At 47.1% G+C, this 72,089-nt stretch overlaps 1 protein-coding gene across 1 annotated transcript; it reads left to right on the plus strand.

Moving 5' to 3' along the window:
• The first annotated feature begins 44,850 nt into the window (after nucleotides 1-44,850).
• On the plus strand, nucleotides 44,851-47,022 carry LOC123753190 (E3 ubiquitin-protein ligase TRIM13-like). The gene is made up of 3 exons (XM_069339311.1): nucleotides 44,851-44,865; nucleotides 46,309-46,671; nucleotides 46,786-47,022. Exons 1-3 carry the CDS (start codon nucleotides 44,851-44,853, stop codon nucleotides 47,020-47,022), a joined length of 615 nt encoding a protein of 204 aa, XP_069195412.1.
• The last annotated feature ends 25,067 nt before the right edge of the window (nucleotides 47,023-72,089 follow it).

Here is a 72,089-nt window from a genome sequence, read left to right on the forward strand (position 1 = left end):
TTCCTATTATTTTTTATGGGGAAATTAGCTTTAGTTTATGAGTTTTCGGATTACAAGCTGTCTCCAGGAACGGATTAAACTCTTAAACCGAGGTACCCCTGTATATAAGTATCTACATTTGTGTTCATCATAGTGAACCACTAAGCTAGTATGGTGAGCAAAACAAGAGTGGCTGCCACACACTCACGCTACTTCGATTCCCTCCCTCCCTCACCAAAATTCCACCTCCCACAATACTACGCACAGTGCTAAGTATCACCACAATCCTGGTCACTAAATCCTGTAAATGAATAATTGACCACACGTTTATTTTATAAAGGAACATATGAAGTCGTTTGAAGATTCCTAGATGGACAAAATAATGTTGTGGTGCTGTGGCTAGTGCTGTGAACATCTTGAAGAGCATTGATTCACTGGCATTTGAACATTGTACACAATCATTATCACACTCAGGCTCTTCTGTAATACTATCATGTCTAAATAATACCAGTTACATATATATTTTGACATTATTCGGTAATGCTGTGGTCACAAGCTGAACAGCAGTGCTGTGAACTCGTGTTGCGTGCGCCAGTCTTGGTTGCTCACTCAGTACTGAGGCTCTTACACCTGGGAATGTTGCCCACGATTTTTTTTTAAATGGCGTCTATTTACAAGAGCCTTGAGGAAGCTGATGTGACCCCCATGTATCTGTGGGAGTTTTGAATCATACGCTATGCCTGTAAGATCCCTGAGGTGCGTTACGCATCACCCGTCGAGCGCCTACAAGCTCGTTGCGCAGTGCAGTGGTTCAGAATCTCATCTTCCTCAGAGAGCAGAACTTCCATAATGTCTAAATTCATAGCTCTTTTATAAAGCCTTTTGAGAGCATTGATAAGCCCTTAATCCATGGGCTGTATTACAGATGTAGTGTTTGGTGGTAAAGCCATACATGTTATTTTGCCATCAGGCGATGTTAATTTAGCAATGGGGTGAGCTGGGGCATTATCTCTCAACAGCATTGCCTTTACCTCAGCAGGATGAATTCTACACTCTGAATTCTACATCTGCTGCATTTTTACTTCTTTACAAAAGTGATTCTGGACCAATCCTCAAAAATAATCTGTGCGAACCAGGCATTTTTTGTGTTGTAGATGACAGGTAGTCTGTTCATGCAGTTTTTCAATGCTTTAGGGGTTGACAGATTTCCCAACAATTGTGTCCTTTGTTCGGTGACTGCCATCTGCGTTACAGCACAATAATGCTGAAATTCTTTCCTTCTTTACCTTGCAACCAGGAATACTCTACTCAAGCCTGAAGGCCAAAGTGTTTCTTTGAAGGCAATTTCCAGTTAAAGCCTGTTTCATCTGCATTGTACACTTAAAACTAGCTTAGATTATTAGATATCATGTGCTGAGAAAGTTTATGCTTATATGCATTAGCACTACCAACATCTGCACTTAATGTCTCGCCACAAATTTTCTTGTTTATGAGTCATACCTGTCTTTAAATTGACATATCCATGTAGTGCTAGCCTTGAAATTGTTTATGTTTAACTTTACAGTAAATCTTTCAGCTGCATTTCTAATAGAATCAACTGAAACAGCAATTCCTTTCACACGGTGCTGTGTAAACCATTTAAATAAAGACGAGTCCAAATCCGTATACTGTACTTAGCAGGCTTCAGTGTTTTCCTGTTGCCTATTGCATGAGTTTGAGCAAAGAATTTCTTAATATTATCCTTCTGTTTTTTTATAACATAAACTGTAGCTTGACCGATTTTGAATTCTTGGGCGAGTCGAGTGAGAGAGTATCCACGCTCTGCTTTCTCTTATCAAGTCAACTTTCTGATAAATTGACAAATGTTTTCTCTTGTTTTATACCTAAAATACCATGAATGCTGCTCTGAGACATCTTGTCAGATTAAATGAGTTCAAACAGTAAAAATTGTTCAAATTTATCACGAAAATCCTTCGCGTGCGAGCCCGACATTTTTACCCCAGGAAGAGGAGAAGCACATGGTGCCAGCCATCTCATCCAGGCCCAACGTGTTGACATGACCTGTGCTTATTTTATAGGCATACTCAAAATTTGATGTACATATTGACTGTTATAAATTGTTTTATTTAAAATATTATTATTGTTATAATTAGTGAAATATTGTTAGTTTGAAGTTGTATGCATTTTATACAGTTTAGTTCTGTATTAACCCTTAAGCTGTGCATGGCATACATACATGACAGAACCTGATGGCAAAGTTCAATTTCTTAAATGTGCTCTAATTCTTTCCAGTTTTTTGTGCATACTAGCAAATCCTGCAACTTTGTCTAAATGATCACAAACGTAACTTGTAAAATAAGAAAATAAAAAATAATTACTGTATAAAATTGAATATTGAATAATTCAGATTTTGAGATCAGCTGCAAAAATAGAAACTATCACCAATTGTTCATATGGTGTTGTTATGCTCTCAGAATAGTATAGGATCTTCATTTTCATAGATTTAGAATATATGTTTTCAGTTTAGTTTACTGTAAAAAAATCGTCAATGTGGCATTTGAATTATGAGCCAAATTTAGAAAAAAAGTGATAACTACAAACGTTTAGGGGTTTGTGAAAAATCCATTCTAATAGGATTGTAGAACAGACAGCTGTGAACGTTATTTGTAAAAATGGTGAGAATCAGTCCGGGCGGTGGTGGATATGTGGGCTGCGGGCCGCTCCAAGCAACAGCCTGGTGGATCAAACACTCACAAGTCAAGCCTGGCCTCGGGCCGGGCTTGGGGAGTAGAAGAACTCCCAGAACCCCATCAACCAGGTATCAGTCAGAAACTGAATTTTTTGAAGCTGACTCAAAGTTTGAGATAATTGAAGTTGAAGTTATCAACAATGAATAAGGTAGTTCTAATTCATTAATTTACTTATATGTTTTAATAAACGTTGTTTGGCATTCGTACTCGAATATGTGAAAGTTGTAGGTCTATGTGAAAGTTGTAGGTCAATATGTGTTGAAATGATGTTAAGAAAAAATAACCTCAAAAAACTAAATATAGGGAAAATTAAAATGATTTAGGGGATAAAAATGCATACTTTATAAAAGTGATAAAGCCCTAATCGGGTCCCTAATCATCAAAACCGCCTAAAGAGACAAAGAAAATAGAATTTGAAATCTGTGAAAAACTCGGTAAAAAAAAATTCAAAGTCCCAAGTTCTGCCAGTTGTGACTGATTTATTTGGTGACCAATTTCATTCTGTCTTGACATAGGGATGGATATGCACTCTCCAGGATGTAGAGGTTACAACAAAAGGAGATAATAAACAAAGGAGACAAAAAAAAAATGGACATTGGTGAAAGTAACAGATATTAACATTAGGCAATGCATTTTTATGATATTTAACAAAATAGAGCATGATGACATACTCATTATTATTGGTATTATGATGTATTACTCAGCAATGCTATACAGACACCAGCTGCATATCCACTTTGTGGACACTTCTTGCTACTTTTCTTCTTCTTTGTACATTGGACAAGTGCTTGCATCTCTTTATTACTGCATTATCCCTCAGTTCCAGTTAATAGGAGCTGTTCTCCTTATCAACAAACTGTTCTCCTTTTTAAAAAAAATTGTCTAAAATACATTTCTGAAAATATTGGAATGAAACTTTCATGATGCTTAAGCCAATAAGTTGGAGATTTGTTTAACATTTAATATTAATTTTCACATAATTCAAATATTTTTTGCCCAGCCCCAGCTTTTACAGCCCAGGCTGTAGCAGCTTTAGGGATTATTGCATGTGGTTTGTATTACGTAGGCTGTTAGAGAGGGAGGGGAGGCAGCCGAGAACCCGCCCATACCCCCTTCCCCTTTCCTGCCCACCCTCCTTACTCCTGCCCACCCTCCTTACTCCTGCCCACCCCTCCTTCTGCCCACCCTCCTTACTCCTGCCCACCCTCCTTACTCCAGCCCACCCTCCTTACTCCTGGCCATCCTCCTTACTCCTGCCCACCCTTCTTACTCCTGCCCACCCTCCTTATTCCTGCCCACCTTTCTTACTCCTACCCACCCTCCTTACTCCTGCCCACCCTCCTTACTCCTGGCCACCCTCCTTACTTCTGCCCGCCCTCCTTACTCCTGCCCACCCTCCTTACTTTTGCTCAAAGCACAATACCTAAAAATAATTATTTAATGTTTTCTAAACATTTACTATGTTTTGGTGGGGAAAATTTAGTCATAGAAACCTTAAATTTGTTTTATTTTGCCTTAATAGGTAATACTGCTTCCAGTCTCTGCTCGGCTTCCCAGGACGATAGCAAACACAACTTTTGCCCATTAATGATGGTAAGGACTATTTTATTCTTACTGTACTACCAGTGTGTGTGTGTTTATCATGTTGATGTCAATATCCAGTGATTTTGAGTGTATTAATCAAGATATTTTCATTAACTAGTGTATTAATGTTGGTGTTGTCATTTACCAGTGATGGCGAGTGTATTAATTATAATCATTACCCAGTGATGTTGAGTGTATTAATCATATTGGCATTACCCAGTGATGTTTACTAATTACCTAAGTGTAGTTACAGGATGAGAGCTACGCTCGTGGTGTCCCGTCTTCCCAGCACTCTTTGTCATATAACGCTTTGAAACTACTGACGGTCTTGGCCTCCACCACCTTCTTCCCTAACTTGTTCCAACCGTCTACCACTCTGTTTGCGAAAGTGAATTTTCTTATATTTCTTCGGCATCTGTGTTTAGCTAGGTTATATCTATGACCTCTTGTTCTTAAAGTTCCAGGTCTCAGGAAATCTTCCCTATCGATTTTATCAATTCCTGTTACTATTTTGTATGTAGTGATCATATCACCTCTTTTTCTTCTGTCTACTAGTTTTGGCATATTTAATGCCTCTAACCTCTCCTCGTAGCTCTTGCCCTTCAGTTCTGGGAGCCACTTAGTAGAATGTCTTTGCACCTTTTCCAGTTTGTTGATGTGCTTCTTAAGATATGGGCACCACACAACCGCTGCATATTCTAGCTTTGGCCTAACAAAAGTCGTGAACAATTTCTTTAGTATATCGCCATCCATGCATTTAAAAGCAATTCTGAAGTTAGAAAGCATGGCATAGGCTCCTCGCATAATGTTCTTTATATGGTCCTCAGGTGATAGTTTTCTATCTAGAACCACCCCTAGATCTCGTTCTTTATCAGAATACTTTAAAGATTTCTCACATAATATATAGGTTGCGTGGGGTCTATGGTCTCATATTCCACATTCCATAACATGGCATTTATTAACATTAAATTCCATTTGCCAAGTGGTGCTCCATATACTTATTTTGTCCAGGTCATCTTGAAGGGCATGACAATCATCTAAGTTTCTTATCCTTCCTATTATCTTAGCATCATCAGCAAACATGTTCAAATAATTTTGTATACCAACTGGTAGATCATTTATGTAGACAATAAACATCACTGGTGCAAGAACTGAACCCTGTGGTACTCCACTTGTGACATTTCTCCAGTCCGATACATTGCCTCTGATTACTGCCCTCATTTTTCTATCAGGAAATTTTTCATCCATGTTAGAAGCGTACCTGTCACTCCTCCAGTATTTTCCAGTTTCCAGAACAACCTCTTATGTGGAACTCCATCGAAAGCCTTTTTTAGGTCCGGATAGATGCAGTCAACCCAACCATCTCTTTCCTGTAATATCTCTGTTGTTCGATCATAGAAACTGAGTAAATTCGATACACAGGATCTTCCAGATCGAAAACCATACTGTCTGTCTGATATTATATCATTTCTCTCCAGGTGAACCCATTTAGATTTAATTATTTTTTTCCAAAATTTTGACTATTACACTTGTCAATGATACCAGTCTATAATTAAGGGGGTCATCCCTGCTTCCACTTTTGTAGATTGGAACTATGTTAGCCTTTTTCCACACATCAGCTACAACTCTTGTAAACAGGGATGCCTGAAAAATCAGTTGAAGAGGAATGCTGAGTTCAGGTGCACATTCTCTCAGAACCCATGGTGAAACTCCATCTGGACCAACTGCTTTGTTCTTATTTAGCTCCTTGAGCATTTTTTCCACTTCGTCTCTAGACACCTCTATGTGTTCTATGTTGCTCTCTGGAATTCTTATTGTATCTAGTTCCCTGAAGATTTCATTTTGTACAAACACACTTTGAAACTTTTCGTTTAATGTTTCACACATTTCCTTTTCATTTTCCGTGAATCTATTTCCCATTTTCAACCTCTGAATATTATCCTTTACCTGCAATTTGTTGTTTATGAATTTATAGAATAGACCTGGTTCTGTTTTACATTTGTCTGCAATCCCTTTTTCAAAATTTCTTTCTGCCTCTCTCCTCACTGCTGTGTAGTTGTTTCTCGCATCTTTGTATCGCTGGTATGTTTGGGGGTTTGGCCTCTTCCTGTATTGATTCCATTTTTGTGTCTTTTGGTCTCTGGCCCTCTCGCACTTTCTGTTGACCCAATCCTGTTTCCTAGTTCTGCTTCTGTTTTGGTATAAATTTTTTTGTGCCTTTATCATATATTTCACAAAACTTGATTAAAGTGTATTAACCCTTGTGTTGCTAAGGGCTATTTACCCCTTGTCACCCATAGGTGCGTAACAAAAAAGAAAAAAAAAATTCTTCCTAAGCTGTTAATTTGTGTTCCCTGACCACGAGAGAGAGAGAGAGAAAAATTAATCGTACTTACAAATGACATAAATGAGCCGACAATATGGGCGATGATATCACACCCTGCATGCTTGCTCATGCCAGGTGCGTCCCAGAGGCATCGCAGGCAGTCTTCAAGCAGCCAGAATTGCCACGAATTTATTTTCGCTGCATTATTTACAGTGTCTAGGCGTATTTTATCACAAATATTATTCACTAATTGTGTTGCATATAATGTTACTTCATGTTCAATAGTAATAAATGTTGCATACATTGAGTATACACATGCACACAAAAATATTTTCCCATTATGCCAATATAATATGTATTCACATTGTTCATTATTATATTTACGCACATGCACACACTATTTACAGGTTTTTGCACTATTATTGCACATTTAGAATTCTTGGAGAGGGTGGTAGTCATTGAAGCAGTTGACAGCACACAATGGGACTGCACACGCTTCACACCATGTTTGCACAATTTTTCGTGTCTGATCTCTTTTATTGTTCTACAAACTAAGAAATCACGTTGGCCTATTGCACGATTTCCAGCTGGTGGCAAATGTTTTAGTCTGTGTGCTTGAAAGCCCTCCGTGTGAGCGTCCCTGGGTGTAACAGCATGCTGCAACACTGGGTTCATGATGGGTCTTTGTATGCCAGGAACATCTTTGCCAAACTTTGCTAATAACTGTGTCCCAAGTGTAAAAACAAACGAACAGAAACTTGGTTTACGTCCAGTTTTCACCAGATACATATTATAGCTGTTCAGCATGCTTATGTCAACAACATCGAAAAACACTTTTCGTCCACTTCAATGTTTTCCGCATACACTCGACAGTGCCCAACATTATGTCAAATTTATCAACCAAATGCATGTTGATATTACAGTAGTATCTTGTACTTGAATGACGTGAATTATGTAGGGAAGAGCAGGCTCAATCTCTCTTGAAAGAGATTATCGTCACAATATAATTTGATGTAAATTGAATATTTAAGCGAGATTTATGTTACTGGATCTGGCTTAAACACCAGCCTACTGAAGGGTGTACGTATAGACTTAGTCTTCGTACAGTATGTACCCAGTGCCCTTAGCTTTGTCTGCGATTGACGTACAGTATTTATCCGCCGGTGGAAGAATAATTGTGGAATTGGCCATTTTTTTACTACAGCTCTTTGGTTATAAAATAAAATGTCTCCGGGGCTTACTAATAGTGCCTTATTAATGCCAAAAATGAAGCAATATTTTGCAAGAACTAGTAGCAGAAAATCAACCCGCAGGAGCACAGCCGTACCCAGCATGAGAACAGCTGTACCCAACACAAGAACAGCCGTACCAAGCACCAGAACAGCCTTACCCATCACGAGAACAGCCGTACCTAGCAAGAGAACAGCCATACCAAGTATGAGAACAGCCGTACCAAGCACAAGAACAGCTGAACCCAGCAAGAGAACAGCCGTTCCCAGCACGAGAACAGCCGAACCCAGCACAAGAACAGTCGTACCCAGCACGAGAACAGCCGTACCCAGCACGAGCACAGTTGTGTCCAGCACTGGTACAACAGCAGCCAGCACCAGCTCAGAAGCAGCTGAACCCACAGCAGCAGCGAACACCAGCAAAGCTGATGCAAACATCTAAAAACATCGTGTGCGGCGTGAACAGTTAGAACAAGTGTTAAATTTAAGTGTGTACACAGTGTAAAAATTAATGTTGCAGTAATTTTAGTGTACAATAGTTTTCATAAACTGCATTGTAGTACTCAACATACAGCAGAACTACTTTTTATCAACACAGTGCTAACGGCATAATGCACTGTAGCACGTATTTACTGTAGAGCATTCACAACTTCACGAAACTTCAAGATGGACATAACTCCAATAACAAGGTAAATTTATGAATTACAGTATTTTTTAGTAGAGAAGTAATATATAGGTACAGTATGTAATATGATAATGCATTTTTATTGTGTACAAGAAAAAAAGGCACTGACACAAACGCCTCTTGAAGGTCACCTCTTGCAACGAATCCAACGAACTGGGGTTGATCCCATATAGTACGTTGAATCGAGGTTGTACTGTATTGTTAAAATAAAGTCTGGTCACGGGCAACTAAAAAATAAATATTGTATATGACATACTTTAGCTGTGATGGAGCAATTTGTGCAAGTGCCCATAATTTGAGAAAATTATGGGCACTAGGCAATGGAGCGCTCGGGGTTCATTGCTCTGCTCAAAATTATGGGGCTTATATATGTGACATATATATTATATGCTACGATCAATCAAACAGTGTTTTTGCTGTTATTACACAATATTCACACATTGTATATTCCCATCTACATATGTGTTCACCATAACGAACCACTAAGTTGGTATGGTGAGCCCAAAAAAACAAGATTGAGCTGCCACACCCAGCCAGCCCTCCCTCACTCCTCCAACACCTTACTCGCCAACATTCCTCCTCCCACCATACTGTTATTGTTTTTATTATACTATTTATCCACATTATGTATAAATATCAACATGTTTTATTCACCATAACTATGCAACTAAGCTGATATTGTGTCCAAACAGTACAGTGGCCACCATACACTGCATGACAAGTCACACAGCAGACGACAACGCTACGAGTACAACGCCACCTCCCTCACCAAAATGGCTCCTCCCAACATACTCCTGTTGCTGTTATTATACTATATACACACACACATTATACAGTGGTACCTCGTATTACGAGCATCCTTGTTTATGAGTTTTTTGGATTACGAGCAGGATTTGTTCGGAAAATTTACATCGGAATACGAGCATTGCTTCGGAATACGAGGGTGTTGATATTCGTACAGGCTGACCTAGCGCGTGGTGGTACTGCGATCGCCCCTCAGTTTACAATGCCTCGTGCCCAGTGACTATCCCGCCTGAATTCTTCATAAGGATTTACAGTGTTCTGTCGGATATTTGGCCATTTGAGCATAAAAGTTGTTATTATATATCTTGCAATGGGTCCCAAGAAAGCCAGTGGTAAGGTTCAACTTAAGAAAATAGTTGTGAGTAGAGGCAGTAGAGGATGTCCCTTCCTCATTAAGAAAATGTGTGAAGTATGGGAAGAACTGCAAAGTTTTGTTGAAAAAACTCAACTAGATAAAGCTGTAGCAGGCCGTTGCATTGACCTTTTAAATGACAATGTGATGTCTTACTACAGACAAGTGTTAAAATGTAGGTTAAAAAAAGTGTCTTTAGACAGATTCTTAGTAAGACAAGCAAGCAGTGAGCCACAAGCAGGTCCTAGTGGTATGTAGGCAAAAAGTGCCAGAGCGCACACCAGAGAAGTCCTCACTGCCTGATGTTATAATGGAAGGGGACTCCCGTTCCAAACAGTAACTCCTCACCTCCTCCCCCCTCCTCACCATCTTCCATACACCAATAGCAGTCATCAGCAAGGGTAAGTAATAACTTGAACATAGTTTTGTAGTGTAGATTTCGATGAATTAGGTATAAAATTTAGTTTGAAGTGAGGTTTCTGGGTAGTCAGGAACGGATTAATTCATTTCCTATTATTTTTTATGGGGAAATTAGCTTTAGTTTATGAGTTTTCGGATTACAAGCTGTCTCCAGGAACGGATTAAACTCTTAAACCGAGGTACCCCTGTATATAAGTATATACATTTGTGTTCATCATAGTGAACCACTAAGCTAGTATGGTGAGCAAAACAAGAGTGGCTGCCACACACTCACGCTACTTCGATTCCCTCCCTCCCTCACCAAAATTCCACCTCCCACAATACTACGCACAGTGCTAATTATCACCACAATCCTGGTCACTAAATCCTGTAAATGAATAATTGACCACACGTTTATTTTGTAAAGGAACATATGAAGTCGTTTGAAGATTCCTAGATGGACAAAATAATGTTGTGGTGCTGTGGCTAGTGCTGTGAACATCTTGAAGAGCATTGATTCACTGGCATTTGAACATTGTACACAATCATTATCACACTCAGGCTCTTCTGTAATACTATCATGTTTAAATAATACCAGTTACATATATATTTTGACATTATTCGGTAATGCTGTGGTCACAAGCTGAACAGCAGTGCTGTGAACTCGTGTTGCGTGCGCCAGTCTTGGTTGCTCACTCAGTACTGAGGCTCTTACACCCGGGAATGTTGCCCACGATTTTTTTTTAAATGGCATCTGTTTACAAGAGCCCTGAGGAAGCTGATGTGACCCCCATGTATCTGTGGGAGTTTTGAATCATACGCTATACCTGTAAGATCCCTGAGGTGCGTTACGCACCACCCGTCGAGCGCCTACAAGCTCGTTGCGCAGTGCAGTGGTTCAGAATCTCATCTTCCTCAGAGAGCAGAACTTCCATAATGTCTAAATTCATAGCTCTTTTATAAAGCCTTTTGAGAGCATTGATAAGCCCTTAATCCATGGGCTGTATTACAGATGTAGTGTTTGATGGTAAAGCCATACATGTTATTTTGCCATCAGGCGATGTTAATTTAGCAATGGGGTGAGCTGGGGCATTATCTCTCAACAGCATTGCTTTTACCTCAGCAGGATGAATTCTACACTCTGAATTCTACATCTGCTGCATTTTTACTTCTTTATAAAAGTGATTCTGGACCAATCCTCAAAAATAATCTGTGCGAACCAGGCATTTTTTGTGTTGTAGATGACAGGTAGTCTGTTCATGCAGTTTTTCAATGCTTTAGGGGTTGACAGATTTCCCAACAATTGCGTCCTTTGTTCGGTGACTGCCATCTGCGTTACAGCACAATAATGCTGAAATTCTTTCCTTCTTTACCTTGCAACCAGGAATACTCTACTCAAGCCTGAAGGCCAAAGTGTTTCTTTGAAGGTAATTTCCAGTTAAAGCCTGTTTCATCTGCATTGTACACTTAAAACTAGCTTAGATTATTAGATATCATGTGCTGAGAAAGTTTATGCTTATATGCATTAGCACTACCAACATCTGCACTTAATGTCTCGCCACAAATTTTCTTGTTTATGAGTCATACCTGTCTTTAAATTGACATATCCATTCAGTGCTAGCCTTGAAATTGTCTATGTTTAACTTTACAGTAAGTCTTTCAGCTGCATTTCTAATAGAATCAACTGAAACAGCAATTCCTTTCACACGGTGCTGTGTAAACCATTTAAATAAAGACGAGTCCAAATCCGTATACTGTACTTAGCAGGCTTCAGTGTTTTCCTGTTGCCTATTGCATGAGTTTGAGCAAAGAATTTCTTAATATTATCCTTCTGTTTTTTTATAACATAAACTGTAGCTTGACCGATTTTGAATTCTTGGGCGAGTCGAGTGAGAGAGTATCCACGCTCTGCTTTCTCTTATCAAGTCAACTTTCTGATAAATTGACAAATGTTTTCTCTTGTTTTATACCTAAAATACCATGAATGCTGCTCTGAGACATCTTGTCAGATTAAATGAGTTCAAACAGTAAAAATTGTTCAAATTTATCACGAAAATCCTTCACGTGCGAGCCCGACATTTTTATCCCAGGAAGAGGAGAAGCACATGGTGCCAGCCATCTCATCCAGGCCCAACGTGTTGACATGACCTGTGCTTATTTTATAGGCATACTCAAAATTTGATGTACATATTGACTGTTATAAATTGTTTTATTTAAAATATTATTATTGTTATAATTAGTGAAATATTGTTAGTTTGAAGTTGCATGCATTTTATACAGTTTAGTTCTGTATTAACCCTTAACCCCTTAACTGCGTTGCCTCCAAATGTGACACCCCCTCAGTGCGCAGGAAATAAATTCTCTGGAAAAAATTCTTTTTTCTTTTTAAAGTGTCAAAAACCCTTCCCTCAGTATGGGTATGTAAAAAAAAAGTCGAAATTGTACTTACTTTGGCTGCTATGGGGTCCGGAAGTTGGGGTGTGACGTCATCATTCCCCATGCGCCCGTGCCGTAAGCTCTCGGGGGCGGTGGGGCGCACGGGGCGGGGCGCACGAGTTGCCGCAAATATATTTTCGTTCATTTTTTGCGCACCTTTCCAAATACATTTTCATTGTTTTTATGTGCCAATCCAATGTATAATGAACATGTACACTATAATATCGCAGTACAACATCCGTACTGTCCGTAGACACTGTGTTACGTGCATGAAACTTGTGTACACATATGCAGCACATATTTACTATGTATCATGCTAATTTGTGTATATATACAATCTATTTACACACTATACACTGTCACACACTATATACATTCATCACCAACACATTCAGAACACCGCGTAGCAGCTGCTTCGTATGGGCCAATAGCAGCTGCCTCGTATGGGCCAATATCAGCTGCCTCGTATGGGCCAATAGCAGCTGCCCCGTATGGGCCAATAGCAGCTGCCCCGTATGGGCCAATAGCAGCTGCCCCGTATGGGCCAATAGCAGTTGCCCCGTATGGGCCAATAGCAGCTGCCTCGAATGGGCCAATAGCAGCTGCCCCGTATGGGCCAATAGCAGCTGCCCCGTATGGGCCAATAGCAGCTGCCCCGCATGGGCCAATAGCAGCTGCCCCGTATGGGCCAATAGCAGCTGCCCCGTATGGGCCAATAGCAGCTGCCTCGTACGGGCCAATAGCTGCCTCGTATGGGCCAATAGCAGCTGCCTCGTATGGGCCAACAGCAGCTGCCTCGTATGGGCCAACAGCAGCTGCCTCGTATGGGCCAACAGCAGCTGCCTCGTATGGGCCAACAGCAGCTGCCTCGTATGGGCCAACAGCAGCTGCCTCGTATGGGCCAACAGCAGCTGCCTCGTATGGGCCAACAGCAGCTGCCTCGTATGGGCCAATAGCAGCTGCCTCGTATGGGCCAATAGCAGCTGCCTCATATGGGCCAATAGCAGCTGCCTCGTATGGGCCAATAGGAGCATTTGGCCATGAACGCATTCAGAACACCTCGAGTGAGAGCAGCCACACCCAGCCAGTCTCCCTCACTCCAACATTGCTCCTCCCACCATATTGTTATAGTTCTTATTACACATGTTCTATATACCTATCTACATGTTTTATTTACCAGAACTATGCAAGTAAACCGGTATTGTGTCCAAACAATACAGTGGCCACCATACACTGCATGAAAAACCACACAGCAGACAACGCTACGATTACGTCACCTCCCTCACCAAAATAGCTCCTCTCAACATTCTCCTGTTGCTGTTCTTACACTATACACACACACTATATATACCCATGTACATATGTGTTGCCCATAGCGAACCATTAAGCTAGTATGGTGAGCAAAACAAGAGTGGCAGCCACACACACACAATGAGGCTACCTCAATTCTCGCCCTCCCTCCCTCATCAAAATTCCTCCTTCCACAATACTACGCACAACGCTAATTATAACTACAATCCTGCTATTATCACAATCCTGGTCACTAATTCCTTTTAAATGAATAATTGACCACACGTTTTTTTTGAAAAGGAACCTAAGAAGTCATTTGAAGATTCCTAGATGGACGAAATAATGCTGTGGTGCTGTGGCTAGCGCGGTGAACATCGTGAACAACATTGAATCACTGATATTTGAACATTGTACCCAGTCATTATCACACTCGGGCTCCTCTGTAATACTATCATGGCTAAATAATACAGGTTATATATATATTTTGACATTATTAGGCGATGCTGTGGTCACATGCTGAACAGCAGAGCTGTGCGCTCATGCTGCGAGTGCCAACCTTGGTTGCTCACTCACTACTGAGGCTCTGACACCCGGCAATGTGGACCATGATTTTTTTTAAGGTGGCGTCTGTTTACAAGAGCCCTGAGGAAGCTGATGTGAACCCCATGTATCCGCGGGAGTTTTGAATGGAACGTGAAAAATAAAAACACCCGGAGGCGCGTTGCGCACCCGAAACCTGGGCCTGCAGGCACGTTGCGCAGTGAAAGGGTTAAGGGTTAATTATGGTGTTATTACCCAGTTATGTTGCATGTATTAACCCTCTGAAATGCAAATAGTGTATAATTTTGCTCAATCAGGGGTGCACATAACACCTTAACCACTGCACTGTGCCAAACGACAAATGCCATTCGCCAATTTCTGCGCCAACTGACAAAAGTTTTTTTTATTTCTTCGTACACAGTCGAAGCGCGCTCGCGGTAGGTTGGGTACAAAATGGACTCTTAGGACCTCCAGTGAGAGGCAGCTATCTTGGAAAAAATTCCCAGAATGTCGTAGGGCTGCTGGCTGGGTTAGTACTAAGTGAGCAACAATGGGTGGCACATGCGCCTCTGGCTCCCAAACACCTGTCCAACGTGGTGTTGACTTGGGTACAAGATGGATTCCTGAGGTGTTTGCCAGATTAAAAAAAATTCACAGCATTCCCCACGGTCATGGGCAGGCTCATATTCAAGGTAGCAACCATGTCGTATTCATCCATATCGAGCTCCCAGCCCTAGTCAGCCATGTTTTTAAGAAAACATCATTTGATATTGGAATACAAAGCATATTGCTTGAAGATGAGCATGTCAATGATTTTGATAACCCAAATCGGGAAAAAGACCTAACACAGGTGTCTGATACTAGTGATATGGATATTGAAGTGATCGATGTGGGGAGTGTGTACAGCACACAGCTCTCACAGCCCTGTCATGCCGGACTAGGTCATCACCATCAGTGGAACAACACAAATGAATTTTTGTATGTTCCACTGAACATTTAGTGCCAAATGCAATTCACTTGGACCATCCGGGAATTCGTTAGAGCGGGGTCTGTTAGAGTGATGATGCACTGTATTTGAAAAGAAAAAATGCAAGAATAGAGAAGTGATTGCAAATATTATTCAGCAGATATGTAAGTAATAAAATTTAGCAGATACTGTATATAAGTAATAAAATTTACCTGATATAAAATTAAAAATAATAAAGAACAGAAGAGTGGGAAATTAGATAATTAATCAAATTAAGATTTCTAGAGTAAAAGAATTGAGATTCAAATAATTAATCAAATGGAATACAAATAATTAGCTAATTTAAGAATTAGATTAATATTGTAATACTGTAGTGGAACCCCTATTAACGAGTTTAATCCGTTCTGGCACCGAGCTCGTTATCTTTAACCCTTAAACTGTGCATGGCGTATATATACGCCCTGAGTAACATGTCCCATGGTGTGCATGGCGTATATATACGCCATAGGGTGCCAGGCCTGATTCAAATGGCCCGCGGCTACACGGGGTTCACAGTAGCTTCCTCAGGGCTCTTGTAAACAGATGCCATTAAAAAAAAAAATCGTGGGCAATATTCTCGGGTGTGAGAGGCACAGTACTGTTGGAGCAACCAAGGCCGGCGCACGCAGCATGAGCGAACAGCATTGATGTTCAGCTTGTGACCACAGCATCGCCGAAAAATGTCAAAATAAATATATAATTGTTGTTATTTAGCGATGACAATATTACAGATGACCAATGACTGTGATATAAATAACCAGGGTTGTGATAATAGCAGGATTGTTGTAATAATTAGCGCTGTGGGAGGAGTGATGCTGAGAGACGGAGGGAGACAGCATCCTTTACTGACTGTGTGTGGCCACCTGTTATTGTTTGCATTCACCATACCAGGTCAGCGGTTCTCTATGGTGAACACAAATGTAGATACTTATATATAATGTGTGTATTAGTGTAATAACAGCAAAAGGATTATGCTGGGAGGAGCCATATGGGTGACGGAGGTGACGTCGTCTGCACGATTTGTCTAGCTGTTTAGAGGGTGGCCACTATGCTCTTTGGGCGCACTACAAGCTTAGGTGTACAGTTACGGTGCATAAAACATGTAGATATTTATATATAATATGTGTATATAGGGTAATAACACTGCAAAAGGTATTGTTGGGGGAGAAAGTTTAGTGCGTGTGATCTTGAAAGAGTGAGGGAGCTGCCATCTGTGTATAGCGACGTCTCTTAGTGCCTGAACTAACTATATCAGCTTAGCTGTACAGTTGTGGTGAACAAAATATACACATACTTATATATAACGTCTGTATATAGTGTAATAACTCCACAACTGGTATTGTTGGGGGAGAAAGTTTAGTGCGTGTGACCTTCAATGAGTGAGGGAGCCGCCAGCCGCCATCCAACCCGTTCTCGCAAATTTAATAAGTCAATATTGACTTATTAAATATGTGCATAGGTGACATACTTAACATAATAGATACCCTTAAAACGATTCATAGAAAACGCCGACCTTACCTAACCTACTTAGTATGTTAAGATAAGCATCTTATTGCTTCGTAATTACAATTATTACCTAACCTATAATAGGTATAGTTAAGTAATAATTGTAATTATGAAGCAATAAGATGCTTATCTTAAGATACTAACAAGGTTAGGTAAGGTCGGTGTTTTCTATGAATCTTTTTAAGGGTATCTATTATGTTTAGTATGTCACCTATGCACGTAGTTAATAAGTCAATATTGACTTTACGAATTTGCGAGAACGGGTTGCGCCATCTGTGTATAGCGACGACTCTTAGTGCCTGAACTAACTATATCAGCTTAGCTGTACAGTTGTGGTGAACAAAATATACACATACTTATATATAACGTCTGTATATAGTGTAATAACACCACAAATGGTATTGTTGGGGAAGAAAGTTTAGTGTGTGTGTTGAGGGAGTGGCAGTGAGTGGCTGGCTGGTGTGTGGCGGTAACTCCTCGTTGCTTTTCGACTCTCAATACCAACTTAGTCGTTCGTTATGGTGACCAAAACATGCCAATACTTATATATAACCTGTGTATAGAGTGTAATAGCAGCAAAACTATTTGTTTATAGTTTTACAAACATAATAATTGAATCACTAATATGCACATCATACTTTTGAGTATAGCGATTATTAACCACTTTTATTATATAAATATATTACAATACACGCTATTGAATAATATTACTGCAAAAAAACTAAGAAAAAATCAATCGGAGACATTGAAACAATTAGGTAATAATATCTTTGTGGCAACTCCCATCTGTCAACGCGGGTGACGCTGACCGGGTCTGACGACCGCTCTGTCAACGCCCACTTTTTGCCAGATTTCCTCGGTCAATTGCGCCTAAAATATGTCACCTACGATTTTTTTTTTTTTCCGTGCTCAGGGGACACAAATTAACATGTTTAGAAGACGAAAAAAAAATTTTGAATTTTTTTTTTTCTTGCGCACAGGGGTGTAAATGCCCCAAGGACCCCTGAGCAGTGTAAGGGTTAAAACTCGTCTTAAGAAACAAATTTCCCCATTTAAAATAAAGGAAGTAAATTTAATCCGTTCCACTCCCAAAAACATCCACACTTGTATGACATTTTTTATGTAAATATAATGCTGCACATGTAATTATAAATGTTTGTTATACTGTTTTAATGTTTACCTTATGAAGAGTAGTTGCTGGCTTGAGGGAGACGATGGGAAGGAGGAGAGGGGTTATGGTGTGGAAGGAGAATTCACCTCTGAGTCAGGCTGACTTTCTCTTCTTGGGAATTTCACCAAAATTTCATTTCAAATGACACACAAGGATGCGTTAGACTAGCACCAAATAAATAAATACGTCGATTACACTCGTCGTGTCATCAATACAATGGTCTTACCATGAAGATACAATACAATGCCGTTCTCCCAAATAGGCTATGTGGCTATTAGAGAAAACGAAAATTTCATGGCAAACTTGTTTATACTATCCCCAAGTCGATCGGATAAGAATTGGAATTTATAGAAATATTTGCTCAAATGAAGCTTGAGCGCAGTGTTTGGGTGCATTCAAGAGAAAAAAGTGTCACGTTCAAGCGACATATACCTGTGAAAGTGATAACACTTTCACAAAGTGATAAATTATTCACACACCGGGTTGTCACTGCTTTATCAGAGTAGCTTTTCCAAGAATGCGTTCACCTTTTCAAACATTCCCAACACTTCCCTGATCTCAGTGGAAGAGGCAGCATCCTCCCTTACCTCCTCATTCCCTTACTAATATTGTAAATTGTTGATGAGGACCTGCCATACTCACTTGTGAGACCAGTCACACAGACACCACACTCATGCTTTGCTATAATTTCCTTCTTCAAATCCACAGTAATTGTGTCTTTCTTCCTCTTGATAACACTATCTTTAGCAAGCAGCTTCTTTGGCGACATCGTGCATTACAAATTGTAGTCACAAAACCACTAAAAACCCAAAGAAAAGCGCAAATAAATCCAGAGGGATGCTTGTCGTGTGCGATACAACAACAACACTGACGTCGGAGGTGTCCGAGAATTTGCGAGAACCCGCGAGACGCTAGGAAGCACCATGTGGTTTTGCTCGTTAATAGAGGGGAGCTCGTCAATAGAGACAAATTTTGCTGCGAGTGGCTTGCTCGTTACTGGAAATGCTCGTTAAATTAATAGAGCCTCTCGTTAATCGAGGTATTATATGGTAATAATACAGGGTGGGCAAGGATATGCAATATAAACAGGCAAAAAAAAAAAAAAAGAGAACAAAGTGAGAATTAGACAATTAGATTAAGATTGTGAATAAACAAATGGATTCAGATTCAAAATAATTAATAAAAAAAGGAAACATAATTAATCAAATTAAAAATTCAGTAATCTCTTAAGATTGTAATACAGTAATATCATATGGTAATAAGACAAGTTGGATAAGGGTATGCAATAGAAACAAACACATATTGCCTGGAAGCACTGATGTACTTAAAGCTTAAGAATCCATTAACAATACTGGAATATTAGACAACAAACAAGACTAGTAGCTAATATTAATGGGCAGATATATAAATGAGAAATTAAATTATTAATTTTCAATTCACAAAGTAATGAATTAAAGATTCAGATGATATGACAAATTAAGAGTTCAAGGTTGATAACATTTTGGGAAATTGAAGTGTTAGTATCAACAGATAAATGGGTAAGTTGCAAATATTGTAAGCTAAGAATCTGATAACTAGACAAATTAAGCATTCAAAAAATTATTACATTTTATAAAATTGAAGTCATTGTAGTAATAGTTATAAAAGGGTAAATTACTGTACATGAAATTGAAGCCAATAATATAAAAAAGAAGCATTTATTAATTAATATAAAAATATAAAAAAAACAAAATTTAAATATGGTTAGGCTAGGTAAGGCTTGGTCACTCATGTGTTAGTTTCAGCAATGACATTGGAAGTTTGCTGGTTTCCAGTTGTGTCACAATCAACAAAGAAAGCCTATAATTGTTGGACATTTTTTATTTCATGTCTTTTGCCTGTTCTTTCTTAGCAATGATCGTTCCATTCCTGGTGTAGCACTGCTTGATAAAATTTGGGTTTTGTTTGCGAATATGACGCATTCAGTAGAGGATAAAAGCTGCTTGGGTAGGCACTCATTAACCCTTAAACCACGGAACACATACATATACGGTGGGAGTAACTTTCCCGAACACCACGCAATATGTACATATACAATTGAGGGTCTAGTGCACAATTTTATACCTCAGTGAGGGACAGGGGCAGCTATAGTCCAGCCACAGCCGATAGTAAATAGACGCTGCCTAGAAAAAAAAATCGTGGGTAACATATCCTCATGTGAGAGCTTCAGTTCTGAGTGAGCCACCAAGGCTGGCACACGCAGCATGAGCTCACAGCACTACTGTTCAGCTTGTGACCACAGCATCGCCTGAAAATGTCAAAATATATATATGTACATGGTATTATTTAGCGATGATAGTTTTACAGAAGACCTCCTGACTGTGATAAAAATGACCATGATTCTGATAATAGCAGGATTGTGGTGATAATTAGCGCTGTGGTGGGAGGAGTAATCTTGGTGGGGAGGGAGGTAGCGTTGTCTGCTGACTCAGTGTGGCCACCTTTTACTGTCTGCTCTCACCATAGCAGCTTAGTGGTTTGCTATGGTGAACACAAATGTAGATACTTATATATAATGTGTGTATAGAGTGTAATAACAGTAATAGGAGTGTGTTGGTAGCAGCCATTTGGTGAGGTAGGTGGTGTCATCTGCGTGACAAGTCATGTTGTGTACTGGTGGCCACTTTGGTCTTTGGGCACCATACCAGCTTATTTGTACAGTTATGGTAAATAAAACATGTAGATTCTTATATATAATGTGTGTATATAGGGTAATAGCACCACAAACAGTATTGTTAGAGGAGAAATATTAGTGCGTCCGACCCTTGAACCATTGAGAGAGGCAGCCACCAGCTGATTGTGTGTGTGTAGCTACATCTCTTATTGCCTGAACTCACGATACCAGCTTAGATGTACAGTTATGGTGAACAACACATGTAGATACTTATATACAATGTCTGTATATAGTGAATAAAAGCAAAAACATTATGGTGGGAGGAGAATGTTGGCGAGTGAGGAGGTGAGGGAGTCACGGCCAGTGGCTGGGTGGCTGTTGTATGGCGGCCACTCCATGCTCCTTTTTGACTTACCATACTAACTTAGTGGTTCGTTATGGTGAAGAAAACATACAGATACTTATACATATACTGTGAATATAGTGAAATAACAGCAAAACTATTTCTTTATTGTTTTATGAACATAATAATTGAATCACTGATATGTTCACCATAATTTTGAGTATAGTGATGGTTCACACATTTTATTATATAAATATATCAGTACACATTATTGAATAATATTACTGCAAAAAAAAAAATAAATAATCAAAGACACTGAAATACTTAGGTAATAATATCTTTGTGGCAACTCCTGCCTGATAGCTCGGGCATAGCAGACTGCCTCGGACACTTGCTCTGTCAATGCCTGTTTTCTGGGGGGAGCCCCGTCGGCTCCCCGGAGCTATCCCAGGCTGATATGCTAATGTCAGACTTTGGCATCAGTCATGTGTATGGAGTTCTTAGGCCTACCGGGGACCACGGCCAGAACCGGGCCCCCTCAGAGAGGCAAGGGGAGCAATGGCCTATAGAAGCCCCCGTGTAGTTGGAAGCATTCTATGTCTGCCATCGACCGGAACAGGCACCCAGAAAGGTAAGCGCCCCAAAACAAACCCCTATTCTGGTTAAAATTGCTACCTAAAACCGAACTAGTGGATAGAACTCCCCAACCGAAAACAAGCAAACTAGTGTGACGTCACACACTGCCGCGCCGCTGTCTGCGCAGCTCCCCCCTCCCCAGGAGGGGGAAGGGGGAGCCCCAGACCCCCGCGCCGGCTACCCACACCTCAGTTCTTGAGGCTGATGCTATAGGCGATGGTCGTGTGCTCTGGCTCCGGTGTCGCTACTGCACTGTGCTTTGCGTGTGGTGTTAGTTTTGTGGGTGCGAGAGCCAGGAGTTATCTTCAGTACTCGGGCTGCATGCGCCTAGGGCTGCCTTCCCTAGGTGCCCTGTAAGTACTGCCCTTGGGGCTTGGGGCCACCTTCCACAGGCTCTTCGGGGTCTGCCTCTGCTGGTCCGTTTTACCTTTCGGTTTTTCGGCCGCCTGTTGGGCTCTTGGGTGTTCTGTTCTCCCTTGTTACCGGCAGGTAAGAGGCAGTTTGCACTGGTAGGGGCGCAGGGTGCTGCTCAGCTTGTATTTCCCGACATCGCGGCCGGCTCTGTTCCTTGGGGTTCGCTGTCCTCTTGCGGGGTTTTGTTTTTGCCTGGTGGGGGGTTCTGTCATTTTATTCAGTTTGTTTTTGCCCTTCCACTGTTCTCCTCGGTGGCGCCCCCTGCTAGGTCCCCGTGAGTGTACACATCCCTGGGGTTCAGCTTTAGAAGTTTGCTTGGTAGTTTTGGGCGCCGGTTTGCAGCACCCTGCCTGGGACTACCTGAGCGCGAGTCCTCTTAAAGTAAACGCTCAGGACCCTGGGAATCCCCTAGGGGGCGCGTGGGTCCGATGGATGTGACCCCGGAGTCCCCACTCGCTGTGTGCGAGTTTGAGGGTTGCTCGGTCCCCTTGTCTCAGGGTGACCCTCATTGTTTTTGCCTCTGCCACGCTGCCTGTTGGGTCGGTGATACTTTCGACCCTGAGTCCTGTGAGTGTTGCTGCTTGCTTGTGACTCAATTTACCCAATCCTCTGATGATTCTATTCGGGTACAGGCGGCACGTGCGTTGCAGTCAAGGTTTCGTCTGTTGCAACGCGCTCAGTTGGTTGCTTCCCCGGATGCCCCGGGGCTGCCCCGCTTTGCTTTTCGAGACCCGGACTTGGGGGTGGGGGTCGCTTCGATCCTGGTTCAGTCCGCACCTCCTCGTCCTTCCCCTTCTGTTCGTTCTGGTCCCCCGCCCCTGCTTCCGGCCCCGAAGCGTCTGAGGGTTTCGGGGTCGGAGCAGGGGTTACTTGATCTCGAGACTCGGGCAGCTTCGGGGGTTGCCCCTTCCGGGGGGGCGGCAGAGGCATTCTAGTCTTGTCTCCCGGCCGAAGCTTCAGGGTCTGACCAGTGGGCCCCCCTTCCTCCAGCTTTTCCGGCTGCTCCGTCCTTGTCTTGTGGGGTCGGGGCTTGGGGAGAGGACTCGGCCTCGGGTCCTGTGGTGACGGACCTCGAGGCTGGGGAGGGGCTGACTTGGGGGCCTTGGGCCCTGCTGAGCCCCGCCTGGGTTTTTCTTCCCACTGAGCGGGGCTTATTGTTACAAGGAGTGGGATTTTCTTTTCCCCTCACTGCGTACGAGTTGGATTTGGTGTCGGCCCCTCCCCGGGTTCGGTTCCGTGTTCCCCCGGGTACATCGGTTCCGTCCTTCCGGAGGTTTTCGGCTTATCGCATCCAACCTGGTGTGGTGCGAGCGGCCTTTGCAGCTTACCTCCTGCGTGACCCGGATTATGCCTCGGAAATGGATCCGTCCACGTTCAGGTTTGGGACTTCGTTCCCTTTCTGGCTCCGTTACGAGGTTCCGGAGTCGTCCTGGCTAGCAGACTGCCCCTTGTTTGGTCTGGATTCCTGGCATTCCTTCTGTCGTTCCCGCACGCTGGAGTGGCGGGAAGCTTCCACGGTGCTTCAGGTTTTCCTGGGGGGTGAACTTGAGTACCTGAATGAGTGCTTGTTTGCCCCTGCCCTTCCCCGCGATGTGGGCGTTATTCAGCTCCATGTGCAGGTTCCCTCCCTTTCGGCGGCGCTCGTGGCGGAGGACTTGCGCGCCCGGGGCCTTTTGTGTTCGGCCTTGCGGTTCTTTTCCCTCCTGGAGCTGTCTTCGGATTGGATCGTGGAGGATGTGGGGACGCTTGGGTCCGTCCCGGGGTCCGGCACCTTGTCCTCGGCTGCGCGTTCGTCGGCTGCCTTGTTGAAGCTGTTCACGCCGATTTTGCGGGATGCGGTTTCCCTGTTCTATGCTTCCCGTCTCGCGTGTCGGCAGGCGGTGCTGGGTTCCTCCGTGGAATCTGCTTGGGCTCTGGCTCTTAGGCGTTCTTCACCTTTTTGTCCTCTCCTGTTTGGGGAGTCGGCCGTGGCGCAGTTTATTCAGGCTGCGTCGGCGGCTTGTCGTCCGATGTCGGACTTGTTGGTTTTCCGGGGGTCCCGGGGTGGGTCTTCCCGGAAAGGTCGTGCCAGGGCTCGGGGTTCCTCTCGTCGTGGTAGGCCTCTGGTGTCAGGTTTGGGGTTGGCTCCTCCTGCGGACCCTCCCTCGTCTGGTCGGCGCGGTGTTCGCGCTGTGCGGGGTTCTGGGTCTCGTAAGGGTCGCCGGCCCTTTCGCGGTTTGCCCCCTTGACGGGGCGATGGGGGGGCGGCTTGCGCTGTTCGCCCGCGCCTGGTCCCACGATTCGTGGGCCTTTCGGGTCGTGTCTCGCGGCCTGCGGTGGCGTTGGGTGGCCCCTCCCCCCTTTGGGGGGTCGGGGCTGGCAGGGCAGGCTTCTTCCCCTGCGCTCTGTCGAGTCGTCTTGGAGTGGGTACGCTTGGGCGTCGTCGAAACGACGTCGTCCCTCAGATGGGTTTCCCGTCTGTTTCCGGTTCCGAAACGGGACTGCGCGGACCTGCGGTTCATTCTGGACTTGTCCCGTCTGAACCCCTGGGTTCATTGCCCCTCCTTTCGGATGACTACGCTGTCTCAGGTTCGGCTCCTCTTGGAGCCGGGAGCTTGGATGGTGTCCCTGGACCTCCGGGACGCTTATTGGCATGTCCCGATTCATCCGCGGTTCAGGGACTGGCTCGGTTTTGTAGTGGGGCGTCTGAGTTACCGCTTTCGTTGTCTCCCGTTTGGGTTGAACCTGGCACCTCGCGTGTTCACACACCTTACACGGGTTGTGGTGGCTCGTTTGCGTCTCCTAGGTGTTCGGGTGTTGGCCTACCTCGACGACTGGCTGGTTTGGGCTCCCAGCCAGTCAGCTTGCTTGCTAGCCAGGGATTTGGTTCTTTCCCAGCTCGCCGGGTTCGGGTTCTTGGTGAACTGGAGGAAGTCCCATCTGGTTCCCTCTCAGGTTCGGACTTGGCTGGGTCTCGTGTGGGACTCTCGAACCGCCTCCTTGTCTCTCCCTCCGGAGTCTCTCCTGCGGCTGCGGTCCCGCCTTCGTCTGTTTCTGGAGGGCCCTCGGGTCACCCGGCGGTTGCTCGAGGGGCTGTGCGGGAGCCTGAACTTCGCGATGGTGGTCTACCCGCCGGGTCGGGTTTGGCTTCGACGGCTGTTCTGGTTCCTTCGGGGTTCCCCCTTCCGCCTCTCTCGCGATCGCAGAGTTCGACCCCCGGGGGACTTGCGTCGGTTGCTGCGTCACCGGCTTCCTCTTCGGGTTTTTCGGGGTTCAGTGCCTTGGCGCCTACCCGAGCCCTCGCTCGATGTGTACACGGATGCGTCGTCTCTCGGCTGGGGTTTTGTGACCAGTGCTCACCAGGCCGGCCAGGGGCGTTGGCATCCGTCCTTCCGTCGAGCTCACAGTACGGTGCGGGAGTTCGCGGCAGTGTGGTTTGCTCTGGGGAGGATTCGGGTGGCCCGCGGATCGACGATTCGGCTCCATTCGGACTGCTCTCCGGTGGTTCATTGCCTGAACCGCGGGGGTTCGATGCGGTCCTTGTCTCTTTGGGGTTGTTCGCTTCGGGTGACTCGTCTGCTGAGTTCTCGGGGTTTGGCTCTCCTGGCGGTTCACGAACGGGGCGTGTCCAATGTCTTGGCCGACGCCCTGTCTCGCTTCGTTCCCCTCTCCACGGAGTGGACGGTCGACGACGAGTCTTTCCGTTGGCTTTGCCAGACGTTCGGGCGCCCCGAAGTGGACCTCTTCGCGTCGGCGTGGTCGCGGCGTCTTCCCGTTTATGCGGCGCCCTTCCCCGATTGCGAGGCCGTCGGGGTCGATGCCTTTCAGCTAGACTGGTCGAGGTGGGGGTTCCTGTACCTCTTTCCCCCGGTTCGGCTGTTGCTCCAGGTCCTGGCTCGCTTAGAGACTTACCGGGGGAGAGTTGTCCTTCTGGCCCCTTGGTGGCCGGCCCAGCCTTGGTTTCAGGCGCTGGTTGCTCGGTGTCCGAACCCGAGGGTTTTCCCGCGGCTCCGCCTCTTTCAGCAGATCGGGCCGGTACGTCACGTAGCTGGTTCGATCTTCTCCTCGAGTCTTCGCGTATGGTTTTTTTGACTCGAGTCTATCATCATCTCTATGGTGATCAGGTGGCCTCCTTGTTGGTGTCCCACCTGAGGGCTTCTTCTCGGCGGCAGTATGAAGTTTCCTGGCGGTCCTTCCGTTTCTTTTTGCGTCTTCGTCGTGTTAGCTCCTTGTCTGTTCGGGTGGTCTTGTCCTTCCTCTCGTGGTTGTTTCAGGACCGTCATCTTATGCCTAACACTGTCGCTTCGTATTGTGCGGTGCTGGCGGAGCCGCTTCAGCTTGCTTTCGGTATCGATGTTACGTCTGCGCCTTTTCGCAAGCTGTCTCGTGCATTGTTTCACCTCCGGCCTGCTCATGCGTCGCCTGAGCCGTCCTGGTCTTTGGACAGAGTGCTCGCTTTCCTTTCATCTCCTCGTTTCGTTGTGGCCCCTTCGGTCCAGGATTGTTTTTCCAAGGCACTTTTCTTGTTGGCTTTGGCCTCTGGGGGTCGGGTAGGGGAGCTTCATGCTCTCCTCCGGCGCAGGGGTTTCTGCTCTTTTGGTCGTGGTGGTAGTTTTGTTCGTTTGCAGCCGTCTCCTTCTTTTCTGGCGAAGAATGAGACTGCTGCGTTCCGGAGGGGTCCATGGGTGGTTGATGCTTGGTTGGTCAGGCCGGGGGTGCATCATGTTTTGTGTCCGGTTGCGGCGCTTTGCCGTTATTTGCGCGCCACAGCTTCTGTGTCCGGGGACACGCTGTGGGTTGATCCGGTTTCCCTTCTTCCCTGTTCGCGGGTTCGGGTCTCTCAGGTCGTCCGCAGGGTTATTAGGTCCAGCCAGCCTGTGGTCTATCCCCGTGCCCATGACGTTCGTAAGTTCGCGGCTCTTGCTGCCGTCTTTGGGAATATGTCTTGGTCTGATATTCGGGCGCGGGGATTTTGGCGGTCGAACAGGGTCCTGGCTGCTCGTTACCTTGTGAATGTCCCTGGGCCTCGTCGGGCCTGTGTTGCTTTGGGTCGGCGGTTGCAGCCAGTTGTCTCGGCTTCGAGTTGAGGGGTGAGCGACGACCGCCTCCCGGGTAAGTCCCTCTTTTTCTGTCTGTGGGTAGTTAGCTCCGGGGAGCCGACGGGGCTCCCCCCAGAAAACCAGCGTTGAATGTAATGAAACGCCATTTTCTGGGTGAGTCCCGGAGGCTCCCCGGCATCCCTCCCTCCCTCCGGTCGGCGGTTTTTCGCGTTTTTGACATCCAGCCTCAAGAACTGAGGTGTGGGTAGCCGGCGCGGGGGGTCTGGGGCTCCCCCTTCCCCCTCCCGGGGAGGGGGGAGCTGCGCAGACAGCGGCGCGGCAGTGTGTGACGTCACACTAGTTTGCTTGTTTTCGGTTGGGGAGTTCTATCCACTAGTTCGGTTTTAGGTAGCAATTTTAACCAGAATAGGGGTTTGTTTTGGGGTGCTTACCTTTCTGGGTGCCTGTTCCGGTCGATGGCAGACATAGAATGCTTCCAACTACACGGGGGCTTCTATAGGCCATTGCTCCCCTTGCCTCTCTGAGGGGGCCCGGTTCTGGCCGTGGTCCCCGGTAGGCCTAAGAACTCCATACACATGACTGATGCCAAAGTCTGACATTAGCATATCAGTCTGGGATAGCTCCGGGGAGCCTCCGGGACTCACCCAGAAAATGGCGTTTCATTACATTCAACGCTGGTTTTTTTGCCAGACTTCCCCGCCCTATTATGGCCAAAATAAGTCACCTGTGATTTTTTTTTTTAATTTTCCCGTGATCAGGGAGCATAAATGAACACTTTTATATGAGGAAAGAATTTTTTGGAATTTTTTTTGTTGTGCCTGGTGGTATTGCAGGCCAAAAAGCCCCTAGTGGTTAAAGGGTTAATGTGTAGGTTGGTTTTTTTAATTTGCAGTTTATTGAATGAGATCTTACTTATCATTGGAATAAGAGAGTTTAGTGAGCATCTGTCTGGTGCTATGGTGATATTTTTTATCTTTTCTGATAGACTTTTAATAGTATCATTAAAGATTCTCTCTCATACGGAGCATACCTGGACAGGGTTTCGGGAGTTCTTCTACTCCCCGAGCTTGACCTGGGGCCAGGCTTGACTTGTGATAACTTGGTCCAACAGGCTCTTGCTTGGAGCAGCCTGCAGGCCCACATATCCACTATAGCCTGGTTGGTCCGGCACTTCTTGCAAGAACCTGTCCATGTGCCTCTTGAAAACAACCACCTTCGTTCTGGCAATATTTCTAATGCTTACTGGTACGGTGTTGAACAGCTGTGGACCCCCAATGTTTAGACAGTGCTCTCTGATTGTGTCTATAGCACCTCTACTCCACACTGGTTCTATTCTGCATTTCCTTCCATACCTTTTGCTCCAGTATGTTGTTATTCTACTGTGCAAATTTGGGACCTGGCCTTCAAGTATCTTCCATGTATTTGATACCTTTCTCATCTCCTTTCCAAAGAGTGCATTTTAAAAACTTTGAGACGGTCCCAGTAATTTAGATGTTTTATCATTTCTATGTATGCTGTATTTGTTCTCTGTATTTCCTCTAATTCAGAGATCTCTCCTGGTCTGTAAGGGGAAGCAAGCAATGCTTAAGATGGGACAGCATTAGTGATTTAAGTAGTATTAGCATTGCTGGCCCCTGGAACGTTCTCATAACCCATCCTACCATTTTCATGGCTGCCACTATATTTGCTCAGTTATGTTCACTAAATGTCAGGTTGTCAGACATCATAATTCCCAGGTCTTTTACCTGTTGCTTTCCTTCTACAAGTAGGTCTGATTGCATCCTGTACCCTGTGTTTCATGTAAGTTCTTCGTTTCCACCATACCTAAGTACTGTAGAAACCCACTAATCCGGAATCTGCCAATCCGGCAAAAATCGTGGCCGGATAAAGTTATCTCCCTATCCGGCCAAAATGTCCATGGAAGCTGAACTAACGGATATTTGGCTGGATCAGCGGCCTAACACTCGTTGTACACCACCACCAGGAAGGGAGGGAGGGGGTCACTCTCACTGCTGCTCACTTCCTCTGTCCTGCCCACATTCACTGCCTCCCTCCCTCCCTCCCCAAGAGATCCTTCTGTAGGTGGCAGTAGAATGCCAGCCAGAGATAGCCTGGAGAATTTCCATCTAATACAATAAAGGTGTCATGAAACGAGTATTTTTATTACTTTTTATTATCCTAATAATATTACTAAACAAAATCTGTAATAAAAAATATATACATTATGATGTACAGTGTGTCCTCACTTGAAAGAAATATATGAGGCGAGGCTGATTCATTTCACAGCGGAATTCGTTCTACCTGTCGGCCCGGGTGTGCCCTCCCCTTAACCCTCAAACCGCTAGGGGCCCAAATGGAATTCACACCCACAGAGGCAACAAGAAAAAAAAATCAAAAAAATTCTTTCGTCTTATAAAAGTGTTCATTTTTGTTCCCTGATCATGGAAAAAATAACAAAAAAATCGTAGGTGGCATATTTTAGCCGCAATAGGGTAGGGAAGTGTGGCAAAAAAAGGGGCGTTGACAGAGCCTTCGCCAGGCGAGGTCTACTCCGCCAGAGCTGTCAGACGGCAGTTGCCACAAATATATTATTACCTAATTATTTCAATGTCTCTGATTGATTTTTTCTTAGTTTTTTTGCAGTAATATTATTCCATACAGTGAATTGTGGTATATTTATATTATAAAATGTGTGAACCATCGCTGTACTCAAAATTATGGTGTGCATATAAGTGATTCAATTATTATGTTCATAAAACAATAAACAAATAGTTTTGCTGTTGTTACACTATATACACAGGTTATATATAAGTATCTGCATGTTTTGTTCACCATAACGAACTACTAAGTTGGTCTTGTGAGTCAAAAAGCAACGAGGAGTGACCGCCAAACACCAGCGAGCCACTCACTGCCACTCCCTCCCTCAACACCACCTCACTCACCCTCATTCACCTCCCACAATACTGTTTTTGCATTTATTCACTATACACAGACATTATATATACGTATTTACATGTTTTGTTCACCATAACTGTACATCTAAGCTTGTATGGTGAGTAAAGGCACAAAGACGTAGCTACTCACACAGTCAGCTGATCGGCGGCCGCCCTCAAGGCCAGACGCACTAATATTTGTCCTCCAACAATATTGATTGTGGTGTTATTACGCTATATACACACATTATATATAAGTATCTACCTGTTTTATTCACCATACCTGTACAAATAAGCTGGTATGGTGCCCAAAGACCATAGTGGCCATCAGTAAATAACATGCCAAGTCATGCAGACGATGCTCCTCCCTCACCAAAATGGCGGCTCCCAACCTACTCCTCTCGCTGTTATCTCACTATACACAAGTTATATATAAGTATCTACATTTGTGTTCACCATAGTGAACCACTAAGCTGGTATGGTGAGTGCAGTCAATAAATGGTGGCCACACACAGTCAGAAGACAACGCCACAACCCTCCCTCCACAGCCTTACTCCTCCCTCCATGGAACACAGCGCTAAATATCACCACAATCATGCTGTTATCAGAATCCTGGTCAGTTTTATCACAGTCAGGGGGCTTCAGTAATACTATCACTGCTAAATAATAGCAGTATCATTTATATTTTGGCATTTGTAGGCGATGCTGTGGTCACAAGCTGAACAGCGGTGCTGTGAGCTCGTGCTGCGTGCGCCAGCCTTGGTGGCTTGCTCAATACTGATGCTGTAACACTCAAGAATGTTGGCCTGGATTTTTTTTCTAGGTGGCATCTGGCAACTATCAGTCGTGGCTGTACTATAGCTGCCCCTATCCCAGGCGGGGCGTTTAAATTATAGCGCTAGACACGAAATCATATATAAATGATGTGCGCGGTTTCGGTTTTGTCACTGATATCATTTATATATGATATGCGCGGTTTGAGGGTTAAGAAGCACATCAACAAACTGGAAAAGGTGCAAAGACATGCTACTAAGTGGCTCCCAGAACTGAAGGGCAAGAGCTACAAAGAGAGGTTAGAGGCATTAAATATGCCAAAACTAGAAGACAGAAGAAAAAGAGGTGATATGATCACTACATACACAATAGTAATAGGAATTGATAAAATCGATAGGGAAGATTTCCTGAGACCTAGAACTTTAAGAACAAGAGGTCATAGATATAAACTAGCTAAATACAGATGCCAAAGAAATATAAGAAAATTCACTTTCGCAAACAGAGTGGTTGACGGTTGGAACAAGTTAGGGGAGAAGGTGGTGGAGGCCAAGACCGTCAGTAGTTTCAAAGCGTTATATGACAAAGAGTGCTGGGAAGATGGGACACCACGAGCGTAGCTCTCATCCTGTAACTACACTTAGGTAATTACAGTAGATATTTACTGTACAGTATTCACAACATCATGAGAATTCAAGATGGACATAATTCCAACAATAAGGTAAATAAAAATTGTAACACAGTATTTTCTAGGGGGAGCCCCATCAGCTCCCTGGAGCTATCCAGGCTGAATGGATATGTATAACTTTCTGGTATCAATGTGCATGGAGTTCTTGCCTACTGGGAACCATGAGCCAGATCCTGGGCCCCCTCAGAGAGGCAGGAGAAGCAATGGTCTATTAAAACCCACATGTGGCTGGGAGCATTCTATGTCTGCCATCGACCGGGTCTGACACCCAGAAAGGTAGATGTCTCAAAATGCATGCGCGCTGCTCAGTCACAGCAACCCTTCCCTGTCACCCTGTTATTCCCACTATTCCTCCCCCCTTCCCTGTCCCCTCGTCCTCCCAACCATTCCCCCATCCCCTTGTCCTCCCCACCATCCTCCACTCTCGTCTTCCCCACCATTCCCCACTCCCCCCCCGTCCCTTCATTCTCCCCACCATACTCAACTCCCCCGTCACCTTGTCTTCCCCACTATACCCTACTCCCCCGTCACCTCGTCCTCCCCACCATCCCCCACTTCACTATCTCCTTGTCCTCCCCACCATTCTCCAATCCCCTCGTTCTCCTCACTATGCCACACTCCCCCGTCCCCCTCGTCCTCCCCACCATTATCCTCACCCTCATCCTTCCCCACCATTTCCCACTCCTGTCCCCTCGTCCTCCCCACCATTCCCCCCACTCCCTCATCTGATGTGTTCCCAAATGATCTGATGTTCCCATCAGAAAAATGGGAACATCAAATGATCTGATGTTCCCATCACTTACAAATATGTAGAAGTTAAAAAAAAAAAAATGAAAACAATGAAAAAAATAAAAAAATAAAAAAATAAACTATACTGGTCGGCCGAGCGGACAGCACGCTGGACTTGTGATCCTGTGGTCCTGGGTTCGATCCCAGGCACTGGCGAGAAACAATGGGCAGAGTTTCTTTCACCCTATGCCCCTGTTACCTAGCAGTAAAATAGGTACCTGGGTGTTAGTCAGCTGTCACAGGCTGCTTCCTGGGGGGTGGAGGCCTGGTCGAGGACTGGGCCGCGGGGACACTAAAAAGCCTCGAAATCATCTCAAGATAACCTCAAGATACCCACAAAATGATCAGTAAGGTAAACAACAAAGCTCAATTCCAACGCAACGTCACACAAAATAATTAAATTAAAATGAAATGGAATCGTAACATATTTGGTATAGCGTGTGTTGCTATTACATGCAACAGATGGCGCTGTGTTTAAAAAAATGTTTGTTTTTACCTGTCACAGATGAGGCATGTATATAGTAGGTATATAAAAACACGCACTTATTCAAATGCAACGTCGTGTCAAAATTTAAAAGCAATCGGTAAGGAGGTTTGGAAGATTTCCCTCACATAAAAAACATGGGAAAACAGTTTTTTAAGAAAAGCATGTTTTCTCCCATTACAGGCGTGACATCTATATAGTATGTATGTAAAAACACGCTCTGTTGTAAATGGAACGTCAAAATTTCAAAGCAATCTGTGAAGAACTCTTGGAGATTAGCGATTTTGAACAAATGAACATTTACATTTTTATTTATATAGATGAATATAATAATTGAATCACTAATATGCTCATAATACTTTTGAGTATAGCGATGGGTCACACATTTTATTATATAAATATATCACACTACATACTATTGAATAATATTACTTGAAAAAAAAACAGAAAAAAATCAGACATTGAAATAATTACAGTACAACCTCGATTCAACGTACTATATGGGACCACCCCCAGTTCGTTGGAGCGTTGGATTCGTTGCAAGAGGTGACCTTCAAGAGGCGTTTGCGTCAGTGTCTTTTTTTTTCTTGTACACAATAAAAATGCATTGTATCATATTACTTACTGTACCTATATTTTACTACTCTACTAAAAATACTGTAATTCATGTATTTACCTTATTGTTGGAGTTAGGTCCATCTTGAAGTTTTGTGAAGTTGTGAATGCTCTACAGTAAATAGGTACTGCAGTGCATTAAGCCGTTAGCACTGTATTATTAAAAGTGATTTTGCTGTATGTTGAGTACTACAATACAGTTCTTGAAAACTATTGTACATTAAAATTATTGCAACTTTAATTTTAACACTATGTACACACTTAAATTTAACACTTATTCTAATTGTTCACTTCACACACGATGTTTTTAGATGTTTGCATCAGCTTTGCTGGTGCTCGCTGCTGCTGTGTTGGCTTCAGCTGCTTTTGTGCTGGTGCTGGGTACAGCTGTGCTGGTGCTTGGTACGGCTGTGCTGGTGCTGTGTACGGCTGTGCTGGTGCTGGGAACAGCTGTGCTGGTGCTGGGTACGGCTGTGCTGGTGCTGGGTACGGCTGTGCTGGTGCTGGGTACGGCTGTGCTGGTGCTGGGTACGGCTGTGCTAGTGCTGGGTACGGCTGTGCTGGTGCTGGGTACGGCTGTGCTGGTGCTGGGTATGGCTGTGCTGGTGCTGGGTACGGCTGTGCTGGTGCTGGGTACGGCTGTTCTGGTGCTGGGTACGGCTGTGCTGGTGCTGGGAACGGCTGTGCTGGTGCTGGGTACGGCTGTGCTGGTGCTGGGTACGGCTGTGCTGGTGCTGGGAACGGCTGTGCTGGTGCTGGGTACGGCTGTGCTGGTGCTGGGTACGGCTGTGCTGGTGCTGGGAACGGCTGTGCTGGTGCTGGGAACGGCTGTGCTGGTGCTGGGTACGGCTGTGCTGATTGATTTGCTGCTAGTTCGTGAAAAATATTGACTCATTTTCATTTGTTTCCTTCTTTTTGTCATGTCCTTGAGACAAATATCTTTCATCGTCCTTAGGTGTTGATAAAAGCCTGGTAGCTCTGGATTGTCAGTTTGTGAAACAATATCAAGGAGTTTTTCAACATAGAACAATGCGTCAGCACACGTAGCAGATTGTAAACTGCTATCATTCTCATCCTCATCTTCCTCTCCGTCGTCGTCAACAGTGCCAGTAACATTTTGTATAATCTCATCATCTGTTAAATGACCAATGGGTGGATCGACTGCATCAATATCTAACCACTCCTCCACATCGTTCAGCGTCAACTCCACCTCACCAGCGGCACGCAGTTCTTGATAAATATAATTTGAAAATCCTTCAAAATCCATTTCTTCCTCAGTCACTTTATCAGCATGATCAAGCAACAGGAGTTTTTTCCAACAATTTCTTAATGTTGACTCTTGAACTTCATCCCAAACACTAGAAGTTGAAGGGACGACGACGTTTCGGTCCGTCCTGGACCATTCACAATCGACTTGAGAATGGTCCTGGATGGACCGAAACGTCGTCGTCCCTTCAACTTCTAGTGTGTGGTCTGGTCAACATACTTCAGCCACGTTATTGTGACTCATCGCCTTCATCCCAAACTTTAGCCCAGTTGTAAATGCCTTCCTTAATTGAGTATTTTTTGTAACGTTCCAGTGTTGCTTGACCTCGCGAATCGGGTCCTTGTCTTTTGTATTCATCTGACTCAAACACCACCATGATTTCTTTATTCATTGCTCGTTTGTAGAGCCTTTTCATTGCATATATAACACCCATATTCATTGGCTGGATCAGAGAGGTGGTATTGGGAGGCAAGGCCATACATTTGATGCGTCCATCATGTGACGTTAATTTGTCGAGCCCTACATGAGCTGGGGCATTGTCAACCAAGAGTAATGCCTTGACATCATTCCGTCTCACTCCACACTTCTTTATCTGAAAATCTCTTACTTCTTTGCAAAAATGATTTTTGAACCAGTCTACAAAAATATCTCCAGTAAACCAAGCTGTTTTAGAGCTGTAGTAGACCACAGGTAGCTTGTTCATTAAATTTTTCAAAGCACGTGGGTTTTTTGACTTCCCCACAATGGCGGACTTTGTTCTGTGACTTCCGTCTGCATTTGCACACAGCATGGCAGAAACTTTTTCTTTGTTTACCTTACGGCCAGGAACACTCTCATCTAGCCTAGATGCCAAAGTGTTATTCTGCAAGCATTTCCAATTAAAGCCTGTTTCATCGGCATTGTATACCTGAAAACGCCTTAGATCATTTGTTATTATGTAATCATTTAATTTACGCTTAAATGGCTCGACTGAATCCGTATCTGCACTTAATGATTCTCCACAAACTTTCCTGTTCTTAATATTATGTCTATTCTTAAATCTTTGCAACCATCCTTCACTTGCTCGAAAATCTGGAATGTTCATCTTTTGTGCAAATTTATCGGCTGCTGTCTTAATGGCGTCGCCGCCAAGTGGCATCCCCACAGAGCACTCCTGGTTAAACCATTTATACACAGCTTCGTCCAAATTCGTATTTGCAGAAACTTTTATTGTTTTCCTTTTATTTAATGCACCACTATCACTCGAAGCAAGAAACTTACTAATGTCATCTTTCTGTCTCTTGATATCACACACCGTACTTTTCCCGACATTACATTCTGCTGCCAGCCTAGTAACAGAGTAGCCACGTTCATATTTCTCTATCATGTTTAATTTCTGCTCAATGGATAAAAAACTTCTCTTCCTCTTTGCAGATACAGCACGATTAGCAAGCCCTTGAGACATCTTGTTGTATATTAATAAAGCTGTAGTAAAAAAAATGGTAAATTCCACGATTATTCTTTCACCGGCGGACAAACATGTCACTCGCACGCAGACAAAGCTAACGGCACTGGGTGCCTACTGTATAAACGCAGACTAGGTCTATACACCCTCCAGTAGGCTGGTGTTTAAGCCAGATCCAGTAACATAAATTTATCTCAAATATTGGATTTACATCATATTATATATTTTTAGGTTATATATTTAGATTAGTAACATTATTAGGATAATAAGAGATATAAAAAACTTATTTTAGAACTGATTTATTAATTTTATTATTTCGAAGCCGTAGTCACTGAACTGTGGCGACGAAATGAAATGAGAAACGCATGGTGCTGTGTGTACAGGGATTAGACCCGTCCACTCGCTCACGCTGGAGTTGTTCCAATAACAAATAATTTCTCAAATAGCAGATGTCTATCATATTACAGTATATTTTCGGTTTTATTTAGTTTAGTTTAATTAGGATAATAAAAAGCTATTAAAGCATTGGTTTTAGAAATGATTTATTAGTCTGAAACTTTCAAAGTCATGGGTCACTGAACTATAACGACACAGACGAAGGAAAACCAAGTGAGGTTTACAGAACAGTATTCCCTTATCTGTCCACCCTCACTCACCTTGTTTTATCACAGAAAATGTCTATAAGGAGATTTTACGACATGTAGCTAGCTAATCACGCTTCAGCCTTTAAATTAATTTACAAAGATACGTCTGCCACAAATCAGTGAACGAAAATTATGGAAACTCGATCGTTCATTTGTGTGGACCACTCTGGCTGGTATCTGGTTCATGTGGTTGACTTGTTGTGTGGACCATTCTGGCTGGTGTTTGGTTCATATGGTTCACTTGTTGTGTGGTCCACTTAATTGTGTGATGCAACTTGTCTTATGAAGGAATTATTAATTGTAAACTGTGATAGAATGAGACAGTTTTCCACAACTCTGTGAATTTTGCAACATCGTAAGTTTGTGGACTCACTTGTGCGGTCCAATTGTGTGATCAAACTTGTCATACGTGGGAATTATTAATTGTAATCTGTGATAGAATGAGAAAGTTTTCCACCACTCTGTGAACTCTGTCCCAACATTGTAAGCTTGTGGACCACTTGTGCGGTCCACTTGTGCGGTCCACTTGTGCGGTCCACTTGTGCGGTCCACTTGTGCGGTTCACTTGTGTGATCGAACTTGTCATATGAGGGAATTATTAATTGTAATCTGTGATGGAATTGGAAAGTTTTCCACCAGTCTGTGAATTCTGTCTGGACATCGTAAGCAAATCCGAACATCCCCCGCTTCGGCGAAGCATTGTTCGTCGAACCGGGTGAGTAAATTCGGCCTGAAAAGTGTGCGAACTAGCCAGAGATTCGTTAATCGGGGTACGTTGAATCGAGGTTGTACTGTAAGTAATAATATCTTTGGGGCAACTCCCGCCTGACAGCTCGGGTGGAGCTGACCGCCTCCGACAATTACTCTGTCAACGCCTCACTTTTGCCAACTTCCTTGCCATATTGTGGTCAAAATATGTCACAATTTATTTTCTATTTTTCCCATGATCAGGGAACATAAATGCTCTTATAAGATGTGTTGCAGGCTAAAATCGTAAGAGCAGCCCAGGGGTTAACAAAAACCAACTAATATCGGGTTTCGTGGCCTGATGAGGGGATCGACATCATAAAACCGAAACATGCACAGTCCCTGATGAAGATAATGCCGTCATCAATTAATGAATTTTTAAAAATTCCATTTATTGTCCAAATATTATGGGACTGGTTTTAAATGTTCCCCTTTATATTGTGAACAATTGATAGCAAAATGAATGACGTAGCATGAAAATTGAGGAAGCTGAGAAGAGTACAGTATAAACATTTGAGTGTGGTTTGTACGCTCACTGCCAATGCTCAGCCTTCCTTGCGGTGTGTGCGCTAGGTCGCCTGCCGGGCCAGCAAAAGAGTTAATATTGACTTCTGTGATCCTGATAACCTTCAAGTTGCTAGTTTAGTCAACTGTATGAATTCCTGCTTGTTCATACCCTTAATTACTAAACCTTTTAGAATTACTGAAATGACTGCCTTTACTCTTGACCACATCTGGACTAACATAACCTCTCCACTTACCTCAGGCATAATCACTGATAGGACCACAGACCATTACCCTATATTTCTTCTAACCAACATTAACCCTTCCACTGCTCAGGGGTCCTGAGGACATTTACACCCCTGTGCGCAAGAAAAAAAAAATCAAAATTTTTTTTTCGTCTTCTAAACATGTTAATTTGTGTCCCCTGAGTACGGGAAAATAAAAAAAAAATCGTAGGTGACATATTTTAGGCGCAATTGACCGAGGAAGTCTGGCAAAAAGTGGGCGTTGACAGAGCGGTCGTCAGGGCTGATCAGCATCACCCGCGCTGACAGGTGGGAGTTGCCACAAAGATGTTATTACCCAATTGTTTCAATGTCTCCGATTGATTTTTTCTTAGTTTTTTGCAGTAATATTATTCAATAGTGTGTATTGTAATATATTTATATAATAAAAGTGGTGAATAATCGCTATACTCAAAAGTATGGTGTGCATATTAGTGATTCAATTATTATGTTCATAAAACAATAAACAAATAGTTTTGATGCTATTACACTCTATACATAGGTTATATATAAGTATCTGTATGTTTTGGTCACCATAACGAACCATTAAGTTGGTATTGAGAGTCGAAAAGCAACGAAGAGTTACCGCCACACACCAGCCTGCCACTCCCTCAACACACGCACTAAACTTTCTCCCCCAACAATACCATTTGTGGTGTTATTACACTATATACAGACGTTATATATAAGTATGTATATATTTTGTTCACCACAAATGTACAGCTAAGCTGATATAGTTAGTTCAGGCACTAGGAGTCGTCGCTATACACAGCTGGCGGCTCCCTCACTCATTCAAGGTCACACGCACTAAACTTTCTCCCCCAACAATACTGTTTGCAGTGTTATTACCCTATATACACATATTATATATAAGTACCTACATGTTTTATGCACCGTAACTGTACACCTAAGCTTGTAGTGCGCCCAAAGAGCATAGTGGCCACCCTCTAAACAGCTAGACAAATCGTGCAGACGATGTCACCTCCGTCACCCAAATGGCTCCTCCCAACATAATCCTTTTGCTGTTATTACACTAATACACACATTATATATATGTATCTACATTTGTGTTCACCATAGAGAACCACTGAGCTGGTATGGTGAATGCAAACAATAACAGGTAGCCACACAGTCAGTAAACGATGCTGTCTCCCTCCATCTCTGAACATCACTCCTCCCACAGCGCTAATTATTACAACAATCCTGCTATTATCACAACCCTGGTTATTTATATCACAGTCAGGGGTCATCCTGTATATATTTATTTTGACATTTTTCGGCGATGCTGTGGTCACAAGCTGAACAGCAATGCTGTTCGCTCATGCTGCGTGTGCCAGCCTTGGTTGCTCCAACAGTACTGTGCCTCTCACACCTGAGAATATTGCCCACGATTTTTTTTTTAAAAGGCATCTGTTTACAAGAGCCCTGAGGAAGCTAATGTGAACCCCGTGTAACCGCGGGCCATTTGAATCGGGCCTGGCACCCTATGGCGTATATATACACCATGCACACCGTGGGACATGATACTCAGGGCGTATATATACGCCATGCGCAGTTTAAGGGTTAATAAACCACCTCTAGATACAATGAAGATAAGCTTTAAGCTGCACAATGAAACTTCTAAAAGCAGCTGTATTGCTGCTGCCTCTAATATCAACTGGGAGTCTGAAATAGGTGACATAGTGAATATCAACCTTGCAGTGCAAACATGTCTTCACAAAACTTTGAGCCTTTCCTTGAGGTACCCTTGAGGTGTTTTTGGGGCTTAGCGTCCCCGCGGCCCGGTCGTTGACCAGGCCTCCTCATTGCTGGACTGGTCAACCAGGCTGTTGGACGCGGCTGCTTGCAACCTGATGTATGAGTCACAGCCTGGTTGATCAGGTATCTTTTGGAGGTGCTTATCCAGTTCTCTCTTGAACACTGTGAGGGGTTTGCCAGTTATGTCCCTTATGTGTAGCGGAAGCGTGTTGAACAGTCTCGGGCCTCTGATGTTGATAGAGTTCTCTCTCAGAGTACCTGTTGCACCTCTGCTTTTCAACGGGGGTATTCTGCACATCCTGCCATGTCTTCTGGTCTCATGTGATGTTATTTCTGTGTGCAGGTTTGGGACCAGCCCCTCTAATATTTTCCACGTGTAAATTATTATGTATCTCTCCTGCCTGCGCTCAAGGGAGTACAGATTTAGGCTCTTTAGTCGGTCCCAATAGTTTAGGTGTTTTACTGAGTGGATTCTAGCAGTAAAGGACCTCTGCACGCTCTCCAGGTCAGCAATTTCTCCAGCTTTGAAAGGGCTGTCATTGTGCAGCAGTACTCCACTCTAGAGAGCACAAGCGTTTTGAAAAGTATCATCATCGGTATAGCATCTCTAGTGTGAAAAGTTCTTGTTATCCAACCTGTCATTTTTCGTGCAGTTGTGACGGCTACTTTATTGTGTTCTTTAAAGGTAAGGTCTTCCGACATGAGTACACCCAGATCCTTTACATTGCCTTTTCGTTCTATGTTGTGATTTGCCTGAGCTTTGTACGTGGTTTCCGGTTTTATATTTTCATTTTTTCCATAGCGCATGAGCTGGAACTTATCTTCGTTAAACACCATATTATTTTCTGTAGCCCATAGAAAGACCTGATCTACATCTGATTGGAGGTTTGCCGTGTCCTCTATGTTGCTTACTCTCATGAAGATCCTGGTGTCATCTGCAAAGGATGAAACAGTGCTATAGGTTGTGTTCTTGTCTATGTCCAATATGAGGATGAGAGAAAGTACTGGAGCGAGCACAGTACCCTAGGGGACTGAGCTCTTCACGGTTGATGGGCTGGATTTTATTTTGTTGACTATTACACATTGGGTTCTGTTAGTCAGGAAATTGTAGATCCATCTGCCTATTTTTCCGGTAATTCCTTTTGAATGCATTTTATGTGCAATAAGACCATGGTCACATTTATCAAAAGCTTTTGCGAAATCTGTGTAAATTACATCAGCGTTTTGTTTGTCTTCCATAGCATCTAATGCCATATCATAGTGGTCCAGCAACTGCGACAGGCAAGAGCGCCCTGTTCTTAAACCATGTTGACCGGGGTTATGGAGATTCTGTGTTTCCATGTATTTTGTGATCTTACTTCTTAGCACTCTCAAAAATTTTTATGATGTGCGATGTTAGTGCTATCGGTCTGTAATTTTTTGCCTCTGCCTTATTTCCTCCTTTATGAAGTGGTGCTATCTCTGCTGTTTTTAGTATATCAGGGATAACGCCAGTATCTAGGCTTTGTCTCCACAGAATGTGGAGGGCCTGCGATAGTGTTTTTTTACAGTTCTTGATGAATATGGAGTTCCAAGAATCCGGGCTTGGTGCAGAGTGCATAGGCATACTGTTTATGGCTTCTTCAAAATCCAGTGAGGATAGGGTGACATCTGATATATGATTTGATGTTGGTATCATATCCATGAAAAATTCATTTGGGTTATCAATCTTTAGTGCGTTTAATGGCTCGCTGAAAACAGAGTCGTACCGCTTCCTCAGTAACTCGCTCATTTCTTTGTTGTCATCGATGAAAGTTCCATCTCCCTTTCGCAGGGGCCCGATACTAGATGTGGTTTTTGATCTTGATTTTGCATAGGAGAAAAAATATTTCAGATTTCTCTCTATTTCACTGATGGCCTTTTGCTCTCTTTGCCTCTCCTGGGTTTTGTATGATTCTTGTAGCTTGAGTTCAATTGTTTCTATATCTCTACCTAACCTTCTTCGCCGTTCTTGAGACAGGGTGCGACTCTCAAGTTGTTCCGCGATTCATTTTCTTCGCCTATATAGGGAACGACGTTCCCGTTCCAATCTGCATCTCTTCCTCTTTTTTCTTAGGAGTATGCGGTTTGAACATATTTCTAGTACTACTGAGCTTATTTTTTCCAGGCACTGGTGCAGGTTTGCATTTTCTAGCTGTTCTTCCCAGTTTATTTCTGTGAAGTCCTGGTTTATTTGCTCCCAGTTTATCTGTTTATTATTGAAGTTGAATTTGCTGAAATCTCCACCGGGAATCTGGACCGGTTTTGAAGGTCTATTCCCCATGGTTGTCATAACTTCAATTAAATTGTGATCTGAGTAACAGGTATTTGTAATCATTATGTTCCTGATCAATTCATCATTATTAGTGAAAATGAGGTCCAGCGTGTTCTCCTTCCTAGTTGGTTCTACTATTTGCTGGTTTAAGGCAAACCTGTCGCACATCCGAAGCAGGTCATTTGCATGTGCCTGTTCATTTAGGCTACTTCCTGGTATTCTTTCTGATATTACTGTATTAGCCAGGTGCTTCCATTTCAGGTGCCGTGGATTGAAGTCCCCAAGCAGGATGATGTTCGGAGCTGGATTTGTGAGGCTTTCCAAGCAGTGTTCTATTTTCATTAGTTGGTCTTTAAACTGCTGAGGGTTTGCCTCCAGTGACTTATATACAAGGACAATAACTACATTTAGGATCTCTGTTTTGATTATCAGCACTTCCACCATATCATTTGAGGTGTTTAGCAGCTCAGTACAGATGAGTGTGTCTTTGATGTAGAGGCTGACCCCACCCTGAAGCCGGTGTTTCCTATCACATCTGAAAAGATTGTATTCTGAGATCCATATTTCACCATCAAGGTGGTCCTTTGTGTGGGTTTCTGTTAGGGCTGCAAACACTGCATTTGCCTCATGAAGGAGACCATCTATAAAGTGAACTTTGTTGGATTTGCGTGTTTTTATACCCTGGATGTTGGCAAATATAAATGATGTTATCGTGTTAGTGGAAGTGTTGGATGCCTTACTTGGTGTTAATATCTGAGGCTCTGGTAAGGAGGCCACTGTGTTTGCGTCCTCTCTAGCATTTGACCGAGTTGGTGATAGAGTCTGGTCATTTTTAGCCATTCTTCTCCTCCTCCTCTTGCTAAAAAATTATCCCGGTCGATGGAGTAATGGCTGTTTTCATAGTGGCAGTCTGTCGGTTTTATTCGCTTGGTACCTCTTATATGAAAAGCTGGACATTCAGCATTGTAGCACTCTTTCCTGTCCAAAGAGTTCTTGCAAATTTCTGGGTGAAAGAATTCACAGCTTTTGGTACATTTACCTGTATTGAGAAGGTTGCTGCACATTCTAGGGTGATCGTACTTACATGTTCCATTTGTTCTTCCCGATATCCCATGTTTACAGGTTTCCCATTTGTAATACCAACAGATTTTGGGGCCTTGTTTTGTTTGTGTCCCTTTGCCAGGTTACTCAAGATAACCTCAAGGGACCGCACTCTGCTGCGGCGTCCCCGACACTGTGCGCTGCTCCGGTGCCATCGACACAGCGACAATGTCATGAAGACATTGTCAAAATATGCCTGGAAATATTCCATGTCCGCCATATCATCACCGTTATATGGGAATAAAGCTGTAACACCAACATCGGTATCATCAAACGTTGGTATTTGAGGGCAATCCTCCCACACAAGTTCACCAGGGAGTTTGATGTCGGCGCCAACACCACCACGAGCACCAAAACCACGGCTACGTCATCTGGTGGTGCTGCTGGAGCTGCGTAAGGGTATGCTTGGCGCTGAGGCAGATTTTCGTACCGTAGGCCTACCATAATCACCTGATGTTGAGGGCCCACTGTCGTCATGCTGTGAGATATGCTGTCACCTGCCTCGACGTGTTGCTGAGGCAGCAAAGCTCCGCCTGGTACCACCCCTGCTGTTAGTACTCAGGTCGTCTACACTACTCGTATCGGAGCCAATGTCACTGAAGCCCGAGAAAGATTCGTCACATGTACTGTCACTGAATAAACTAGCGTCTGGGGACATACATGATGGTGGTGGTGATAACGGTGTTGACCCAGGGCGGTGAGACAGGCCGGGTGAAAAGCGTGTACCATATGCGCTCGCCACATCATCCACTTGCGTCTTTCCCTCACTCGTATCAGACCTCTGTGTCAGATCTTTCTCTGGATCATAGTACAGCTCATCATCCATAGCATCGTCGTCATACAAAATATCGCGAATCTTCTCCTCAGAGAGTCGTTTTCCATGAGTGCGGGTCACCGTGGAGCGGGAGCTCGTTGACGATGCGTCAGATATGGTTGCTACTTGGGAACTGGGGCTCCCCATGGCCGCGGGGCATGCTGGGGATTTTTTTCAAGATGGCAGACGATCACTGGGGTCCCCAGCCATCCATTCCATACCCACGTCACCGTGCGCCACTTTTAAATCGAACGTGAAAAATAGAAATACCCTGAGGCGCATAGCGCACCTCAAGCGTGGGCCTTCAGGCATGTTGCGCAGTTAAAGGGTTAAATATTCCAAAACTAAAAGATAGAAAAAAAAGAGGCAATATGATCACTACGTACAAAATATTAACGGGAATTGATAAAATTGATAGGCAAAAATTCCTGAGACCTGGAACTTCAAGAACAAGAAAGAGGTCATAGATTTAAACTAAACAAAGGTGCCGAAGAAAATTAATTTTTTTAGAAGTGAATAAGAAAATTCACTTTCGCAAACAAGACGGTTGGAATGAGTTAGGTGAGAAGGTGATGGAGGCCAAAAGCGTCAGTAATTTCAAAGCGTTATATGACAGAGTGCTTGGAAGACGGGACATCATGAGCATAGCTCTCATCCTGTAACTACACTTAGATAATTATATAATTTATAGATTGTGTGGGGTCTATGCCCTCCTATTCCACATTCCATAACATGGCATTTGTTCACATTAAATTCCATTTACCAAGTGGTGCTCATACACTTATTTTGTCCAGGTCTTCTTGAAGGGCAGGACAAACATGAATTTATGATTTCTGCCAGTACAATAGTCAGTTCTGCACATGTGGAGCACAGTGACTTTGAAAGGAAAATTATTATTATTAATAATTATATATCCTCCCCAAAGCAATGGAATAGTATAGGAAACACTTATTTAAGACATTCACTGGTTGAAAATATATATAGAAACAGCAGTGTTAAATGTTGAAAACAGTCTGGAACTCTGTAAGACATACAAATGACCAATTTTGGGATATGAGTTTTGTGTGAAACATTATTGGAACCAAGGGAGTGCACACAGAGTGGAGAGCGGCAGCAAGTTGTCCATTCAGGCGGCGACTACTCCAGTGTCCAGTAGACGTCAGTGCGACACTTGGATGGTCTTCTGCAGTAACGATAAGTGCATTAAATGTACTAGTGCTTTTTTTCTTTGTTAGTTTAGGGATAGGAATTTTAGGAATGTGTGTTTGTAGAACCCTGCGAGTCTTGTGTTATTTTGGACTCATTCACCCACTTTAAGGAGTACTGTAACACGTGGTTTAAACTCCATCACCCTTGCTCCCCGTTAGTAAAGTGATTAAGTGTAGAGACCTTATATTGTAAAAATCCATGCTACATTTGTATATTACCAAGAGAGTGTACAGTAAAATAATGACTAAGCCCAGATTTGTGTGGGACCAATAGTCAGTTCATCCATCATGTTTATGTTTGGTGAAGAGTGTCACTCAATCTCAACAATCCAGTAACGTAATCGTGTGTTCCCATAGTTGATAAGTGTAGAATAATCCGGAGTTCAATAAAGCCCATGTGTGAAGATTTAACCCACAGAGCACTTACTGTCCAACTTAGTCTAAGAATAATTGACCCTTCTCCAATTATCACATATGATACATACATTTCCTTCCATTATTCATAAGAAAGTAAGGACAGGTATTGTTAATCTGTACTCTCAGGTACGGCTTACAGGCAGCCCTGCTGCTGCAATATGTTACCTAAAAATGTTATCCCATACTCCGGGATATATTTATAAAAAATATTGGCCCTTGTGTGAATATGTTAATCTGTAAATAATATTAACTCTGCTCTAGAATAGCTAATGCAAAGAATGTATATAGATATTATGCAATTTGTATTAGAAAATATTTTGACTGAAATATTATAATAAAATAATACTGAAATATTACTTTTTTGTTGTAAATACATCTAGTTTAACCAAATATTCTTTTCCACAGGACAACAAGCCAGAGGAATGTTCAGTGTGTTTTAACGATTATGATGACAATCAACTACGGCCTCGCAATCTGCCGTGTGGCCACACATTCTGCTCCCAGTGTATTGACAATGCTATCAAGAATGGTCAGCTGTCCTGCCCCAGCTGCCGTGCCCAGCACACTGCCACAGCTGCCACTCAGTTCCCAATTAGCTATGCTGTGGAGGCTTTTGTTAGGACACTCAAAAATATCCAGCTAACAACTGAGGAAGTAGTGCCAGCAAAACCTTATGAAGGTCCTGCCAAAGGCTTCAGTAAAACGTTACGTTCCATGGTGCAGGAGCAGAAGAACATCATCAGCAGCCTCATTACTGGCTGTGAAGAAGTACTGTCCCAGCTGGGGGAGTATTGGGGCCAGTTGAAGGACTGGAAGACTCACCACCTCCAGCTCCAGGACAGACTCTATGCTCTGGTAGAGCAAAACAAGTCAGCAATGAAGCTCATAGAACTGGAGGATACCAGTGTGGTGGATATGACAACACAAGGAGAGGAAGGGAAGACTCAGCTGCAGGCTATGTTTGGGAACCTTGACACAGTCAACACCCCGGAGGAGGTTGGCACAACCATAGACACAGCTGATGGGTGCAAGATGAAGATAGAAGATTGGCTCCAGAAGTGCCAGGAACTCTTCCCAGATGTCAAGACTGTCCACACCTCAGTGAAGGTACGCTGCTAAAGGTCACATTGCTCTCACCCAACTGAGTGTAGTATTGCCACTATATAAACACTTTTGACATGGAGATACATCAAGATGAGAGTTGACTTTATATATAGGAAACATTTTGCTCTAACACCTGAAACATTTTTATTAATAAAGTCAACTGTCATCTTGCTGTTTCTCTACACTGTGGTCAGTGTAGAGAAACACCATTACTTATATTGGCCAGTTACAGTACTTTACTCAGAGCCTGATGCTTTATTATAGTCCAGTTACTTTACTCAGAGCCTGATGCTTCATTATAGTCCAGTTACTTTACTCGGAGCCTGATGCTTCATTATTTATTTATTTATTTGTGCATCTACAAGAAGGTACATTGGGAATGTGGGGATACATAATATGGTAATTACAATCTTGTAAAGCCACTAGCACGCGCAGCATTTCGGGCAGGTCTTTAATCTAAGAAAATTTTAAGTAGGTAAATACTTGCAAAATTTATAAAAAAAAAAATGAAAACAGTTACATGGCAAGAAAAAAAAAAGATGAGAGAAAATTGTAGGTACAGTATATTAAAGCACATAGGTAGCTAAGATTGATTGCAATGACAGCTTGAATGGTAGTTGACAAAAATTGGTAGGCACAATACAGCATATGGCTAGCACATAAAAGAAGACAGCAATAAACACAATGATAAGGTTGTTTGGGTTAAATACATAAAAAATAGGAGATTGGGTAACACTAGGTACAGAGCAAATTTAAAGCTCAGTGTAGCAAACTAAGAAGATGAAATTAGGAACTTTTTGGTTTTGCTTTTAAATAAGGCAAAAGTTTTACAGTTTTTCAATTCACTAGGGAGTGAGTTCCATAGACTAGGTCCCTTAATTTGCATAGAGTGTTTACACAGATTAAGTTTGACCCTGGGGATATCAAAGAGATATTTATTTCTGGTGTGGTGATAATGGGTCCTATTACATCTGTCTAGGGAGAGTTTCAGAGCATGGTTTACATTTAAGAACAGGGTTTTGTAAATGTAGTTGACACAAGAGAATGTGTGGGGAGAGTTAATATTTAGCAAGTTTAGGGATTTAAACAGGGGAGCTGAGTGTTGTCTGAATGCAGAGTTAGTTATTATTCTGATAGCAGATTTTTGCTGGGTGTTGATGGGCTTAAGGTGGTTTGCAGTGGTAGACCCCCATGCACAGATACCATAATTAAGATAGGGGTAGATTAGTGCATAATATAGTGAGAGGAGAGCGGAGTTAGGAACATAATATCTGATTTTGGAGAGTATACCAACTGTCTTAGAGACTTTCTTAGTTATGTGTTGAATGTGGGTGCTGAAGTTTAGTCTCTTGTCTAGGAATAGGCCAAGAAACTTGCCGTCATTTTTATTACTGATGTTAATGTTGTCTATCTGTAGCTGAATTGCATTTGATGATTTACTTCCAAATAAGATGTATTAAGTCTTTTCGATGTTTAATGTTAGTTTGTTAGTTGACATCCATAAGTGGACTTTTTTTAATTCATTATTCACAACATTATTTAGTGTATATGGGTTGAGGTCTGAATAGAAAAGGGTAGTATCGTCAGCAAACAATATAGGTTTGAGAATATTAGAGACATTAGGCAGATCGTTTATATATATAAGAAATAGAAGAGGTCCTAAGATACTGCTCTGTGGCACTCCAACGGTAATTGGTAGAGTGGAAGAAGTTGTATCATTGATGGTTACATATTGGTGTCTGTCACAAAGATAGGATCGGATGTAGTCAAGGGCAAGGCCTCGGATTCCATAATGATGAAGTTTAAGTAAGAGGTAGTTGTGATTACCAGTATCAAAGGCTTTTCTTAGGTCAATGAAGAGTCCAATCGGAAACTCATTTTTGTCAAGGGCTGAGTAGATTATGTCAAGGAGACTAATGATTGCATCGTTGGTGCTCTTTTGGGACTGAAAGCCAAACTGGCAGGGGGCTGAGTATGTCGAATTTTATGAGGTAGGAATTGAGCTGTTTGTAAATATTTTTTTCAAATATTTTTGATAGAATGGGTAGATTTGATATTGGTCTATAATTGTTTATGTCTGCCGGATTGCCTCCTTTATGGACTGACGTTACTCTTGCTTTTTTGAGGATATCAGGGAAGGTGTGACACTCTATAGATTTGTTGAACAGTAGGGCTATGGGTGGGGCAAGGGCATGGGAGGCGCTCTTGTAAACAATGGACGGAATTTCACTGGTGTTCCCTGCCTTGGCTTTTAGAGAGTGTATGATGGACACAACATCTGCCGGGCTGATTGGTGAAAGGAGAAGAGAGTTTGGATAGCTGCCTGAGAGATATGTGTTAATATGTGTCTGAGTCAGTGGGATTTTACTGGCAAGATTAGCACAATCCGATGAAAAGAAACTATTAAATTCATTTGCCATTTCTAAATCAGTTGACGGTATATCCCCATCCTTGTAGAGTTTTATTTGGTTATGTGAGTGTTGTTTAGTTCCTAGGATACTAGAGATGGTTTTCCAAGTGCTTTTCATGTTGCCTTTTGCTTCACTGAATCTATTCACATAATATGCAAGTTTTACCTTTCTTATGATACTGGTAAGCATTGATCATTGATGAGTACCTTTTAGCTACTTCCCTTGAAACTAAGCCAATCCTAAGTTTCTTTTCATATTCATGTTTCTTGTTGATTGAGTTGAGAATGCCACTTGTGAGCCATGGATTGTTTAATCTTTTGTCAGTTACTTGCTTGGTAAGAAGGGGACAATGAAGGTTGTAGAGGCTAAGAGTTTTGGAGAGGAAGAGGTTAGCTAATAAATTTATATCCTGGGTATTATTGAATTCAGAATCCCAGTTAATATTGTGAAGTGCATCTGTAAGATTGCCTAAAGCTGATTCACTGTGTAGCCTAAATGAAAGTTTCTTGTTTTTTGGTGGTGTTATGTCCATGTTTGTTATGAGAAAGGTAGGATAGTGGTCAGTTGTTCTGTCGTAGATTATACCAGATACAAGGGAAGCTGTTATGTTTGTCCATATGTGATTCAAGGTAGTGGCTGATGTTTGAGTGACTCGGGTAGGTTTGGTGATTGTGGGGATTAGCATACAGGAGTTCATGCTGTTAAGGAAATAGTCAACTTGAGAGCAATTTTGTTGACCCAGGTCAATATTAAAGTCTCCTCCCAGAATGATGTGGTTTTTGTTGAGATTGTTGTTAATAATAAGATTCCTTAGGTTGTCTGAGAAAGAAGCTATGTTAGTATTGGGAAATCTATAGATGGCTCCAATAGTCAAAGAGGATTTAAGGGATTTAATTGTTAACTGAGCAAAAGTATATTCACAGTAGTCATCTCTGTCACTAATAACACTGTTGCAGATAAATGTATCTCGGTAATATATAGCTGTGCCACCACCTTTTTTATTAGGCCTACAGTTATGAATGGCTTTTTAACCAGCTAAGTTGTAGAGTTGGGTATAGTCTTTATTTAGCCAAGTTTCTGTTAAAATAATGAACGATAAGTTAGTACCTAGTGCTGTGAGTAATGCATTTAAATCGTCAAAATGTTTACCAAGTGATCTAACATTTTGGTTGTAAACTGATAAACAGGTGCTATTTTGGAGTTTGTTTTTAGCCTGGTGTGCTGTGAAATACTTGCAATAATGATGATCACTGTGCTGGTTGGTGTAGATATGAGACAGAAGATTTTGATCAGGATCAATATCAGTGTGCATAGAGATGCAGAGGGATCACGATACAAGATACACGATAAAGCAAAACACAAGAATAAAGGCAAATACAATAAAATAGTAAGAATTTAGAAGTAAAATAAAGATCCAATTGATAGCCAGGAAGGACACAGAAGTTAGATAAAATAAAAAAACAAAAAATCAGTAGAGACTGATAATATAAATGTAAAATAAAAAATAATATAAATGTAAAATGTAAAATAATAAGAAAAATAATAATCATAAAGTAAATGATCTTGAAGATAATTAGCTTAGTAATGGTTAATTAAAATCCTATAATTGGTATGAACCTAAGAAAACAGAGTGAGCTCAAATAGATAATTCAGAGAAAAAAAAAAGATGACATGTAAATCTAAGTAAATCTAGAAATTTACTCTAATATAAATCTAAGTGTAAAAATAAACAGGGTGAGAGTATATTCATGTGGAAGATTTTACTATGATACTGAGGTAGATGCTTATATTAACAATTATACTATTAATTAATTCCAATAAATGATTACAAGAAACAAATACGAAGTTACATTAATTAACAGGGTAATAAAAAGCCCTAGGTTTAGTGACAAGGGGATTAACTAAGACCAAATAATTAAGAGTAAAAAACAGGCAAAGATGACAAATAAAAAATAAAAATAAAAAACCTTTGGAAAGGAAAGGCAGAGCTTAAGTACACTTTGGTTGTATGTGAGACTACAAATTATGTTCCGGTTATTCAGCTGATATCCCACAGTCATCCAGGAAAGATGTGAGGTGTGCCTCAGTGGTTATGACATTAGTCTTTCCAGAGTCAGTCTTCCTAGCTATTATTTTACCATCGTGCAGAAAACAATGTTTAATAGCAGTGGATCTTTTGCAGATTCCACGTAGTTTAAATAAGAGATTTTGTCTGAATCTGGTTAGACATTCGTTCACATAAACATTGGATTTCCTAGCGACTGCAACAGTGATAAGGTCTGACTTATGGGAGCAGCTATCTAATTTCACACGAATCTTTCTGTTATTTGTACCAGATGATTTCGTACCCACTCTATAAGCTGACTTGATGTCACTTGCTTCGATTGAATAATTCAACTTAGTACGCAATTCCTGGATCACGATGGCAGTACAGTCTTCTCTGTCAGTTTCATGGGGAAAATCATGTGATGAGATGATGACAGAATCTAGGAGCTTAAGTTGGTCTGATTTGTCTTGGGTTGCAGTGTATTGCTGTTGTAGGGAGTTAAAATGGTTATAGTCCAGTCACTTTACTCAGAGCCTGATGCTTCACTATAGTCCAGTTACTTTACTCAGAACCTGATGCTTCTTTGTAGTCCAGTCACTTTACTCAGAGCCTGATGCTTCACTATAGTCCAGTTACTTTACTCAAAGCCTGATGCTTCATAGTAGTCCAGTTACTTTACTGAGAGCCTGATGCTTCATTGTAGTCAAGTTACTTTACTCAAAGCCTGATGCTTCATTTTAGTCCAGTTACTTTACTGAGAGCCTAATGCTTCATTATAGTCTAGTTACTTTACTGAGAGCCTGATGGTTCATTATAGTTCAGTTACTTTACTGAGAGCCTAATGCTTCATTATAGTCCAGTTACTTTACTGAGAGCCAGATGCTTCATTATAGTCCAGTCACTTTACTCAGAGCCTGATGGTTCATTATAGTTCAGTCACTTTACTCAGAGCCTGATGCTTCATTATAGTCCAGTTACTTTACTGAGAGCCTGATGCTTCATTGTAGTCCAGTTACTTTACTGAGAGCCAGATGCTTCATTATAGTCCAGGTTCCACATTAATGTTTGTGTTGGTAATGACAGGTGCAGGAGACCATCAGGGAGGCCCTGGAGATGATGACCACAGAGACAGGTGCCACAGCTGACCCCGTACACCTGGGAGATTCAGCCTCCACCATTAATGTTTGTGTTGGTAATGACAGGTGCAGGAGACCATCAGGGAGGCCCTGGAGATGATGACCACAGAGACAGGTGCCACAGCTGACCCCGTACACCTAGCAGACTCAGCCTCCAGCATCATGAATAAAGTTCAGGAAATCACTGGAGAGATCCCCCAGAAGCAATTAGCAGTAAGTTTTTTATTTTCTCTCAAAGGTCACATCACAAGATATTGAGTTGGGTTTTGAGGAGAGGAAGCCTGTTCTTAGGTATATCGAGGTTCCCCAAGGTCAACTACTGACTTTCCTTAATATACAATCCACAATAGTTGCCTAACTCCTGGATAGATATTTACTGGTAGGTGAACAGAGGCAATAGGTGAAAGGCAACAGACAATAGGAAACATGTTAACCATTTCTGGCCTGCATGGTGATTGAACCTGTGATCCTCTGTTGAACCCGGGATCCTGGCCCCCCCCTCACAGAGGCGCAGAGAGCGGATGACACTCCACCAACCTACCAAGAAAGCATACCTGATTGATACCTGGTTGATGGAGTTCTGGGAGTTGTTCTATTACCCAAGCCCTGCCCGAAGCCAGGCTTGACTTGTTAGAGTTTGGTCCATTAGGCTGTTGCTTGGAGCGGCCCGCAGACCCACATACCCACCACAACCCGGTTGGTCCGGCACTCCTTGGAGGAATAAATCTAGTTTCCTCTTGAAGATGTCCACAGTTGTTCAGGCAATATTTCTTATGCTTGCTGGGAGGGTGTTGAACAAATGTGGACCTCTGATGTTTATAGTGTTCTCTGATTGTGCCTATGGCACCCCTGCTCTTCACTGGTTCTATTCTGCATTTTCTTCCATATCGTTCACTCCAGTACGTTGTTATTTTACTGTGTAGATTTGGTACTTGGCCCTCCAGTATCTTCCAGGTGTATATTATTTGATATCTCTCTCATCTTCTTTCTAGTGAGTACATTTGGAGGGCTTTGAGGCGATCCCAATAATTTAGGTGCTTTATTGCGTCTATGCGTGCCGTATATGTTCTCTGTATTCCCTCTATTTCAGCAATCTCTCCTGCTCTGAAGGGGGAAGTGAGTACTGAGCAGTACTCAAGACGGAACAACACAAGTGACTTGAAGAGTACAACCATTGTGATGGGATCCCTGGATTTGAAAGTTTTCGTAATCCATCCTATAATTTTTCTGGCTGTCGCAATATTTCCTTGGTTATGCTTCCTAAACGTTAGGTCGTCAGACATCATTATTCCCAAATTATTTACATGCTGTTTTCCTACTATGGGTACATTTGATTGTGTTTTATACCTTGTATTATGTTTAAGGTCCTCATTTTTACCGTACCTGAGTACCTGGAATTTATCACTGTTAAACATCATGTTATTTTCTGATGCCCAGTCAAAAACTTTAATAATATCAGCTTGAAGTTTTTCAATGTCTTCAGCCGAGGTAATTTTCATACTGATTTTTGTGTTATCTGCAAAGGATGATACGAAGCTGTGACTTGTATTTTTGTCTATATCTGATATGAGAATAAGGAAAAGCAGCAGTGCAAGGACTGTACCCTGAGGTACAGAGCTTTGAACTGCACTTGGACTAGATTTTATATGGTTGACCGTTACTCGCTGAGTCCTGTTTGACAGAAAACTGAGTATCCAGCGTCCTACTGTACCGGTTATTCCCATTGACTTCATTTTGTGTGCTATCATGCCATGGTCACATTTATCGAAAGCCTTTGCGAAGTCAATGTATATCACATCAGAATTCTGTTTTTCTTCTAATGCCTCAGTGACTTTGTCGTAGTGTTCAAGTAGCTGTGAGAGGCACGATCTTCCCGCTCGAAATCCATGTTGGCCTGGGTTGTGAATTAGAATAATAATAATAATAATTTTTATTTAGGCAAAGGTACATACATAAAGAGATTTTACAAAGTTTGTTGGCTTTATAGATAAGAGCTAGTACATACAATGCCTAAAGCCACTATTACGCAAAGCGTTTCGGGCAGTGAAGGTCATTGGTCTCCATGAAATTGGTGACCTGACTCCTAATCACTCTCAAATACTTTTATTATGTGCACTGTTAGTGCAACTGGTCTATAGTTCTTTGCCAATGCTTTGCTCTCTCCCTTGTGTAGAGGGGCTATGTCTGCTACTTTAAGTGCATTTGGTATCTCCCCCCCCCCCATGTCCAAGCTCTTCCTCCACACGATACTGAGTGCCTGTGCTACAGGAACTTTGCACTTCTTTATAAATATTGAATTCCATGAGTCTGGACCTGGGGCCGAGTGCATGGGCATGTTTTCAATTTCTCTTTCAAAATTTAGTGCGCTCGTGTTGATATCAGTTATCTTTACAGGGGTTTGAATATCCCGCATAAAGAAATTGTCAGGATCTTCTACTTTCATGTTGTTTATTGGAGTGCTAAACATGTCCTCATTCTGCTTTTTTAGGATTTCACTAATTTCTTTGTCATCCTCCGTGTATGAACCTTCACTTGTACGAATAGGTCCAATACTGGCAGTGGTTTTTACTTTTGATTTCGCATATGTGAAGAAGTATTTAGGATTTTTCTTTATTTCCTGAATTGCTTTCTGTTCTAACTGCCTTTCTTCGGTTTCATATGAGTGTTTCAATTTCCGCTCGATTTCTTCAATCTCCCTATTTAAATTATTCCTTCTTTGATGGGAAATTCGTGTCTGCATAAGCAGTTCCGTTATTTTTTTCCTGGGTTTATAGTGTCGTCTGCGTTCTCTTTCTATGTTGGATCTCTTTCTGGCTTTCCTCAAAGGAACATGTTTCAGACAGACTTGATACTCTTCCGAAGTCAGTTTTTCTATTCCTTCTGTAGCACTTGTAGGACTTAAAACAGTTTCCCATAGAATGTTTTTAAGTTCCCTGTTTATTATCTCCCAGTCTATCCTTTTATTATTAAAATTGAATTTACTGAATAGCTCCTCTTTCTTTATCAACATTTTAGGTCTATTCTGAGTATTGATGGTCGTTTGCAATTCAATGAGCTTGTGATCTGAATATGTGGTATCTGATATCGTAATGTCTCTGATAATGTCTTCATTGTTCGTAAAGACCAGATGTAGAATATTTTCATTTCTCGTTGGCTCCGATAGTAGAGGGGGGGGGGGGGCTGGAGCTACAGGTCCAGCACCAACCCCCTGTCAGTAGAGGGGGGGCTGGAGCTACTGCTCCAGCACCAACCCCCTGCCAGTAGAGGGGGCTGGAGCTACAGATCCAGCACCAACCCCCCCCCCCCCCTTACCAGTAGAGGGGGATGGAGCTACTGGTCCAGCACTAACACCCTGCCAGTAGAGGAGGGTTGGAGCTACAGGTCCAGCACCAACCCCCTTCCAGTAGAGGGGGGGGGGCTGGGGCAACAGGTCTAGCACCAAACCCTTGCCAGTAGAGGGGTGGCTGGAGCTACAAGTCCAGCACCAACCCCCCTGCCAGTAAAAGGGGGCTGGAGCTTCAGGTCCAGCACCAACCCCCTGCCAGTAAAGGGGGTGCTGGAGCTACAGGTCCTGCACCAACCCCTTGCCTGTAGAAGGGGTTGCAGCTACAGGTCCAGTACCAACCCCCTGCCAGTAGAGAAGAGAACTTGAGCTACACGTCCAGCACCAACCCCCTGCCAGTAGAGGGGGGCTGGAGCTACAGGTCCAGCACCAACCCCATACCAGTAGAGGGGCAGCTGGAGATACAGGTCCAGCACCAACCCCCTGCCAGTAGAGGGGCAGCTGGAGATACAGGTCCAGCACCAACCCCCTGCCAGTAGAAAAGGGCTGGAGCTACAGGTCCAGCACCAACTCCCTGCCAGTAGAGGGGGGCTCGAGTTTCAGGTCCAGCACCAACCCCCTGCCAGTAGAGGGGGGCTGGAGCTACAGGTCCAACACCAACTCCCTGCCAGTAGAGGCGGGCTGGAGCTACAGGTCCAGCACCAACCTCTGCCAGTAGAGTTGGGGCTGGAGCTACAGGTCCAGCACCAACCCCCTGCCAGTAGAGGGGGGCTGGAGCTATAGGTCCAGCACCAACACCCGGCCAGTAGAGGGGGGCTAGAGCTATAGGTCCAGCACCAACCCCCTGCCAGTAAAGGGGGGCTGGAGCTATAGGTCCAACACCAACCCCCTGCCAGCAGAGGGGGGCTGGAGCTACAGGTCCAGCACCAACCCCCCTGCCAATAGAGGAAGATCTGGAGCTACAGGTCCAGCACCAACCCCCTGTCAGTTGAGGGGGGGGCTACAGCTACAGGTTCAGCACCGACCCTCTGCCTGTAGAGGTGGGCTTGAACTAAAGTCCAACCCCAACCCACTGTCTGTAGACGTGGGCTGGAGGTACAGGACCAGCACCAACCCCCTGTCATTTGAGAGGGGCTGAAGCTACAGATCCAGCACGAACCCCCTGCCAGTAGAGGGGGGCTGGAGATACAGGTCCAACACCAACCCCCTGCCAGTAGAGGTGGGCTGAAGCTACAGATCCAGCACGAACACCCTGTCAGTAGAGGGGGGCTGGAGATACAGGTCCAGCACCAACCCCCTGCCAGTAGAGGGGGGCTGAAGCTCCAGATCCAGCACGAACCCCCTGCCAGTAGAGGGGGGTTGGAGATACAGGTCCAGCACCAACCCCCTGCCAGTAGAGGTGGGCTGAAGCTACAGGCCCAGCACCAACCCCCTGCCAGTAGAGGGGGGCTGAAGCTACAGGCCCAGCACCAACCCCCTGCCAGTGGAGGAAGGGCTGGAGCTACAGGTCCAGCACCATTCCCCTGTCATTAGAGGGGGAGGTGGAGCTACAGGTCCAGCACCAACCCCTTGTCAGTAGAGGGGGGGCTGGAGCTACAGGTCCAGCACCAACCCCCTGTCAGTAGAGGGGGGGCTGGAGCTACAGGTCCAGCACCATCCTCCTGCCAATAGAGGGGCGCTGGAGCTACAGGTCCAGCACCAAACCCATGCCAGTATAGGGGGGCTGGAGCTACAGGTGAAGGACCTACCCCCTGCCAGTAGAGGGGGGGGCTTGAGCTATTGGACTAGCACCAACCCGCTGCCAGTAGAGGCGAGCTGGAGCTACAGGTCCAGCACCAACCCCCTGCCAGTAGAGGAGGGCTGGAGCTACAGGTTCAGCACCAACCCCCTGCCAGTAGAGTAGGGAGGGAGCTACAGGTCCAGCACCAACCTCTGCCAGTAGAGGGGGCTGGAGCTACACGTCCAGCACCAACTCCCCGCCAGTAAAGTGGGACTGGAGCTACAGGTCTAGCACCATTCTCCCTGCCAGTAGAGAGGGGGCTGGAGCTACAGGTCCAGCACCAACTCCCTGCCAGTAGAGGGGGCTGGAGCTACAGGTCCAGCACCAACTCCCTGCCAGTAGAGTGGGAATGGAGCTACAGGTCTAGCACCATTCTCCCTGCCAGTAGAGAGGGGGCTGGAGTTTCAGGTCCAGCACCAACCCGCTGCCAGTAGAGGGGGGCTAGAGCTACAGGTCCAGCACCAACCCCCTGCCAGTAGAGGGGGGCTGGAGCTACAGGTCCAACACCAACTCCCTGCCAGTAGAGGCGGGCTGGAGCTACAGGTCCAGCACCAACCTCTGCCAGTAGAGTTGGGGCTGGAGCTACAGGTCCAGCACCAACCCCCTGCCAGTAGAGGGGGGCTGGAGCTATAGGTCCAGCACCAACACCCGGCCAGTAGAGGGGGGCTAGAGCTATAGGTCCAGCACCAACCCCCTGCCAGTAAAGGGGGGCTGGAGCTATAGGTCCAACACCAACCCCCTGCCAGCAGAGGGGGGCTGGAGCTACAGGTCCAGCACCAACCCCCCTGCCAATAGAGGAAGATCTGGAGCTACAGGTCCAGCACCAACCCCCTGTCAGTTGAGGGGGGGCTACAGCTACAGGTTCAGCACCGACCCTCTGCCTGTAGAGGTGGGCTTGAACTAAAGTCCAACCCCAACCCACTGTCTGTAGACGTGGGCTGGAGGTACAGGACCAGCACCAACCCCCTGTCATTTGAGAGGGGCTGAAGCTACAGATCCAGCACGAACCCCCTGCCAGTAGAGGGGGGCTGGAGATACAAGTCCAACACCAACCCCCTGCCAGTAGAGGTGGGCTGAAGCTACAGATCCAGCACGAACACCCTGTCAGTAGAGGGGGGCTGGAGATACAGGTCCAGCACCAACCCCCTGCCAGTAGAGGGGGGCTGAAGCTCCAGATCCAGCACGAACCCCCTGCCAGTAGAGGGGGGTTGGAGATACAGGTCCAGCACCAACCCCCTGCCAGTAGAGGTGGGCTGAAGCTACAGGCCCAGCACCAACCCCCTGCCAGTAGAGGGGGGCTGAAGCTACAGGCCCAGCACCAACCCCCTGCCAGTGGAGGAAGGGCTGGAGCTACAGGTCCAGCACCATTCCCCTGTCATTAGAGGGGGAGGTGGAGCTACAGGTCCAGCACCAACCCCTTGTCAGTAGAGGGGGGGCTGGAGCTACAGGTCCAGCACCAACCCCCTGTCAGTAGAGGGGGGGCTGGAGCTACAGGTCCAGCACCATCCTCCTGCCAATAGAGGGGCGCTGGAGCTACAGGTCCAGCACCAAACCCATGCCAGTATAGGGAGGCTGGAGCTACAGGTGAAGGACCTACCCCCTGCCAGTTGAGGGGGGGGCTTGAGCTATTGGACTAGCACCAACCCGCTGCCAGTAGAGGCGAGCTGGAGCTACAGGTCCAGCACCAACCCCCTGCCAGTAGAGGAGGGCTGGAGCTACAGGTTCAGCACCAACCCCCTGCCAGTAGAGTAGGGAGGGAGCTACAGGTCCAGCACCAACCTCTGCCAGTAGAGGGGGCTGGAGCTACACGTCCAGCACCAACTCCCCGCCAGTAAAGTGGGACTGGAGCTACAGGTCTAGCACCATTCTCCCTGCCAGTAGAGAGGGGGCTGGAGCTACAGGTCCAGCACCAACTCCCTGCCAGTAGAGGGGGCTGGAGCTACAGGTCCAGCACCAACTCCCTGCCAGTAGAGTGGGAATGGAGCTACAGGTCTAGCACCATTCTCCCTGCCAGTAGAGAGGGGGCTGGAGTTTCAGGTCCAGCACCAACCCGCTGCCAGTAGAGGGGGGCTGGAGCTACAGGTCCAGCACCAACCCCCTGCCAGTAGAGGGGGTGGAGCCTCCGCCAGTAGAGATGGGGCATGAGGTACAAGTCTAACACCAACCCTCTACCAGTAGAGGGGGGGCTGGAGCTACAAGTCCATCACCAATCCCCTGCAAGTAGAGGGGGTGGAGCCTCTGCCAGTAGAGAGGGGGCTTGAGCTGCAGGTCCATCACCAACCCCCTGCAAGTAGAGGGGGGCTGGAGCTCCAGCACCAACCCCTTGCCAGTAAAGGGGGGGCTGGAGCTATAGGTCCAACACCAACTTCCTGCCAGTAGAGGGGGGCTGGAGCTACAGGTCCAGCACCAACCTTCCTGCCAGCAGAGGGCGGCTGGAGCTATAGGTCCAACACCAACCCCGTGCCAGTAGAGGGGGGCTGGAGCTACAGGTCCAGCACCAACCCCTTGCCAGTAGAGGGGGGCTGGAGCTACAGGTCCAGCACCAACACCCTGCCAGTAGAGGGGGGCTGGAGCTACAAGTCCAACACTATCCCCACGAAGCCAGTAGAGGGGGGCTGGAGCTACAGGTCCAGGACCAACCCCCTGCCAGTGGAGGAGGGAGGGAGCTACAGGTCCAGCACCATCCCCCTGCCAGTAGAGCGGGCTGGAGCCACAGGTCCAGCACCAACCCCCTGTCAGTAGAGGCGGGAGGGAGCTCCAGGTCCAGCACCAACCCCCTGCCAGTAGAGGTGGGCTGGACCTACAGGTCCAGCACCACTCCTCTGCCAGTAGAGAAAGGCTGGAGCTACAGGTCCAGCCCCAACGTTCTTCCAGTAGAGGGGGCCTGGAGCTACAGGGCCAGCACCATCCCCCGGCCAATAGAGGGGGCTGGAGCTACAGGCCCAGCACCAACTCCCTGCCTGTAGAGGGGGGCTGGAGCTACAAGTCCAGCACCAACCCCCTGCCAGTAGAGGGGGACCTGGAGTTACAGGTCCAGCACCAAACTTCGGCCAGTAGAGGGGGGCTGGAGCTACAAGTCCAGCACCAACCCACTGCCAGTAGAGAGGGTGCTGGAGCTACAGGTCCAGCACCAACCCCCTGCCAGTAGAAATGGGGCTGGAGCTACAGGTCCAGAACCAACTTCCTGCTAGTAGAGTGAGGTCTGGAGTTACAGGTCCATCACCAACCCCCTGCCAGTAGAGGGGGCCGAGAACTGCAGGTCCATCACCAACCCCCCTTCCTGTAGAAAGGGGCTGGAGCTACAGGTCTAGCACCAACCCCCTACCAGTAGAAGGGGGCTGGAGCTACAGGTCCAGCACCAACCCCCTGCTAGTAGAAAGGGGCTGCAACTTCAGGTCCAGAATCAACCCCCTGCCAGTTGAGGGGGGCTGGAGCTTCAGGTCCAGCACGAACCCCCTGCAAGTAGAGGGGGGCTGGAGCTCCAGCACCAACCCCTTGCCAGTAAAGGGGGGCTGGAGCTATAGGTCCAACACCAACTTCCTGCCAGTAGAGGGGGGCTGGAGCTACAGGTCCAGCACCATCCTTCCTGCCAGCAGAGGGCGGCTGGAGCTATAGGTCCAACACCAACCCCCTGCCAGTTGAGGGGGGCTGGAGCTACAGGTCCAGCACCAACCCCTTGCCAATAGAGGGGGGCTGGAGCTACAGGTCCAGCACCAACACCCTGCCAGTAGAGGGGGGCTGGAGCTACAGGTCCAGCACCAACCCCCTGCCAGTGGAGGAGGGAGGGAGCTACAGGTCCAGCACCATCCCCCTGCCAGTAGAGCGGGCTGGAGCCACAGGTCCAGCACCAACCCCCTGTCAGTAGAACCGGGAGGGAGCTCCAGGTCCAGCACCAACCCCCTGTCAGTAGAGGTGGGCTGGACCTACAGGTCCAGCACCACTCCTCTGCCAGTAGAGAAAGGCTGGAGCTACAGGTCCAGCACCAACGTTCTTCCAGTAGAGGGGGCCTGGAGCTACAGGGCCAGCACCATCCCCCGGGCAGTAGAGGGGGCTGGAGCTACAGGCCCAGCACCAACTTCCTGCCTGTAGAGGGGGGCTGGAGCTACAAGTCCAGCACCAACCCCCTGCCAGTAGAGGGGGACCTGGAGTTACAGGTCCAGCACCAAACTTCGGCCAGTAGAGGGGGGCTGGAGCTACAAGTCCAGCACCAACCCACTGCCAGTAGAGAGGGTGCTGGAGCTACAGGTCCAGCACCAACCCCCTGCTAGTAGAAATGGGGCTGGAGCTACAGGTCCAGAACCAACTTCCTGCTAGTAGAGTGAGGTCTGGAGTTACAGGTCCATCACCAACCCCCTGCCAGTAGAGGGGCCCGAGAACTGCAGGTCCATCACCAACCCCCCTTCCTGTAGAAAGGGGCTGGAGCTACAGGTCCAGCACCAACCCCCTACCAGTAGAAGGGGGCTGGAGCTACAGGTCCAGGACCAACCCCCTTTCAGTTAAAGGGGCTGTAGCTACAGGTCCAGCACCAACCCCCTGCTAGTAGAAAGGGGCTGCAACTTCAGGTCCAGAATCAACCCCCTGCCAGTTGAGGGGGGCTGGAGCTTCAGGTCCAGCACCAACCCCCGGCCAGTAGAGGGGCTGGAGCTACAGGTCCAGCACCAACCCCCTGCCGGTAGAAAGGGGCTGGAACTATAGGTCCAGAATCAACCCCCTGCCAGTAGAGGAAGGCTGGAGCTTCAGGTTCAGCACCAACCCCCTGCCATTAGAGGGGGGCTGGAGCTACAAGTCCAACCCTAACCCCCTGCCGGTAGAGGGGGCTGGAGATACAGGTCCAGAACCAACCCCCTGCCAGTAGAGGGGGGTTGGAGCTACAGGTCCATCACAACCCCACGTAGCCACTAGTGGGGGGCTGGAGCTACAGGTCCAGAATCAACCCCCTGCCAGTAGAGAGGGGGCTGAAGCTACAGGTCCAGCACCAACCCCCTGCCAGAAGAGGGGGGCTGGAGTTACAGGTCCAGCACCAACCTCCTGCCAGTAGAGGCGGGCTGGAGCTACAGGTCCAGCACCAACCCCCTGCCAGTAGAGGAGGGCTGGAGCTACAGGTCAAGCACCAACCCCCGTGCCAGTAGAGGAGCGAGGGAGCTACACGTCCAACACCAACCCCCTGCCAGTAGAGGCGGGCAGGAGCTACAGGTCCTGCACCAACCCCCTGCCAGTAGAGAGGGCTGGAGCTACAGGTCCAGCACCAACCTCCTACCAGTAGAGGAGGGCTGGAGCTACAGGTCCAGCACCAACCCCCTGCCAGTAGAGGAGGGCTGGAGCTACAGGTCCAGCACCAACCCCCTGCCAGTAGAGTAGGGAGGGAGCTACAGGTCCAGCACCAACCTCTGCCAGTAGAGGGGGCTGGAGTTACAGGTCCAGCACCAACCCTTTGCCAGTAGAGGGGGGAAGGCTGGAGCTACAGGTCCAACACCAACCCCCTGCCAGTAGAGGGGGCTGGAGCTACAGGTCCAGCACCAACTCCCTGCCAGTAGAGTGGGACTGGAGCTACAGGTCTAGCACCATTCTCCCTGCCAGTAGAGAGGGGGCTGGAGCTTCAGGTCCAGCACTAAAGCGCTGCCCGTAGAGGGGGGCTGGAGCTACAGGTCCAGCACAAACCCTCTGCCAGTAGAGGGGGGCTGGAGCTGCAGGGCCATCACCAACCCCCTGCAAGTAGAGGGGGGCTGGAACTCCAGCACCAACCCTCTGCCAGTAGAGGGGGGCTGGAGCTATAGGTCCATCACCAACCCCCTGTCAGTAGAGGAGGGCTGGAGCTACAGGTCCAGCACCAACCCCCTGCCAGTAGAGGAGGGCTGGAGCTACAGGTCCAGCACCAACCCCCTGCCAGTAGAGTAGGGAGGGAGCTACAGGTCCAGCACCAACCTCTGCCAGTAGAGGGGGCTGGAGTTACAGGTCCAGCACCAACCCTTTGCCAGTAGAGGGGGGAAGGCTGGAGCTACAGGTCCAACACCAACCCCCCTGCCAGTAGAGGGGGCTGGAGCTACAGGTCCAGCACCAACTCCCTGCCAGTAGAGTGGGACTGGAGCTACAGGTCTAGCACCATTCTCCCTGCCAGTAGAGAGGGGGCTGGAGCTTCAGGTCCAGCACTAAAGCGCTGCCCGTAGAGGGGGGCTGGAGCTACAGGTCCAGCACAAACCCTCTGCCAGTAGAGGGGGGCTGGAGCTGCAGGGCCATCAGCAAACCCCTGCAAGTAGAGGGGGGCTGGAACTCCAGCACCAACCCTCTGCCAGTAGAGGGGGGCTGGAGCTATAGGTCCATCACCAACCCCCTGTCAGTAGAGGGGGGCTGAAGCTGCAGGTCCATCACCAACCCCCTGCCAGTAGAAATGGGGCTGGAGCTACAGGTCCAGAACCAACTTCCTGCTAGTAGAGTGAGGTCTGGAGTTACAGGTCCATCACCAACCCCCTGCCAGTAGAGGGGGCCGAGAACTGCAGGTCCATCACCAACCCCCCTTCCTGTAGAAAGGGGCTGGAGCTACAGGTCCAGCACCAACCCCCTACCAGTAGAAGGGGGCTGGAGCTACAGGTCCAGGACCAACCCCCTTTCAGTTAAAGGGGCTGGAGCTACAGGTCCAGCACCAACCCCCTGCTAGTAGAAAGGGGCTGCAACTTCAGGTCCAGAATCAACCCCCTGCCAGTTGAGGGGGGCTGGAGCTTCAGGTCCAGCACCAACCCCCGGCTAGTAGAGGGGCTGGAGCTACAGGTCCAGCACCAACCACCTGCCAGTAGAAAGGGGCTGGAACTATAGGTCCAGAATCAACCCCCTGCCAGTAGAGGAAGGCTGGAGCTTCAGGTTCAGCACCAACCCCCTGCCATTAGAGGGGGGCTGGAGCTACAAGTCCAACCCTAACCCCCTGCCGGTAGAGGGGGATGGAGATACAGGTCCAGAACCAACCCCCTGCCAGTAGAGGGGGGCTGGAGCTACAGGTCCATCACAACCCCACGTAGCCACTAGTGGGGGGCTGGAGCTACAGGTCCAGAATCAACCCCCTGCCAGTAGAGAGGGGGCTGAAGCTACAGGTCCAGCACCAACCCCCTGCCAGAAGAGGGGGGCTGGAGTTACAGGTCCAGCACCAACCTCCTGCCAGTAGAGGCGGGCTGGAGCTACAGGTCCAGCACCAACCCCCTGCCAGTAGAGGAGGGCTGGAGCTACAGGTCAAGCACCAACCCCCGTGCCAGTAGAGGAGCGAGGGAGCTACACGTCCAACACCAACCCCCTGCCAGTAGAGGCGGGCAGGAGCTACAGGTCCTGCACCAACCCCCTGCCAGTAGAGAGGGCTGGAGCTACAGGTCCAGCACCAACCTCCTACCAGTAGAGGAGGGCTGGAGCTACAGGTCCAGCACCAACCCCCTGCCAGTAGAGGAGGGCTGGAGCTGCAGGTCCAGCACCAACCCCCTGCCAGTAGAGTAGGGAGGGAGCTACAGGTCCAGCACCAACCTCTGCCAGTAGAGGGGGCTGGAGTTACAGGTCCAGCACCAACCCTTTGCCAGTAGAGGGGGGAAGGCTGGAGCTACAGGTCCAACACCAACCCCCTGCCAGTAGAGGGGGCTGGAGCTACAGGTCCAGCACCAACTCCCTGCCAGTAGAGTGGGACTGGAGCTACAGGTCTAGCACCATTCTCCCTGCCAGTAGAGAGGGGGCTGGAGCTTCAGGTCCAGCACTAAAGCGCTGCCCGTAGAAGGGGGCTGGAGCTACAGGTCCAGCACAAACCCTCTGCCAGTAGAGGGGGGCTGGAGCTGCAGGGCCATCACCAACCCCCTGCAAGTAGAGGGTGGCTGGAACTCCAGCACCAACCCTCTGCCAGTAGAGGGGGGCTGGAGCTATAGGTCCATCACCAACCCCCTGTCAGTAGAGGGGGGGCTGAAGCTGCAGGTCCATCACCAACCCCCTGCAAGTAGAGGGGGGGCTGGAGCTCCAGCACCAACCCCCTGCCAGTAGGGGGGGGGGCTGGAGCTATAGGTCCAACACAAACCCCCTGCCAGTATAGGGGGGCTGGAGCTACAGGTCCAGCACCAACCTTCCTGCCAGCAGAGGGCGGCTGGAGCTATAGGTCCAGCACCAACCCCCCTGCCATTAAATGACGGCTGGAGCTATAGGTCCAACACAAACCCCCTGCCAGTAGAAGGGGGCTGGAGCTTCAGGTCCAGCACCAACCACCTTCAGGTAGAGGGCGGCTGGAGCTTCAGGTACAGCACCAACCACCTGCCAGTAGAGGGGGGCAGGAACTACAGGTCCAGCACCAATCCCCTGCCAGTAGAGGGGCGACTGGAGATACAGGTCCCGCACCAACCAGCTGCCAGTAGAGGCGGGCTGGAGCAACAGGTCCAGCACCAACCCCCTGTCAGTAGAGGCGGGAGGGAGCTACAGGTCCAGCACCAACCCCCTGCCAGTAGAGGCGGGCTGGAGCTATAGGTCCAGCACCACCCACCTGCCAGTAGAGGAAGGCTGGAGCTACAGGTCCAGCACCAACGTTCTTCCAGTAGAGGGGGCCTTTAGCTACAGGTCCAGCACCAACCCCCTAACAGTTGAGGTGGGCTGGAGCTACAGGTCCAACACTAACCCCCTGCCAGTAGAGGGGGGCTGGAGCAACAGGTCCAGCACCAACCCCCTGTCAGTAGAGGCGGGAGGGAGCTACAGGTCCAGCACCAACCCCCTGCCAGTAGAGGCGGGCTGGAGCTACAGGTCCAGCACCACCCACCTGCCAGTAGAGGAAGGCTGGAGCTACAGGTCCAGCACCAACGTTCTTCCAGTAGAGGGGGCCTTTAGCTACAGGTCCAGCACCAACCCCCTACCAGTTGAGGTGGGCTGGAGCTACAGGTCCAACACTAACCCCCTGCCAGTAGAGGGGGGCTGGAGCTACAAGTCTAGCACCAACCCCCTACCAGTAGAGGGGAGCCTGGAGCTACAGGTCCAGCACCAACCCTCTTCCTGTAGAGGGGGGGGCTTGAGCTACAGGTCCAACACCAACCCCCTGCCAGTAGGGGGGGGCTGGAGCTACAAGTCTAGCACCAACCCCCTACCAGTAGAGGGGAGCCTGGAGCTACAGGTCCAGCACCAACCCTCTTCCTGTAGAGGGGGGGGGCTTGAGCTACAGGTCCAACACCAACCCCCTGCCGGTAGGGGGGGGGACTGGAACTAATGGTCCAGCACCAATCCCCTGCCAGTAGAGGGGGGCTGGAGCTACAGGTCCAGAACCAACCCCCTGCCAGTAGAGGGAAGTCTGGAGTTACAGGTCCATCACCAACCCCCTGCCAGTAGAGGGGGCTGAAGCTACAGGTCCAGCACCAACCCCCTGCCAGTAGAAGGGGGCTGGAGCTACAGGTCCAGAATCAACCCCCTTTCAGTAGAGAGGGGGCTGAAGCTACAGGTCCAGCACCAACCCCCTGCCAGTAGAGGGGGGGCTGGAGCTTCAGGTCCAGCACCAACCCTCTGCCAGTAGAGGGCGCTGGAGCTACAGGTCCAGCACCAACCCCCCTGCCAGTAGAGGGGTGCTGGAGCTACAGGTCCAACACCAACCCCACGTAGCCAGTAGATGGGGCTGGAGCTACGGGTCCAGCACCAACCCCCTGCCAGTAGAGGGGGGGCCTGGAGTTACAGGTCCAGCACCAACCTCCTGCCAGTAGAGGCGGGCTGGAGCTTCAGGTCCAGCACCAAACCCCTGCCAGTAGAGGAGGGCAGGAGCTACAGGTCCTGCACCAACCCCCTGCCAGTAGAGGGTGCTGGAGCTCCAGGTCAAGCACCAACCTCCTGCCAGTAGAGGCGCGCTGGAGCTATAGGTCCAGCAACAACCCCCGGCCAGTAGAGGAGGGCTGGAGCTACAGGTCCAGCACCAACCCCCTGCCAGTAGAGGAGGGCTGGAGCTACAGGTCCAGCACCAACCCCCTGCCAGTAGAGTAGGGAGGGAGCTACAGGTCCAGCACCAACCTCTGCCAGTAGAGGGGGCTGGAGTTACAGGTCCAGCACCAACCCTCTGCCAGTAGAGGGGGGAGGGCTGGAGCTACAGGTCCAGCACCAACCCCCTGCCAGTAGAGGGGGCTGTAGCTACAGGTCCAGCACCAACTCCCTGCCAGTAGAGTGAGACTGGAGCTACAGGTCTAGCACCATTCTCCCTGCCAGTAGAGAGGGGGCTGGAGCTTCAGGTCCAGCACTAAAGCGCTGCCCGTAGAGGGGGGCTGGAGCTACAGGTCCAGCACCAACCCCCTGTCAGTAAAGGGGGGCTTGAGCTACAGGTCCAGCACAAACCCTCTGCCAGTAGAGGGGGGCTGGAGCTGCAGGGCCATCACCAACCCCCTGCAAGTAGAGGGGGGCTGGAGCTCCAGCACCAACCCTCTGCCAGTAGAGGGGGGCTGGAGCTCCAGCACCAACCCTCTGCCAGTAGAGGGGGGCTGGAGCTATAGGTCCATCACCAACCCCCTGCCAGTAGAGGGGGGGCTGAAGCTGCAGGTCCATCACCAACCCCCTGCAAGTGGAGGGGGGGGGGCTGGAGCTCCAGCACCAACCCCCTGCCAGTAGGGGGGGGTGGAGCTATAGGTCCAACACAAACCCTCTGCCAGTAGAGGGGGGCTGAAGCTACAGGTCCAGCACCAACCTTCCCGCCAGCAGAGGGCGGCTGGAGCAATAGGTCCAGCACCAACCCCCCTGCCATTAAATGACGGCTGGAGCTATAGGTCCAACACAATCCCCCTGCCAGTAGAAGGGGGCTGGAGCTTCAGGTCCAGCACCAACCACCTGCAGGTAGAGGGCGGCTGGAGCTTCAGGTCCAGCACCAACCACCTGCCAGTAGAGGGGGGCTGGGACTACAGGTCCAGCACCAATCCCCTGCCAGTAGAGGGGCGACTGGAGATACAGGTCTCGCACCAACCAGCTGCCAGTAGAGGCGGGCTGGAGCTAGAGGTCCAGCACCAACCCCCTGCCAGTAGAGGACGGCGGGAGCTTCAAGTCCAGCACCAACCCCCTGCCAGTAGAGTGGGCTGGAGCAACAGGTCCAGCACCAACCCCCTGTCAGTAGAGGCGGGAGGGAGCTACAGGTCCAGCACCAACTCCCTGCCAGTAGAGGCGGGCTGGAGCTACAGGTCCAGCACCACCCACCTGCCAGTAGAGGAAGGCTGGAGCTACAGGTCCAGCACCAACGTTCTTCCAGTAGAGGGGGCCTTTAGCTACAGGTCCAGCACCAACCCCCTACCAGTTGAGGTGGGCTGGAGCTACAGGTCCAACACTATCCCCCTGCCAGTAGAGGGGGGCTGGAGCTACAAGTCTAGCACCAACCCCCTACCAGTAGAGGGGAGCCTGGAGCTACAGGTCCAGCACCAACCCTCTTCCTGTAGAGGGGGGGGGGGCTTGAGCTACAGGTCCAACCCCAACCCCTGCCAGTAGGGGGGGGCTGGAGCTACAAGTCTAGCACCAACCCCCTACCAGTAGAGGGGAGCCTGGAGCTACAGATCCAGCACCAAGCCTCTTCCTGTTGAGGGGGGGGGCTTGAGCTACAGGTCCAACACCAACCCCCTGCCAGTAGGGGGGGGCTGGAGCTACAAGTCTAGCACCAACCCCCTACCAGTAGAGGGGAGCCTGGAGCTACAGGTCCAGCACCAACCCTCTTCCTGTAGAGGGGGGGGGGGCTTGAGCTACAGGTCCAACACTAACCCCCTGCCAGTAGAGGGGGGCTGGAGCTACAAGTCTAGCACCAACCCCCTACCAGTAGAGGGGAGCCTGGAGCTACAGGTCCAGCACCAACCCTCTTCCTGTAGAGGGGGGGCTTGAGCTACAGGTCCAACACCAACCCCCTGCCAGTAGGGGGGGGACTGGAGCTAATGGTCCAGCACCAATCCCCTGCCAGTAGAGGGGGGCTGGAGCTACAGGTCCAGAACCAACCCCCTGCCAGTAGAGGGAAGTCTGGAGTTACAGGTCCATCACCAACCCCCTGCCAGTAGAGGGGGCTGAAGCTACAGGTCCAGCACCAACCCCCTGCCAGTAGAAGGGGGCTGGAGCTACAGGTCCAGAATCAACCCCCTTTCAGTAGAGAGGGGGCTGAAGCTACAGGTCCAGCACCAACCCCCTGCCAGTAGAGGGGAGGCTGGAGCTTCAGGTCCAGCACCAACCCTCTGCCAGTAGAGGGCGCTGGAGCTACAGGTCCAGCACCAACCCCCCTGCCAGTAGAGGGGTGCTGGAGCTACAGGTCCAACACCAACCCCACGTAGCCAGTAGATGGGGGCTGGAGCTACAGGTCCAGCACCAACCCCCTGCCAGTAGAGGGGGGGCCTGGAGTTACAGGTCCAGCACCAACCTCCTGCCAGTAGAGGCGGGCTGGAGCTTCAGGTCCTGCACCAACTCCCTGCCAGTAGAGGGTGCTATAGCTCCAGGTCAAGCACCAACCTCCTGCCAGTAGAGGCGCGCTGGAGCTATAGGTCCAGCAACAACCCCCGGCCAGTAGAGGAGGGCTGGAGCTACAGGTCCAGCACCAACCCCCTGCCAGTAGAGGAGGGCTGGAGCTACAGGTCCAGCACCAACCCCCTGCCAGTAGAGTAGGGAGGGAGCTACAGGTCCAGCACCAACCTCTGCCAGTAGAGGGGGCTGGAGTTACAGGTCCAGCACCAACCCTCTGCCAGTAGAGGGGGGAGGGCTGGAGCTACAGGTCCAGCACCAACCCCCTGCCAGTAGAGGGGGCTGGAGCTACAGGTCCAGCACCAACTCCCTGCCAGTAGAGTGAGACTGGAGCTACAGGTCTAGCACCATTCTCCCTGCCAGTAGAGAGGGGGCTGGAGCTTCAGGTCCAGCACTAAAGCGCTGCCCGTAGAGGGGGGCTGGAGCTACAGGTCCAGCACCAACCCCCTGTCAGTAAAGGGGGGCTTGAGCTACAGGTCCAGCACAAACCCTCTGCCAGTAGAGGGGGGCTGGAGCTGCAGGGCCATCACCAACCCCCTGCAAGTAGAGGGGGGCTGGAGCTCCAGCACCAACCCTCTGCCAGTAGAGGGGGGCTGGAGCTCCAGCACCAACCCTCTGCCAGTAGAGGGGGGCTGGAGCTATAGGTCCATCTCCAACCCCCTGCCAGTAGAGGGGGGGCTGAAGCTGCAGGTCCATCACCAACCCCCTGCAAGTAGAGGGGGGGGGGGCTGGAGCTCCAGCACCAACCCCCTGCCAGTAGGGGGGGGGCTGGAGCTATAGGTCCAACACAAACCCTCTGCCAGTAGAGGGGGGCTGAAGCTACAGGTCCAGCACCAACCTTCCCGCCAGCAGAGGGCGGCTGGAGCAATAGGTCCAGCACCAACCCCCCTGCCATTAAATGACGGCTGGAGTTATAGGTCCAACACAAACCCCCTGCCAGTAGAAGGGGGCTGGAGCTTCAGCTCCAGCACCAACCACCTGCAGGTAGAGGGCGGCTGGAGCTTCAGGTCCAGCACCAACCACCTGCCAGTAGAGGGGGGCTGGAACTACAGGTCCAGCACCAATCCCCTGCCAGTAGAGGGGCGACTGGAGATACAGGTCTCGCACCAACCAGCTGCCAGTAGAGGCGGGCTGGAGCTAGAGGTCCAGCACCAACCCCCTGCCAGTAGAGGACGGCGGGAGCTTCAAGTCCAGCACCAACCCCCTGCCAGTAGAGGGGGCTGGAGCAACAGGTCCAGCACCAACCCCCTGTCAGTAGAGGCGGGAGGGAGCTACAGGTCCAGCACCAACCCCCTGCCAGTAGAGGCGGGCTGGAGCTACAGGTCCAGCACCACCCACCTGCCAGTAGAGGAAGGCTGGAGCTACAGGTCCATCACCAACGTTCTTCCAGTAGAGGGGGCCTTTAGCTACAGGTCCAGCACCAACCCCCTACCAGTTGAGGTGGGCTGGAGCTACAGGTCCAACACTAACCCCCTGCCAGTAGAGGGGGGCTGGAGCTACAAGTCTAGCACCAACGTTCTTCCAGTAGAGGGGAGCCTGGAGCTACAGGTCCAGCACCAACCCTCTTCCTGTAGAGGGGGGGGCTTGAGCTACAGGTCCAACACCAACCCCTGCCAGTAGGGGGGGGGGCTGGAGCTACAAGTCTAGCACCAACCCCCTACCAGTAGAGGGGAGCCTGGAGCTACAGGTCCAGCACCAACCCTCTTCCTGTTGAGGGGGGGCTTGAGCTACAGGTCCAACACCAACCCCCTGCCAGTAGGGGGGGGCTGGAGCTACAAGTCTAGCACCAACCCCCTACCAGTAGAGGGGAGCCTGGAGCTACAGGTCCAGCACCAACCCTCTTCCTGTAGAGGGGGGGGCTTGAGCTACAGGTCCAACACTAACCCCCTGCCAGTAGAGGGGGGCTGGAGCTACAAGTCTAGCACCAACCCCCTACCAGTAGAGGGGAGCCTGGAGCTACAGGTCCAGCACCAACCCTCTTCCTGTA

This window comes from Procambarus clarkii, chromosome 41 (genome assembly GCF_040958095.1).
Source record: "Procambarus clarkii isolate CNS0578487 chromosome 41, FALCON_Pclarkii_2.0, whole genome shotgun sequence".
In the NCBI taxonomy this organism is placed as follows: Eukaryota; Metazoa; Arthropoda; class Malacostraca; order Decapoda; family Cambaridae; genus Procambarus; species Procambarus clarkii.

Excerpts from the sequence above, each read along its gene's own strand:
- LOC123753190 (XM_069339311.1), top strand. Across the intron at positions 46,672-46,785 it reads TCATTACTGGCTGTGAAGAA|CTCATAGAACTGGAGGATAC; the intron begins GTACTGTCCCAG and ends TCAGCAATGAAG.